The sequence below is a fragment of the Sciurus carolinensis genome, chromosome 5 (genome assembly GCF_902686445.1).
Source record: "Sciurus carolinensis chromosome 5, mSciCar1.2, whole genome shotgun sequence".
Taxonomy (NCBI): Eukaryota; Metazoa; Chordata; class Mammalia; order Rodentia; family Sciuridae; genus Sciurus; species Sciurus carolinensis.
In genome coordinates this window covers 130,748,385-130,819,012 of record NC_062217.1, presented here as the reverse complement: position 1 = coordinate 130,819,012, position 70,628 = coordinate 130,748,385, and the positions used below count along the sequence as shown (strand labels likewise).

The 70,628-nt window shown below is 43.3% G+C and overlaps 3 protein-coding genes across 7 annotated transcripts; 2 read left to right on the top strand and 1 right to left on the bottom strand.

Moving 5' to 3' along the window:
• Positions 1-12,735: 12,735 nt before the first annotated feature.
• On the top strand, positions 12,736-15,900 carry LOC124984433 (pulmonary surfactant-associated protein A-like). Of its 3 annotated transcripts, none has more exons than XM_047552006.1 (5): positions 12,736-12,860; positions 13,530-13,724; positions 13,966-14,085; positions 14,861-14,938; positions 15,403-15,900. In XM_047552006.1, the coding sequence occupies exons 2-5, from the start codon at positions 13,553-13,555 to the stop codon at positions 15,777-15,779; spliced, it is 747 nt and encodes a 248-aa protein (XP_047407962.1). In that variant the 5' UTR covers positions 12,736-12,860; positions 13,530-13,552; the 3' UTR covers positions 15,780-15,900. The 3 variants fall into 3 exon arrangements, with proteins under 3 accessions (XP_047407962.1, XP_047407964.1, XP_047407961.1); XM_047552008.1 differs by having other exon boundaries at positions 12,757-12,860; positions 13,527-13,724; positions 14,879-14,938; XM_047552005.1 differs by having other exon boundaries at positions 12,757-12,860; positions 13,527-13,724.
• Positions 15,901-24,519: 8,619 nt separating this feature from the next.
• On the top strand, positions 24,520-33,567 carry LOC124984400 (mannose-binding protein A-like). Of its 2 annotated transcripts, none has more exons than XM_047551943.1 (5): positions 24,520-24,587; positions 25,093-25,282; positions 25,657-25,773; positions 27,117-27,191; positions 27,845-33,567. In XM_047551943.1, the coding sequence occupies exons 2-5, from the start codon at positions 25,102-25,104 to the stop codon at positions 28,216-28,218; spliced, it is 747 nt and encodes a 248-aa protein (XP_047407899.1). In that variant the 5' UTR covers positions 24,520-24,587; positions 25,093-25,101; the 3' UTR covers positions 28,219-33,567. The 2 variants fall into 2 exon arrangements, with proteins under 2 accessions (XP_047407899.1, XP_047407900.1); XM_047551944.1 differs by lacking the exon at positions 24,520-24,587 and adding an exon at positions 24,592-24,654.
• A 9,100-nt stretch (positions 33,568-42,667) lies between these two features.
• Sftpd (surfactant protein D) lies at positions 42,668-55,641 on the bottom strand. 2 transcript variants are annotated; one of them, XM_047554049.1, is made up of 9 exons: positions 55,485-55,621; positions 54,811-54,916; positions 52,874-53,075; positions 47,773-47,889; positions 47,411-47,527; positions 46,948-47,064; positions 46,400-46,516; positions 45,802-45,885; positions 42,668-43,436 (listed from the first exon to the last, which is right to left on the bottom strand). In XM_047554049.1, the coding sequence occupies exons 3-9, from the start codon at positions 53,070-53,072 to the stop codon at positions 43,060-43,062; spliced, it is 1,128 nt and encodes a 375-aa protein (XP_047410005.1). In that variant the 5' UTR covers positions 53,073-53,075; positions 54,811-54,916; positions 55,485-55,621; the 3' UTR covers positions 42,668-43,059. The 2 variants fall into 2 exon arrangements, with proteins under 2 accessions (XP_047410005.1, XP_047410006.1); XM_047554050.1 differs by lacking the exon at positions 54,811-54,916 and having other exon boundaries at positions 55,485-55,641.
• Positions 55,642-70,628: the final 14,987 nt, after the last annotated feature.

Genomic DNA, 70,628 nt, shown 5'->3' with positions numbered 1-70,628 from the left:
TCCTCCAGGCCTTCTTGATGTCCTTCTCTGTCTTGTTGCTCAGCTTGATCTCCAGTTGCTAGGTCTTCATCTCCAGGTCTCTCTGCCGCTCTGTGAGGGACTTCTCCACTGATGCATAGGGGCTGGCGAGTTGCTTGCGGAGGTCAGTGATATGGTGGTCACACTTCTTCATGTCTTTCTTGAAGTTCTCACTAAAGTTCATTAGGAGCTCCTCTACCTCGCTATGAAGCTTGGTGAAGAACTTGAGATGAACTTCTGCTTCATCTGCCAGGCTCTTCTTCACCTGAGCCCATGCTTCTCCCAGGAAGTCTTCCTCCTGTGCAGCCAACAAGTTCTGAGAGAGCTTAGCCAAGTTCTTTGCATATTCTTCTTCAATCTTTATCCTCTCTTGGAGGAATTCAGACATTTCTTCCTCCATCTGTTTGCCTTTCGGTTGCTTTTGGAGGAGCAGTACGAACCCTGCCACGGTGCCATTGCCTTGGGGCTCTGTCTTATCAGCCCAGAAGTAGTCACAGTAGCTCCACTCTGTTGGCTTCAGCAGCTGCTCTCCAGGCATTGTGTTTGGGTGAGGGAACGTCTCGCAATTTATCATCTTCTCTGTGTGGTCCACTTTATTTTCAAGATTATTGGTTCTGTCTTCCAAGTGGTCTCCTCTGTTGGTGCTATTCTCCATTGAATTTTTATTTTGGTTTATTGATTCCTTCATTTCAAAGATTTCTTCTACATGTCTTTTCAAGATCTCCATCTCTTTATTTAAGATATCTTCCATCTCCTAAAACATAGCTCTGATTTCACATTTTATATCCTCCTTAAAGTCATGGAGCAGTTTTACTAAGTAAATTCTGAACTCCTCCTCTGAGATTTCTTCTCCTGTGTTGTCAGTGGATTCTATAATTGGAGCATCCTGGTTTGTTTGGAGTGCTTTATTCCCTCCTTTTTTTTTTTTTTTTTTTTTCCATTTTGTTTGTGTGTCTTCCCGTCTAGCTGTGGGGATCTGAGGCAGTACAGTTTCTACCCTGTAGACTTATAGTGTCCCTGAAGGTTTCCAGTACCTGACAAATCTGGGTTTCAGTTTCTGTAGGTTCCACCACGCCTCAGTCCCAAGATGGCTCCTGGATTGCAGACGATTGATAAATTCCAGTAGAAAGTGAGGATATAGAAATAGACCCCGCGGGAGGGAACTTCCCTTCCAGTTTCCCTACCTGCCCTCTTGCCTTTAAGTGTATTTTTAGTTATCAATAAATGTTTTTAGCTGAAAAACTTTTTATGTGTTTTATTTTTTCTCAAATTTGCATCTCAGCAGAATTACAAATTTATGAATCATACCAAATGAACTGCCACTATTTAACTTATTATATAGTGATTTCTAGAACATACCAGGAGTCCATTTTAATTCAATGACATGGACCTCCATTTCCTAAACAACATGCTATTATCTGGGAGCAGTTCAAGCACCAGAGACTTTTGAAATGTAATACTTTGTGCTGATGCTTCTGTGCTGCTCAGTGACAAGAGAAGTGCGGAGGCTATTTTTTGCTTTCCACAAATGTAAGCTGATTCGATGATGGCTGTGATGTGCTGGCTTTGGGGAGGGCAGGTGTGTGGGCTGAGGCCTCCCAGTGGTCTGGGCCCCACAGATAGGCTGCCTTCTGGCAGGGTTGGACTGAGCTCAGCTGCTTATGGCAGCAAAAGTACATGCTGGGATTTCTCAACTTTGCTCCATATCGCCAGGGCATCTGGATCACAAAAGCCTGTCCAGTGTCACCATCATCCATCCCGAGGGTCTTGAGGCATCCTGCATCAAGCCCTGGGTGTCTGCTGCCTTGGAACCAAGTGTTAGGAAATGAATGTTGCTGAGCCCAGAAGCCTGCTTGCCCAGGGCTGAGTGTGGCTTATGGGCAAAGAGCAAAGTCAGAGCCTCTGGGTAACATGGTGAGCAGTCTTGGGAGCTGAGGTCCAGAGCAGGTCTGCTTGCAGAGTGGAAAGCAAGACAGCCTGACTGGAGCCTGATCGATGGCTGTGGCCACTGCGGGCAGAGTATGCACTGAGAGAAACCTGAGCAGGAACTCTGTGCTAGACAGGGCAACCTTCAGGTTGAGCTACCTCTAGTGCACTACACAACCTCCCCTAGCCTCAGTTTCCCCATCTGTTACAAGAGAGTAAAGATGGTTCTAGGCTTGAGGTTCTGATAAGAATGTGGTCGACATAAAAGGTCTAGCGAGTGTCCAGTACCTCACAGGTTTTCTGGAGTGAATAGTGGTTCACCTTGGGCTTCTCCAGGGCTATGGCACTGATGTGGGCTCTGTGGACAAATAAGGATGGGACAGGCAACCAGAAGGGAGACTCTTTTCCTATCAGACCAGGTCATGGGGGAAGCAGGGGAAGTAGGAAAGAACTTACTGGGAAGAATTAACCTGTCTTCTGTCCTATCAGGGCAGCTGCTGCAAAGTAGCCCTCTGAGAATGTGGAGGGAATCAACAGGGAGAGAGGGATGTAGGACCTTCTGTCTGCACAGCCTCTCAACTGCCTGCAGTTTTTAATACAGCCAGGAGAGGGCAGCGCTGACCCACACATTCCCTGTGGATGGCAGAGGCTCCCTCTTGGGAGTTCTGTGTCCTGTGAGGGACCACAAGGCGCCGTTATCAGTCCAACCAGATTTCACAGAGTCTTGATATACCTATGTCCCCCTCCTATCCCAGAGAGTACTCCCTTTCTTTGGGGGAGTTCTTTTCTAAGAGGCACAAGTGCACAATAATAATGTGCACAAGTGCAATTCCTCGCAGTATTTGTAAACTCACCGGGGGGCAGCTGTCCTCATGCCCATTTTGACAGGTTTAGGAACTGAGGCCCATTGCAGGAGTCACCATTATCAATGAGCAGCAGAGCCCCGTTGAGCATGGAGTGGACTTTGGCGTGCGTGTGCCCCACCTTGGATGCTAAGCCCGTGCTCTGGGTGAGGGGGAAGGAGAGCTGGCAGCCCTTCTGTGTAGGGAGAAGTGGTGGCTGGCATCAGGCTCTGTTGCTCTGGGGCAGCTATTTTGGGCCCTGAAGTCCTCTTTTTGGAGGAGGGCTGCAGGCTTGGGAACCAACCCTTGCTTGGGTCTTCCCAGAGCTCTTCTGCCTGGGGACACCAGCCCATGTCCCTGCCTCTGGATAGCCAGGCACTTCCTGGTTCATATTTATCCATGATACTGCCCTGAGGTAACTCTGTGTTACCTGCTACTGCTCCCTGCAGGGAAGGACCTCCTGCCCCTTTGCTGTGTGCTGACCCGTCTTCTACAGTTACCTGGGCGAAGCTCTGTCTAAGAGTGGCATATGGGAGCAGGTCTCACCAGCTTGTAGGAGTGGCCCCTTTCCAGCACGGTCACACCAGTCTTCTGTGGCATGCTCAACCCGAATTGCTGTGTATATCACCTTTTCAGCCCAGTGAAGTAGATGGTGTTAGTATCTCCACTTTATAGATGGGGATCTGAGATTCCAAGAGGTCCAGGGACAGGCCCAAGGGGATGCCCATGCAGGTGGCCCCTCTGCCTTCTCCAGAGCCTTGCTCCACGTGCTGTTTCTGCATCACCTTCTCTGTGTCAGGTTCTGCAGCCCCTTCCTTCCTTGGCTTCCCACACTTTGGCTGGCACCAGGTAGTACTTGGGAAATACAGTGAAGTTGAAACAAGCTAATGAAGGAAGGAATAAAGTCTATGTGGTCTCTGTGGCCATCGGGGGGCACAGCCTTGGGTCATACTTCAGAATGATGAAAACTGGCCAAGACGTCTCAAAATCTAGTGCTTGGTCCCCAGGTGACTATTTCCCACTGAAATGTGAAGATAGCAAAAAAAAAAAAAAAAAAAAAAAAAAAAAAAAAAGAAGGATGCCCATTCTTTAGGAATGACTTCCTTTAAATTGGGTCCTTGAGACAGGATCCCGAAGGTTTGACCAGAGCAGCCAGGGAGATTCTAACTACCTTGCTCACTGGCACCAAAGAACCTCCCAGGCCAGGAGCCCCTCAGTGGGAGTAGTGTGGGAAGCTTGCAGTCAATTCAAAGCTCTCTCTTTTCACAGGGTAGGTGGCAGACCATTTGTCTAAATCCCTCAGGTGGGGCTCCTGGTGCAGCCCACCCTGCGGCTTTTCTGGGGAGGCCTGGGAGCTGCTAACTGCAGTTGCCCCTGCTCTCTTTCTAGCCTTTCTATCCTTTCCCCTCCTCCCCTCCCCTTCCCTTCCCTTCCTCCTCCCCCACTCCCCCAACCTGTGGGCATCCTATCATTCTGTACTCGAGTGTTGAAAAAGTGATCCATTGAATGACCTTGGTCCTTTTGTCATAGGTCACTTGGGCGTATTTGGTTTCTCCATTCTATCTTTCTGATCTAGGTGTCCAACCTTCAGTCAATACGAGGTCCTCTTTATATTTTTTTCTTCTTCCCCATTTCTTTAAGAAAGGATTGCTGGAAGTGTTTCTCCCTGAGAAGTAGAACTGGCTTTTAGCAGAACCGCTATCCCATCTGAAGTATGAGGAACTATGTCACAGCTTGTAGCTGCCTTCCTGGATCTAGATCCAGGTCTAGATCTCTCCCATCTTTACACAGGTGATTTGGGGTGGGAGTGAATGCAAATTTCTTTTTTCACTAAACACGGAAAGTTTTCAGTCTCTCTGTCTTTTTCAGAGGAGTAACTTTTGGTTTTAATGACGTCAAACTCATCCGTTTTTTTCTTTCATGAATTATGCCTTGGGATTGCACCTAAAATGTCATCGCGAAGGTCAAGGAATCTAGATTTTCTCCTGTGCGAAGATCTAGGAGTTTTATAGTTTTGCATTTTACATTTAGGTCTATGACACGTCTCAGGTTACTTTCTGTGAAGGGTGTGAGGTCTGTGTCTAGGATTTTCTTTTTAGCCCACATGGAAGTCAGTTGCTTCAGTGCCACTGTTAGAAAGATGACCTGTTCTCCACCACGTCATCTTGGCTCACTTGTCAAAGACAAGTGGACTATATTTACGTGGGCCTATTTCTGAGCTCTCTAGATTCTGTTACACTATATTTTCACCAACATTACACTCTCTTGATCATCTTTTCTTTTTAAAAAATTAATATTCACATAAAAATCATACATATTAATGGGGAATGATGTGATATTTGCATACATGTATGCATTTTGAACTCAGATAAAACATTGTCTATCTCCTCAAATATTTATCATCTCTCTATGGCAAAATCATTCAAAATTCTTTCTTATACCTTTTATTGAGATACACAGTACTCAATCACTATCTGAAGCTACCCTACTGTGCAAGAGCATACCAGAGCTTCTTACTCCCAATTGCAGCATAGTAACCATTGGACAAACTTCATCCACCCCCTGCTTATTCTCCACAGCCTCTGACAACCACCATAATACTCTTAATTTCTATAAGATCAACATTTTTATTTTTTACTTATGAGTCAGATGGTGTAGTATTTGTCTTTCTGTATCTGGTTTTTATCACTTAACATAATGATGTCCATGTTCAGTTCTATTCATGTTGTTACAAATGACAGGATTTCCCTTTTTATGGATAAATAACATTCCATTAAGTATATACATAATATTTTCTTTACCCAATCATCAATTGACAGACACCTGGATTGCTTCCCTCTCCTGGTTATTGTGAATAGTGCTACGGTGAACACAGGAATGCAGATGTCTCTTTGACATACTACTTTTGTTTCCTTTGATACATACCAAGTAGTAGGATGGCTGGATCATGTGGTAGTTCTATTTTTAATTTTCTGAGTAACCTCCATTCTGTTTTCCATAATGACCATACTTATTTGTGTTCTTGCCCAGAGTGTACAAATGTTCTCTTTTCTCCACATTCTCACCAGCACTTTTTATCTTTTTGACCATAGCCATTCTTACTGAAGCGAAGTATCTCATTGTGGTTTTAATTTTCATTACTCTGATCAATTCTACTGTTGATGTCTTGTTTCATGTTTCAAATTTTCCTTAATATATTTTTTCAGCTCAAGGATTTTTGTTAGATGCTTTAAAAAATTGCTTCCATCTCTCTGTTAAGTTTTTCTGTTGGAGTAATGAATTGTTTTTCTATGTTTTCTTGAAGTTTATTGAATTTCCTTAAAAATGACTATTTTTAAATCTCCATCTGAGAGTTTTATCATATTGGTTACTATTAGATCAGTATCTGGCACTTTATTTTGACAACTAGGTGAGGTCATGGTTTTCTGAAAGTTTTCAATGCTTGGTGTGCAACATCATCTGGGCATTAAATGTTTAAGTATTGGGCTGGGGAAATAGCTCATTTGGTAGAGTGCCTGCCTCGCAAGCACAAGGCTCTGGATTCAATCCCCAGCACCGCCAAAGAAATAAAAGAAAAAAGAAAAAAAATGTCTAAGTATTTATTCTAGTCATTGTGATCTGTCTTTGTGCCTATCTTGATAGAAATTCCAAGCAGGCCTCTTATTTTCTCTAATCCTATAGTCACTTCTACTTTAGCACTACATGGTGCACTAAGTCCAGGTTTGTTACCAAGACTGCCATTGGTGCATTGTCACTGTTTCAACACTAGAGGGTGATTCAATCCCATGTTTACCCCAAATATGCACTTGCTATATTGTTTAGTGTGAACCCAGAGAGTACCTAGAAGTGATAGTCCATTCTCCCAAGTCTCTCCCAGATGTTTCATTTATAGTCTCCAGCCTGTGGTTGAGTACTCTGGGATTCTGTCCAGCTCTAGGTTCTCATGTCACACCTATGGCTACCAATACTATCATACCCTGAACCCATTGCCTGCCAAGACTACAGCACTGGTATAGGACCAAGACCCACAGTGCCATGGGCTGTGTGGATTCAAGGCCTAAGTCTGGTGCAGCAACCACAGGTGATCCTGGCCAGAATAAAAACCCAATACACTGGTTTTCTGCCTGCCACTGGGGCTGCTCCAGAGGCTCTGTCTATAGGGACTGGCCTGAGGTGGGAGGCTGTTAGGATCTTCCCAGCATTAGGTTTCTCCAGCCTGGCCCTGAGCCCCAAGGCATAGTCCTGTGCTGACTACCTGTCCTACCCTCAGTGAATTGAGTGTTGCTCCAGGCTATGCAGCCTAAGGTTGGGGCAGTGGTGGAGGCAGTCCCTTGGTTACCAAAGCTGACTCTAAACTACATTATGCCTGAGTCTCACATTGTAAGAACTGCACAGTCTCAGGGTTGCATCCAAGCCCATGTCACAGCTGGCAGTGACACGGGCTGAAACATGAATCCATCCCACTGGGAATCAAGTCTGTGTCTAGTGCCAGGGCAGGTCTAGAAACCTCTCTCTGTGAACACTGACCTGGGGATGGCTGTGTTACCTGAGACTGGGAAATGGGAGGTAGAATCAGTCCCTTGGCCATCAAGGGTGATAAGCTAGTTCACAACTGAGTCTCCACAGCTCCAGGAACCTGTGCAGCTTGGGGGCATTTGCCCCAGGTTCACTCTAAAGCTGGAAACGATGCAGGCCAAAACTCAAGTCCATGAATACACAATCCCCTACCTGGTGCAGGGAGGTCTCCCTCCCCCAACCTGAAGTTGGAGAAGGGGTGGCAGAGACAGGCTAGCACAATTCCAGGGACTCAGTCTGTGGATATTGGCCTGGGGTAGGGCTCATGGTGCTCTGCTTGACACCGAGTCTCACTGTGGTTGGTCTGGTACTGTTTTGAGACTAAGGTCTACACTTAATTCCTTTTTCCTTCCCAAGCAGGTAGTGTCCCTATCTACACTGGCGTTGGGGAGGGGTGATACTGTCCACTCTTTTTCTTTCTGCCTTCTTTAAGGCATCTTTTCTTTTTTTTCATTTCAAAACCAGGCACTACGGTCTCTCATCTGGCTTCTCAGCTCTTGTGAAGGTAGTTGGCGTGTGAATAGCTTAGTTCATACTGGTGTGCCTGTGAGGAGACGATCAGGAGAGGGTCTTGCCCAGCTGCCCCGCCCCCCACCGTGTCTCATCCTTAGGTCCTCTTGGATCCTCTGGGCAGCCTTGAAGTTTCCTCTTATGGGCAATTTCATCACCAAAGCATCTACTTTCCTGTTTCAGCTCTCTTCACACGCTGGCTTCCTGGAGCCAAAGTGTACACTTCTGCATCAAATCCCATACTCCTCCATTCAGTGAGGGCGCTCCAGTGTCCTCCACCTCTATTTCCTCAGTCTCTCCGCTTGATTGCGTCATTCTCCCTAACTGAAAGCATAGTCTTTATGAATAAAAGAGTGACTTTAATTCCCATCCCTTACTGGGTTCCCATGCTTTTAAACACCATCTCATCTCTTTGCTCCCTTTGTAAGGGAAACTCTCAGAAATATTGGAGCTCTTACTGTCTCTATCCCCTCCTATTCACTCTATCTCTTATTTAGCAATAGCACAAATATAGTTTGCTAAAGTTTGAATATGGCTTAAGTGTGAATGCTGAGAGGTGGTGGAAACTTTAATTAGTGGGGCCTAGTATAAGGTGGTTACGTCACTAGGATCACCAGCCTTAGAAGGAGTTAATGAAGTTCTCATGCGATCCTGGTTACTTCCTGTGAGAGTGAATGAGTTGTTATAAAGAGAGCAAGTCTGGACCCTGAATCTCTCTGGCTTCCTGTCTCACCATGCTATTCTTTCTCACATGTACAACCACCATGATGCCAACTGCTGTTATGATTCAGCCTTCACCAGAGCTGAGTAGATGCTGGTGTCATGCTCTAGAATCTCAATGCTTTGAACTAAATAAATTTCTTTTCTTCATGTATTACCCAACTTCAGGTATTTCTTTACAGATACAGAAAATAGATTAATACATGTACCATGAATTCATCATTTAAAAGTGAATGACTCAATGACTTTTAGTATATTTACAGGTTGTATAATCCTCATCATTATCTAATTCCAGAATATTTTCATCACCCAAAAAAAGAAACCATATGCTCTTTAGTAGTCATTCCCAATTCCTCTCTCCCCTTAGCCCCTGGCAAGGAATAATTTACTTTCTGTCAGTATGGATCTGCCTCTTCTATACAGTTAATATAAATGGATTCATTTTATACTATGGTGCCATTTGTATCTTTCTTCTTTCTTTTAGCATAATCCTTCCAGGTTCATCTATTTGTAGTATACTTCATTATTTTTATGGTTAAGTAATGTTCCACCATATGGATATGTTACATTTTGTATACCCATTAATCAGTGGATGAACATTTTGGTTGTTTGTTTATTTTGCTCTGAACAGCTGTGTACAAGTTTATGTTTGAACTCCTAGTTAGAGTAGAATTGCTAATCATAGAGTAAATCTATATTTAATATTTTAAAGAGCTTCCAAGAGTTTTTCCAAAGAAGTCGTATCATTTTCCATTCCATTAGCAATGTATGAGGTTTCCAATGTCTCTGTATTTTCCCAAGGTTTATAGCATGCTGTCGTCTTTTATTAAAATTATAGTCATCCTAGTGGAGGTAAAGTGACATCTTATTGTGTTGTTTTGTATTTCACTGATGGATAATTATGTTGAACCTCTTTTAATATGCTTATTGACTATTTGCATATCTTCTTTGGAGAAATTTAGATTCTTTGCTCATGTTTTAAAGTTGAGTTATTTGTCTTTTGTAAGACAAATTTGTCTTACAAATTTGTAAGAATTGTAAAAGTTCTTTATATAAATATTTTCTCCATCCTGGGAATTGTCTTTTCACTTTCTTTGCTGATTTATTTATCCTTGGATGCTCAAAAGCTTTTAATCTTTATGAAATCCAATTTCTTTTCTTTTTTTGTTTATTTATTTATGTTATGTCTAGAAATCCATTGTCAAATGCAAGCCATGAAGATTTACACTTATGAAAAAAATTTACACTTATGTGTTTTTAAAAGAGATTTTATGGTTTCAGCTATCACATTTAGGTCTTTGATCCATTTCGAGTTGATTTTGTATATGGACGTGTGGGTCCAAATTCATTCTTTTGCCTGGGGATATCCAGTTGTTTCAGCAGCATTTGTTAAACAAAACTTATTCTTTCTCCATTGAATGGTCTTGGTTCCCTTATTGAAAATCAACTAAGCAGAGATGTATGGGTTTATTTCTGAACTCCAAATTCTATTTCATTTCTCTTTGGTCTATTCTCTGCTAGTATTCCACTGTTTTAATTACCGTAGCTTTGGAGAAATTTTGAAATTAGGAAGTTTGACTCCTCCAACTTTATTTTTTCTTTTCAAGACTGGATATTCTGGATCCCTTGCAAACTCATATGAAAAACCTTTATCTTGTCAGTTCCTGGCAGAAACAGCATTTTGATAGAAATTGATTGAATCTGTTGTTCAATTTGGTAATTTAATAATATTAAGTGTCCTAATTCATGAGTATGGGATTTTCCATTTATTTAAGTCTTCTTTAATTTTACTTAATGATATTTTGTAGGGACTGGGGATGTATTTCCATGGTAGAAGTGTTTGCCCAGCATATGTGTGTGTGTGTGTGTGTGTGTGTGTGTGTGTGTGTGTTAGATTTCAGTGTATATATCTTTCACTTCTTTATTAAATTTATTCCTTAAGTAGTTTATTCCTTTTGATGCAATTGCAAATTGTAATAGGAATAAACATATTACATTATTCTTTTTAAAAATGAAATGACAAGTTCGGTACTGCGGTGCATACCTAAAATCCCAGATACTCAGAAAGTCAAGGCAGGAGGATCACAAGTTCAAAGCTAGACTGAGTAACTTAGGGAGACCCTATCTCAAAATAAAAAATAAAAATGCCTCGGGATGTAGCTCAGTAGTAGAGCATCCCTGAATTCAATTCCCAGTACCACAAAATTAATTAACTAATTAATTAAAATATAAATGAAATGACATTTATTAGAGAGGCACCAATGTGATACATACATATGCACATATGTATACACAAATATGTAATAAATATATGTGCATGTGTGTTTGTGTGTGTGTATAAAATACATGTTTATTTATTTAATATGCTGAGTGTATCAGGGAAGAAAAGCCTTCTCTTTCTTCCCCTTCATGTTGTTGAGTTGGACCCAAACTCCTGAGATTAGAAGTGACTTTAAAATAAATATAATCAGTAAATTAATTTGTGCTGCCCTTTGTTTCTAAATACAAATAGAATAAGCACATCCTCTCTGGCTTGGGGAGGGTATTTCTGAGGATTTAAGCTGTTTTGGAGGAGAAATCCATGAAGCTCCTCTGAGCTCCAGCTGACTGAAGTATCAAATGAGGATTTACTTTGTAGATGCTTCAGAGAGTTGTGATGATTCAAAAAGACAGAAAACTCAAGGGAGCCACATATGGACACCGCACCTGGCTGAGGCATGAGGCAGGTGGAGAAGGGGAAGTCAAGATTTCCCTGAACAGCTGTAGGAGTTCTCAAAGCTGCACAGGTGCCATGCCCCATCCTCAGGGAGAAGGCACAACTTCCACTTTACACCTCTTTGGTCTTAACTTCAATCCTACTTACAAGAGTGCCTTCTTTCTGATCTCAGTCACATTGAGTGAGGAGGGCTTCTGCATAGGAGGGAGTAGGACTCTGTCTGAAGTGGCTTGGTGTGGACTGCTCAAGCCTGGGCACGTGAAGAGGACATCCCCACAAAGGAGGATCCCATGTGGGGAGATGGCCCGGTCATGGGGTGTAAGGCCCTAAGGAAGAGTAAGGCGGATACCTGAGAAGGAAAACTACCTGGCGAGCATGTCAGAGCCTCAACCAGGTGAGGAGAGTATGTACAGAGGAGTGACTTGACTTGGGCTGTCATGACTCAGCCAGGAAATACGTTATTAATGACATTCCTTAGATTAGCTGGAACAATGTGCTAATAACGGTAGATTAAGATTTTCTATAGATATTGCACCCCCTTAATTCCCGCATCCTGAGTGAACAACTCCCCACCGCTGACCTTTGGCATGTCTCAAGCCAAAGTTCATATGGATAAAAATAAATAACTGGGAAAAAAAAAAAAAGAACATTTAGGGAGGAATGGGACCTTTACATGGCTCCAAAATACCTCCCCCCAAATAGTTCCCGTGTTAAAAAAAAAAAAAGAGAGAAAAAAGAGCTTGGTGGTATAGAATTCTGGCACATACAACCTTCCTCAGATGGTTGACATCATCAGGCTTTGAACAAACTGAAGTCACATGCCACCTGATGGAAGGTGGTGAGAAGAACATACCATTATTTTCATCATATTTCTTCCAAAGTTGCAGAATCTGAATTCAATTGTGAATACATCAGAAAAAGAAAAAAGAAAAAAAAATTGCTGCTCTCCTATGAACTTCCAGGCACCATCCTGCCTCCCCACAGCTGAACCTGTCAGGACAGAGAAAAACCGAACATGCAACCTGTTTACCTGTCACTCTGTTCATATGCCCACCAATTCAGGCACAAGTTTTCAGAGGCAGGGGCTGGTAATCCTGGGGACTCAGCAGTGAGGAAATCAAAGGACAGACAGTGTGCTCCAGTTCAAACTGACCGTCCTGAACTAGAATCACAGTCTCTGCACTGTTTGAAACCATACCAGGAACCAAAGGGCCTCCATCAGTGCCTGGGTAAAAGATTTCATCTTTTACTACAGAAAAGTTTGTTAGAAATGAGTAGGTGACCTCAGGGAGAATCTCCTTCTTACAGTCCTGGAGTTTTTCTTTAGCGATCTGGGTTCCCCTCAAGTGTTCCTCCAGCCTAAGAGCTCTGTGGGGAAATGTACTATGTAAACAAGATGGCTACTTCCTACCTGTCCCTCCCTGGAGGAGAGGCTCTTAAGATAGGGGCCTCTCAGGGACGGGGAGGAAGCCTGGCAGCCCACATCCCTATAAATGGTGCTCTCCACTCTGACTTGGAGGCAGAGATCTACCAAGACAGGAGCCTGTGTGTGGGTAAGCTCAGTCCCCATTCCCTGGTATATGGGTATATGGGCTCTCCACAGCATAAGGATTTCAGGACCAGTCTAAGAGCCACAAGACTAACTAAGGGCCTGAGAAGGAGGGGACTCCTCATCATTGATCACTATGTAGGGGATAGGCTGTGGCCCTTGGTTATGTCTGTTCATTCTCAGGTCCATTATTCCTAAGAACCCAACAAAAAGGGTAACTGGAAATGTTGAGGGTCAGATGAATTGAGTCAGGGAGTGAATGACCCCTGGGAGGGACAGGTCAAGATTGTGTCCAGAGCACTGTAGATTCATCTGAGGAGAGAGGTGCAATGAGTGCCTTGGGGGCCTCACCGGGAGATGCTAACAGAGAAAACACTCCATGAGAACCTAGGCTGCTGACTCTCCAAAACTCTGCTCCTCACCTGCCCAGGGATCACACCACCTCAGGCCAGAGGCATGGGATATAAGACCATGCTAGATACTGAATGGTGCTGGGAATTCCTGTGCATGAATAGTTTGGGTCTTCAGTTCTTCTCAGTGATCTTATCTGGACTGAACTGGGTCCTCAGGCTCTGCCATATTTCTGAGTCCTGACAAATACAGCAAATATGAAGTGTTAAGGGGAGACATTTGCAAATGCTGCAGATGGGTCAATGGCCCTTCTCTTCAGCAGGAGAAGCAGCTGGATCAGGAGCCATGTTGCTGCGTTCTTTGGCCCTCACTCTGATCTTGATGGCGGTTTCTGGCGTCATGAGCAATGGGACAGAAGTTTGTGTTGCAAGCCCTGGTATCCCCGGCACTCCTGGATCCCATGGCTTGCCAGGCAGAGATGGGAGAGATGGTGTCAAAGGAGACCCTGGACCTCCAGGTACTGTGCTGGAAAGCCCACCCTCAACTAAGAGGCAGGGACGCATGTTTTTAGGAAGCCCATTTGACCAGGTCTCTATGCTGGGTCTGAGACTCAGTTGACTGGGACACAGTGGGAGTTTCCTAGGGAACTTAGGCTAGACCATCTGGAGAGTCTATCCTTTAAGTGTTCACACAGTGATAAGTGAGTCCACTTAGATGGAATTTGAAGTCCACACAACCATGTCCTCTTCTCTCTACAGGTCCTATGGGCCCCCCAGGAGGAATGCCAGGTCTCCCTGGGCGTGATGGGCTGACTGGAGCCCCTGGTGTCCCTGGAGAGCGTGGAGACAAGGGGGAGCCTGGTGAAAGGGGCCTACCAGGTGAGTGGGAGTCAGGGGAGGGGATGGGCAGTGGGGACTTGGGCACAATGCCCATGCAGCCAGCAACATGGGGGATAACAGAGATCAGACAAATGGTGGAGATGTCTGTGGCATACTGCTCAACCTAATTAAGGAAATGTGAGGTTGAAGACAGAAATCAGAGGTGTTCAAGTAATCAAGTAATGTGGTCACAGTTCGGGGACTGATGTGTGTAGGAGGTGCTCCCTGTATCATGACTGCTTATGGAGAGATGCAAGGTATCAGATGAAGGAAGAGGGACAGCACTGGGAGGCATGGCTGTCCCTGGGGCTGAAGCTCTGGGGCATTCTGAAAGGTATTCAGGGTTATGTGCATGAGGGATCCAGGCAAAGATTATGATTAGGAGTCCCAGGTGCAGAAGGGAACCCCCAAGCTCCAAATAGTATCAAGATCTATCAGGAGACTGCAAAAGTAATCATATTTGCCCTGGGTGGAGGGTGGAGGAGAGGACACTTTCTAGAAGCCAGAAAAAAAAGCACACAGAGGTAGGCAGGCAGAACCATTCAAGGGATCTAGCAGGAGCAGGAAGAGGCTCGTCAGAAGTGAGGCTGCATTAAAGGAAGATGGGTGTTTACAGAGTATGGAAACATTCCACCTTGTGGACCCTCAGGCCTGCACAGAGGATGTAGACAATGAGAAGGCAGGGTTCTAGGGTTACAGCTGGAAAAATACCTGCTGGGCAGCAAGTTGGGATCTTGTCTGCTTGCCCCTCATCCTGGTGGGGATCTCTCCATAGGACTTCCATCTTATCTAGATGAGGAACTCCAAACCATACTCCAGGACTTCAGACATCAAATCTTGCAATCAATGGGAGGTAAGGAGATTCCTTGGGGTTTCACAGGGTAGAGTTCCCTCCAGCCTCCAGAGCCTATAGATTTGAAAAACAAGTGTAGACCTGCAGATTTGGGAGAAGGAATGATGCTTTCCTTAAGTCTCTGCATGGTCCAGAAGAGACAGAAGTAGACACAGATTTGCTCCCAGTGTCCTAGGATAGCATGTTCTCTGCCTATCCTGCTTTCTATTGCATCCCAGAAAAGTTCACATTTCCTGGCAACAAGTAATTTTTAAGAGGATGAATGAATGAATGAATGAATGAGTGAATGAATAGATGGATGAATGAGGGAAGAGAGAGGAATTTATAAAACTGGAAGAGGAAGGGAAGACCAAGAGAGGCAGAGATGAAGAGATTGGAGAGAGCCTAATGTTAGAGACCCTAGGTCAGCAAGATGGATGCAGAGATAGAGATTGATGGCCTGACCCAGACTCCTTTGCTCTTAGTTCTCAGCTTGCAGGGGTCCATTCTGGCAGTTGGAAAGAAGATCTTCTCCACCAATGGGCAGTCGGTCAACTTTGATGCCATTAGAGAGTCATGTGCCAAAGCAGGTGGCAATATTGCTGTCCCAAGGAGTCCAGAGGAGAATGAGGCCATTGCAAGCATTGTGAGGAAGTATAATACTTATGCCTACCTGGGCCTGGCTGAGGGCAACACTCCAGGAGACTTCCATTACCTGGATGAGAGCCCTGTGAACTATACCAACTGGTACCCAGGGGAGCCCAGGGGTCGGGGCAAAGAGAAGTGTGTGGAGATGTACACGGATGGAACATGGAATGATAAGAACTGCCTTCAGTACCGTCTGACCATCTGTGAGTTTTAAGCAGACACTTAGGCCACAGGGTAGATAGGATCCTGCCCTGCCTTTCAGCCTCCATTCTGAGGCTCCAACAAAATTTATTTTAAAATTTAAATTTCAATAAAACATATTTGTGATTATTAGACCCAAAGGCATTCTTAATCTCTTCATCCTCCAGATGGGCCTTGACTCTTCTCCCATAATCACTAACCCTTCTTGACCCTCCCCTGGGAACTCCGTCTTGGCATTGTACTCAAGGCAGCCACTCCCAACCTTGACCTTCGGTAGGAGACAGAGACCTCCTTCTTCCTCATCTTCTCCAGTTTTTCTTTTTTTTCATTTATAAATGGCAACCATGAGGTCTCAGGTTAGAAAAACCCTCTAAAATCACAGAGTGCCTGCTTCCTGCTCCCTCTACTCTTCCCCTGCAGCCCAGTCCCATTAAAACTTAGAAGTCTTGGTTAAACACAGTGATAGAGATAGAGTTCTAGAAAATTACAAATGTGTGGAGCTAAGGTGACCTTCAGGATTATGCAGAACCCTGGCTTTCTGGGGTATACCTGGTCACCAAGAGGTCAGAGAGGTGGTGGTCCAGCATGGAGCTGATGGAACTCAGTTCTCTGATTGGTATCTATTCCTTTGAGTTTTAGGGTGCTAGCTCAACCCCTGACCTAACAGCAACCAGCCTACTCCTCTTATGAAGAAACCTCCCACCCCAGATCTAACCCAAGTAGCTTCCTGCTGATCCCCACCCCACTTAAGACCTCCGTGAGGCATTCACACCATCAACCCTAGCACTCACTCTGCTTTCTTCTTTCATTAATTCATTCAATCAGGGATTTCATTAAAATCAACTGTGCACAGTCTTGGGCTGTGCCTTGGTGTGGGTAAGGTATCCTGTGCCCCTTTGTAATATTTATTTTTTCTGAACTAATTTCTTCATTTTGAATGGAGATAAAATATTTGTTGCTGTTACAATTGTTACCATTGCTCTAACTACCCAAACCACTATCATAACTACTATTAGAAAAAGAAGCTGTTTATCAAGCATAAACTATGCACCAATCACCTTGATAGACACTTATAATACTTCTTATGAAACATTACTTAATCTTTAACAATTTCACAGGAACAGTATTATTTTCCCCATTTTAAAAATGAGAACACTGTTGCTTAGCAAAGTCCAATGTATTACAATGAAGAGCAGATGGCAGAGGCTGGATTCAAATCCATCTACTCCACCTGAACCTCATATTCATGATCAACCCACCATTGAACTGAGTAGACATGACTTAAGAGTAATAAATTATGAATGTGTTGACATGAGTTTCCACTGTTTTGGTTTCATTTCTGTATTTATATAAATCAAATGAGTTCTGACTCTGAGCCCCACTTACCTAAAGAGTGGAAATCCATTCTCAGGATATGCTTTCTTTGGTGGGTGGGGCAAACTGATTTTCTTTAAGCTGTACATGGGGATGGGGGTGCCACAGAAACATCTGAAAGAACACATGGACATTAGTGTTAATAGCCAGTGTGTAGCTAACTCCTGGTCTGAGTCCACAAGGTCCATATGTGAGTGGTGACATCAGTCACCTGGATGTTTTCTGCAGCACATGGTTGGAGAGGCATTCAGGGCATGGTCCCAGGTCTGTGAGCTGTTCCTGCGTCAGGTCTATGATACATGCCTAACACCCCAGAGCCACATGGGAATGGCAGCATGTCCCAAGAGGGGCAATCACATATACATCTCATCTCCAGAAAGGCTCTGCCTCCTCCCACCCTCACACTTTGAACACTCTCACTGCATTACTTCTTTCCCTGAGCAAAATGAAGTTCTAGATCAAAATCCAAAAGACAGATGGAACTAGAATGCTATTTCTTATTCTTTCATGACTGTTGATTTTTAATCTGATCACCCTCCAACATGGGCTCAGAACCCAGCATTGAGCCTTCCTTACTATCATAACAACACTAAATTTAAAAATTTTTTAAAGCAGGGAGAGTTTTTAAATTGATACAGTCTAAGCTTCTGAAAATTGACGTATCCTCATTTCTTATTAAGTTTATTTATTTAAGGGTTTTATTTGATATTGTTACTATGTTATTTTAAATCACATTTTAAATTAATAATCGTTGGTTTGTGAGAAAACTTGACTTATTTTTTGTTCATATTATATCCAACCATCATTTTGGATTCTCATTCTCTCTCTAATACTTCTGAAATAATTGCCTCTTTTTTTTTTTTTTTTTTTTTTTTTTTTTTTGCAATACTGGGGATCGAACTCAGGGCCTTGTGCTTGTGAGGCAAGCACTCTATCAGCTGAGCTATCTCCCCAGCCCGAAATAATTGACTCCTATGTTTTATAAATAATGATTATATTTATAAATGATGGAAATTTTGCTTGTTCCTTTATGGTACTTGTAATTCCTGTATTTGAATTTTTATCTTTTGACAGGGTCCAAGAGCCCCTATGCATTGTTGAAGAGATCCAATGATTACATGAGTTTCTTAATGTGTCATGGGAACATTTCCAATATTTCACCACTGAAAATACTGCTTATTCTAGTTTCTGATGGATACCTTGTGAATTTCATCAGGAGTGTGTGCTGAACTTTATTAGGTGATTTCTGGCATTTCCCTTAGTCTGCTCATAGGTATTGCTGCTGGTTGACACCTAGAGTGCACGGCTGAGATTAAGAGGGTCCCAGTGCCTCATATTTAAAGCCTGGAGAAAAGCCCCAAGAATGCACCTCTTGACCTGCAAGGAAGGGACTGTTTGGTAGAAGTGGTTTAATAATCCCATTTCTTTGGTCAGTATAAGGACTGAAAAAGGAGGGTGACCCACCTCGGGTGGCATCTATGTTATCACTGTGGAAATTATCCTTTCCCCTCCAGGACACCTAAGGGGATCATTCCTTGTTCCAAAAGTATTGAAGGGCTAAACCAGCAGAGAGCCTGATTTTGCTGAGTCATGGGGAAAAAAGAAAAGAGGAAGAATACAATTGTGAACAGGAGTGTTGTGGGGGAAAACTTGAGTGGCTTCTCAAGGGCTGTTGAATGCCATTGTCACAGAAAGCTACCTGCAGTTTAAATCCTGCTCATGAGCAAGTTGCTCCCTGAAACACAGGGGCACAAGCAACAAGATGCTGCGGACTGAAGTGTCCACTGACGTGATGCTGAGGGCAGTGACTGTGCAGTGGAGGCTCTCAGAGTCCATTTCCCAAGAGGAGCTGTCATTGTAAGCAGCCACGCCAGCAACTCGAGAACCAGTCAGTGTGGGCTGAGAAGCAGAAGGGTACCTACCCACTGATACGTGGCTTCTCATGAGAGCAGGTAGTTCCCACCTTTGACAACATTCTCTTCACTCTCCACTGATACAAAGAAGTAAGAGAGTAAACTGCTACCCACCCTTGACCTCATAGGAATAGAGCAAGCAATCATGAAATCCATTTGGAAGAATAAGAGATCCAGAATAGCTAAAGCAATCCTTAGCAGAAAGAGTGGAGCAGGGGGTATCACAATACCAGACCTTCAACTATACTACAGAGCAATAGTAACAAAATGGCATGGTATTGGCATCAAAATAGACAGGTAGACCAATGGTACAGAATAGAGGACAGAGAGACAAACCCACATAAATACAATTTTCTCATACTAGACAAAGGTGCCAGAAACATACAATGGAGAAAAGATAGCCTTTTCAACAAATGGTACTAGGAAAACTGGAAATCAATATGCAGCAAAATGAAACTAAACCCCTATCTCCCACCCTTCACAGAACTCAACTCAAAATGGATTAATGCCCTCAGAATCAGACCAGAGACCCTGCACCTTATAGAAAAAAAAATAGGTCCAAATCTTCATCATGTCAGCTTAGAACCTGACTTCCTTAACATGACTCCCAAAGCACAAGAAATAAAAGCAGGAATCAATAATTGGGATAGATTCAAACTAAAAAGCTTTTTCTCAGCAAAGGAAACTATCAACAATGTGAACTATCTACAGAGTGGGAAAAAAATCTGCCACACATACTTCAGATAGAGCATTATCTCCAGAATCTATAAAGAACCCAAAAAACTTTACACCAAGATTACAAATAACCCAATCAATAAATGGGATAAGGAAATGAACAAACACTTCACAGAAGATCTATAAACAATCATTAGATATATGAAAAAATGTTCAACATCTCTAGTAATAAGAGAAATGCAAATCAAAATTACCCTAAGATTCCGTCTCTCCCCAATTAGAATGGCTATTATTGAGAATACTAGCAACAACAGGTGTTGGCGAGGATGTGGGGAAAAAGGTACACTCATACATTGCTAGTGGGATTGCAAATTAGTGCAGCGACTCTGGAAAGCAGTGTGGAGATTCCTTAGAAAACTTGGAATGGAACCATCATTTGATTCCGCTATCCCACTCCTTGGCCTAGACTCAAAGGACTTAAAATCAGCATACTACAGTGATGCGGCCACATCAATGTTTGTAGCTGTTCAATTCACAATAGCTAGATTGTGGAACCAACCTAGATATCCTTCAATTGATGAATGGATAAAGAAACTGTGGTATATATGCACAATGGAATATTACTCAGCCATAAAGAAAAATAAAATTAGGGCATTTGCAGGCAAATGGATGCAGTTGGAGAATATCATGCTAAGTGAGATAAGCCAATCCCAAAAAAACCAAAGGCTGAATGATCTCTCTGATAAGTGGATGATGATACATAATGGGGGGGTGAGAGGGAGGCAAGAATGGAAGAAGGATGGATTGTATAGAGGAAAAAGAGGGGTGGTGAGAAAGTGGGGGGAGGAAAACTAACAGAATGAGACAAACATCATTACCCTATGTACATGTATGATTACACAAATGGTGCAACTCTACTTTGTGTACAACCAGAGGAACAACAGTTGTACCCCATTTGTGTACAATGAATCAAAAAAAAAAAAGAGGCAACAGCCTCAAACCTGGCAAGCACTCTATGGCTTGATGGTGAAGAATCAGATGTTGATCACTTATCTTTTGTTTGACTGCATTTTAAATCAATCCTAGCATAACAAGACTCTGAGAAGAACATTTTCAAAGAATTTGAGACCATGTACTAGTTTTGAGAACAGGATGAGCTTCAAGTGTTAAGCTAATAAAGTATCTGAATTGTTTTAAATAAAACTTGTTAAATATTAAGTAAATGAATTTAAAAATTTATCTTATTTATTTTTTATTTTTTAATTTTTTTACAGTGAATGAATTAGTTTGATTTTTGTTTTGCATTCCTGGGATATCTCCTACTTGCTCTGATGACTGATACCCTTATTACAGTTACTATGTGCAGCGACTATATTTGTGTTCATATATGTGATATTCATTAACTCTGATCTATGGATGCTATTCTTTTCCCCAATGACTCATAGGAAATTTGAGGCTTATTGAGGTAAAAGTGATTTTTCAAAGCTCATACTGTCAATTCATGGGCTGATAAAGACAGAAAGTCAGTTCCAGAGACAATGCTATTAATCATCAATATACTTCTGTACTTAAATAACTATTTTTAAAATTGTTTTTGTTTGCATCAGTGCTCATATGTTATATTCTCAGAGAGTTTTCTTTTTTGTTCTGTCTTTATCAGTTATGATTTTCTTGTTAGCTAAGACCGTTTTTGGACACAAGTCATTTACATGAGAGAGGATTATCTTTTCTCTGAATATCTGGTAGAACTCACCTTAAAATCATTTTTTTTATGAGAATGGTGGATAATTTTTTACTTCTATTTCTTTACTTTGTGATTAATGTGTCATTCCAACACTTCTTGGGCCATCTTAAGTAATTCTAAATTGTTTTCTAGTATCTATTTTTTTAATTTGAAATCATGGTGCTGTGAAAATCAATTACTATAAAATCATTAATACAGAGTGTACTTTTTTAATGTCAATACTGTCCATATTGGCATATTATTCCCTTTGCCTTCCTGATTTATTTCTCATTCTTTTTCCATCAATCATTGCAACAGTACAGCTCTACCACACATATTTTTGGTTCTTGCTCTGAGTCTTCCATTTTGCTGGGCTTTGGCTGACCTCAGCTGAGCTTGCCTGGACTCAGTTGCAATGGGCTAGACCCAGGGCTTTCAGATGAGTTCATGTTTATTTTGCATCATGTAATTATCCTGATATTAGTGGCTACCAGGGACATATTCTTCCCATGGTTGGGAAAGAAACACAAGAGGCCACGTTAACTTGCAAGCACACTTGAGGCTACTGTTCTCCTCCTCGCTACTCAGAGTCACAGGCCAAACCAAATATCAAAGGGGCTGGGTTGTTTCCTTCACATACTCCAGTGGGAACCTCTACAAAGTACTTTAGCAAAGAGTTTGGATTTATAATTCTATAAGAAGGAAGTTAAATTTGGAAACAATCATCTAAACTACCACAGTTTTATTTGTCAAGTTTATGGGTATTTTTTTTTTTTTTGCAAAGAATCAGCTTTATTTATTTTCTTCTTGTTCATTAATTTAATTTAATTTTAATTTATCTTTAATTATACTTTCTTAAACATACAAGTGTCCCTTGGTATCTACAGGGGATTGATTCCTGGTCCCTATACGTACCCAAAACTGCAGATGCTCCCTTGTATAAAATGGTGTAGTATTTGCATACAATTTATGCACATCCTACTGTATACTTTAAATCCTCTCTGTATTACTTATAATGATCCTATGTAAAGAGTTGTTATACTGTATTGTTTAGGGAACATTGACAAGAAAAAATTATGCAAGTGTTTAGACAGATATGGTCATCAAAGTTCTAACTATATTTTTTGATCTGTGATTAGTTGAATCTGGAGATGCAGACCCCATGGATAGGGAGGGTGGCTGTTTATTACCTATAGTATGAAGTCCACAGTCCTTGGAGGACTATTTCTGGGACTTGTTGTTTCTTTCAACTCTCACTCTGATTATTTCCAACTGTATTTGGGATTTTTTACAAGATGAATTCAAATGCACCTCATCTCCATCTGAGAAAGCCCTGTGATGTCTGGGTTAAGGGTAAGGGGTCTCCATTGCCTCTATGTCTCCACTGCACTAGGTGTGACAAGTTGGGACACTTGAAACACAATTTTTCATCTAGGAATAAATACAAAATATAGTAATAATAATAAATAATTTTAATAGTAATAGTAACGAGTTCACTAATTCTTGGTGCCTGGCAAGCTCTCTAACAGGAATGGGAAGAGCTACTGAATGGGGTGCAGTGACTTGAGTATACATGAGCTGATGGTCCTCGAGAAGCCAAAATGCCAATCAGATGACAGAATGTAAGGGAAATGACCTGACCTTTCTCCCCACCAGGGAAAAAGCAAGCTTCTCAAGTTGTTTGATGAGACAGAGTGTTTCAAATTATGAGTGTGAGTTTGGGAGAAGGCAGACATCAAAGGTTATAGTAGAGACTTGGCCATTTCATCAGAGTCCAGCAATAAGTTCTGATGCTTCCAGGCACCTGGCCTATAAGAGCCACAGCCTAATCTGTCACATGCTCCTACTCCAGGTGTTTGCTTCTTTCCTTGCTCTCTTACTGGGTGCTTCCAATGCGCCCAATCCTGGATTGTACCGTGGGGTCATGGAAGTAACTGAACACAGTTTCTGCCCAAGAACAGTAACAGTCCTGGTAAAGTGGACACAGAAGTTAGCTTTAGTCAGAGAAAAGCCAAGAGTGCTACTCTGAGGACACAATGCTAGAGGATGTATTTGTTCCATCCGTTTTTCTTGAGCACTGGAAGTTTCCTAGGGGGACATGCAGCAGCTGTGAGCAGGAACCCAGCTCTCTTGAAACTCTCTTTCTAAAGCGGGGGTGGGGGAGTGGGAGTGGGGGTGGTGGTCAATAAGCAGGCAATCAAATAAACAGCAAAAATTCACCCAGAGAAGTAGAAAATTAGAGCAGAGAGTCATAATTTATCAACATGGTGGCTACTTAAATAGTTAGGAAACACCTTTCTCCCAAGGTAATATTTAAGCTGAAATCTGAATGACAACAAACAACAATGCCAAGATAGACACAAGTATCTGGGCAGAGAGGACAGCTGGTGCAAATGCTCACATTCAGCTTTGAACTTACATAGTCTCTAAATACGACTTCCCTTTGTGCCTAGTCCTGTGTCATGCCCCAAGAAGACATTTGATACATGAGAAGGAACAAGTGAGGTTACCCAGGGTTGTAGATCTTTAATGTCTCCACCCTGGCCCTTCAATAAATGAAAACCAAATGAAGGAATGAGCTAGTAAGAACAGTGGATACAGAGGTATATGCTTGTGTGTGTGTGTGTGTGTGTGTGTGTGTGCATGAACACATGTTTGTCTGGTTCAACATCTGTGCATGTTTATTTTGGAAGTAAGTGTCTGGTGGAGCCGTGCTGAGAGCCTGTGACTCTAGAGGATCAGAATGACTGAGTTGTGTGGATGGACATGTGGGAGGGACAGGTGAAGGAGGAGTTAACTGTAGCAACACTGCCCAGAACTGTGCTGGAGACCCCACCAGCAGCCCCAGAGAACTACCCAGTTATGGTAGCTCTAAGGATGGTTGTTTATTAGAATTTAATTTTATTTTCATTTATTTTTTGCAGTGCTACTAGTGGCATCTGGGGTCTCACACGTGCAAGGCAAGTGCTGTACTGCTAAACTACATCTCCATGCCAGGATAGTTGTTTATTAATCTGGGGTTGAAGGCCAGTCTAATGTGGTCCCTGGTCATTGGCCTATTTGGAGCTGACATTGTTGAGGCAGCTGCCAGAAGCCTGACCTGGAGGGCTCCCTTCCTGCACTGCCTCTGTGCCTGGTAAGTCATTTCTGGAGGAAAGAGGTGGAGACCTGGGCCTATAGTCTGGCTTCTTGGCTTGAACCTGGTGAGGACTGAGCAGGAGCTTTAGAAGGGTCAACAGTCCCATCTGGGCCTCAGTCTCTCTATGAGGCAAGGCATCTGTGTCTTTCTTGGATCCACTTGACCATTTGCAAACTAACAGTGGTCTTTTCCAAAGGGAGGAGTGAGTGGGATGTGTGTGCAGTGGCAGCGTGTACAAGCCTTGACCATAGACTCCAGCATCAACAGGGAAGGTTGAAAGAAAGGAAAGAAAAGAAAAGAAAGAAGGGAAGAAGGAAGGAAGGAAGACAGAGAGAGAGGAAAAGTGGCGAAAGATTGATCCCAGGAGTTCCCTTCCAACCAGGCCCCTTTCTAACTGGTCCTGAGAAAGGGAAGGTGGAGGGTGCTGACAGGCCAGGGGAGGCAAGCCCAGGTGGCAGCAAAGGCTGACTCCACAAAATGAGATGACTTTCTCCACTCTGAGGTAAGGACCATGCTCCTGCTTCCATTACTCCTTGTCCTTCTCCTGAGTGTGGTGACAGTGGCCTCAGAAACAAAAACTTGTGAGGATGCCCAGAAGACCTGCTCCGTGATTACCTGTGGGATCCCCGTCACCAACGGCACCCCAGGCAGAGATGGGCGAGATGGACTCAAGGGAGAAAAGGGAGACCCAGGTATGGCTGCTCTGTCTTCCTGAATATCACCAGCAGGGGACTATTCCACATGAGGGATGTAGCAGGGAAACCTGGGGAGGTTCACCTTTCATTATGGCAGATCTGAATGCACCTGACTAGTCCTTGTAACCTGTCACTGCCTCCCAACCAAAGGTGCCCTCTGGCTCTCCAAAATCCCACACTTCCACGGAAATTGGGGATGTGTGATTGCCTTCAGGACAGCTTTCTTGCCCTGGGATATAGAAGGACTTTCTTCTCTGAGTCATCACTGGCTCACTGGCTCTTTCCTGGGGTCAGTGTGAATCAAGTGTTGAGCTCTTGGAGAGGGAAAATGAGTAAGAACAATGTGTCATTGTTCCTTTGTTTTGCAACAGGTCAAGGGCTCAGAGGTTTGCAGGGCCCTCCAGGGAAATTGGGGCCTCCGGGAAATATAGGTGCTCCTGGGGCTCCAGGACCAAAAGGCCCTAAAGGAGATCGTGGAGACAGTTCAAGTAAGGAGCATACCCCAGCACATCTGATCTGAGGGGATTCAGGGCCCTGGGAACTGGAGGGCAGGAAGGAGGTGCCCCTTCTGCTCTTTTACTGGAAGATGCTCAACTCTGCTTCCTGGCCCAGCACCTGTGTTACCTGGGACCTGAAAAGAGTTCCTTTTTGCCAAGTACTGTCTTCCAAGCCCTGCAGGGCTGCTCCATTATAAAGCCTCTATAGGACATGGCTTTTCTTTAACTGAAAGTCCAACATGTGGCTCTGGGATGCAGGGTGGGAAATGGGTCCTTCCAGGTATTATGTTCGTGCCTATTGACACAAAAGTGGCATGCAAGTGCTCTGCCTCATAGAGTCCTTGAGTAAAGAAGAACATCATAGCAATTTAGTTCTAGTAAAATAGGACAAATTCAGTAAAGACAAAAGAAGAATGACAACATTCTTATTGATATTTGTTTTCTAGACTTTCAAAATAATAAAAGTATTTAAAAGAGTTTACCTGGAATGACAAATAAAAAAGAATCACAAGGAAAACTTTTCAAAAAGGAGAGTAATGAGTTGGATATTTTCTTAAAAATTATTATAACATTGCCATATTTAAGCAGCAATGAAGGAAAGAATCCAAAACTATAGCCACAAGTTGCTAAGGGTGACTAAGTATATTAGTCAACTTTTCTCTCACTGTGAGAAAATAACTGAGATAGTTGACCTAGAGGAGGAAAGACTTATTTGGCCATGGTTTTAGAGGATTCTACCTGTGGTCAGCTGGTTCCACCCTTTCTAGGCCTGTGGTGAAGTAGAACATCATGGTGGAAGGGTGTAGTGAAGCAAAGTTGCTCACCTCATGGCAGCCAGAAGCATCAAGAGAAGGAGGGAGAAGTGGAGACAAGATATGCCCCCCAGAACAAAGTGCCCAGTGACCTACTCCCTCCAAACAGGCTGCACCTCCTAAAGTTTCCACCATCGCTCAAATAATGCCACTAGCTGGGGACCAAGCCTTCAACACAGGACAGCCCTTTGGGGAACATTCCAGATCCAAACTATAAGATTAAGATACATCTGGGAAGACAGAAATACAATTAATTTTTCCTTTTGTTTCTTTTTGCTTTCTTGTTTTTATGGAATAAGCTTACATTTTATTTGTTTTTTGGTTTTTTTTTGCGGTACTGGGGATCGAACTCAGGACCTTGTACTTGCAAGGCAAGCACTCTACCAGCTGAGCTATCTCCCCAGCCCAAGCTTACATTTTAGTAAGAAAAAAAAAAAAAAAAAAAAGAAAAGTCATTTCCTAAAATGTTCTGCTCTCCAATTTGAGGTCTTACTAAATACCCTCGTCCCTATTGCTTTGCAGTTGCTGAGACTAAACTGGCTAACTTAGAGAGAGAGATAAGGAGCCTGAAATCAGAATTGAACCTCATCAAAAAGTGTAAGCCTCTTCTCTTCCCCCAACATGTTCTTGACCCTCATATTTTCCTTCAGCATGAACTAGATTTGGAAGGAGAGTGGAAGAGAACTAACACTTAGGAATACTCAACACATACCAGGGTCTGTGCTGGGTTGGCATTTTCTTGTAATATGGTTTCATTCAATCCCCTCACCAATGTTGGTTTTGGTTGTTATACCTATTGTATTTACAGGTGAGGAAAAAGAAGTTCAGAAAGTGTAGGGAACTGATTCACATCACACTGCTAGCAAGTGGCAGAGGAAGAAGTGAAGAGAGGCCTATTGTCTCCAAAGTCTTTGCTCCTTTCTCCACCTCCACTATTCTCAAATGGTTGTTGGGGCCCCATCCTGTCAGTGGGGCCCAAGGAGGTCTCCTGTGTCCACCTGTGATGGGTAGTTTTTAACCAATGTTGGTCTTAAGGATGGGATATCCTGGGATAGTCCAGGTTGTCTGCCCGAGGTTGTGTCCCGTCCATGACTCTACAACTGGGGAATGGCCTCATCATAGGCTCTGACCTGAGGGCCTTAGCTTGGTTTTGGGACTATTTTTCAGAGTTCAGTTTCCAAAGAAGGGCTTTTTCAACTACTGTCCTGGGCTGGGCTCCCATCAGCCTCATCTATTCTTTGTGATTTCAGTGCAAACCTTCTCTTTGGGCAAAAAGTCTGGAAAGAAGTTCTACGTGACCAATGGTGAAAAGATGCCTTTTTCCCAAGTAAAGGCTCTGTGTACAGAGCTCCAGGCCACTGTGGCTACCCCCAAGAATGCTGAGGAGAACAAGGCCATCCAAGATGTGGCCAGAGACATCGCCTTCCTGGGTATCACAGATGAGGTTACCGAAGGCCAGTTCACATACCTGACAGGAGGGCGGCTGACCTACAGCAACTGGAAGACTAATGAGCCTAACGACTATGGCTCAGGGGAGGACTGTGTGATTATCCTGAAGGAAGGGCTCTGGAATGACGTTTCCTGCTCAAGCTCTTTCCTGGCTGTCTGTGAGTTTCCAGCCTAAAGTAGCTCATTCCTTCGTCCCCTCCTTGCCTCCTTGCTGAGTTTTCTGCTGCTTCAAAAGAGAATTCAGTGCTGGTTTTTCATGCCTAGAGTTAAGTCATTCCTGTGTGGAGAAGGGAGGAAACTGAAGAGTATGTATTTAATTGTGAGATGAGGAAGCAGAAGAAGATAACTATGGGGCACAAGGGTCTGGTCCTGGGCAGGGCATTGTCTTATCAGAACAGTACTGAGCCAGAGTCAGCCATGAAAAGGCCACAATAAACTCTCTTCTTTTGCAGTGAGGACACTCATCCTGCCAGAGGGACCAATGAAGGGCCACACCTGTGTTAGAATAGATAGTCAATCTCAGTGACAGACATCCAATTCCTTCTCTCCAAGATTTGCCACTCCTTCCAAATTCTCCTTCCCTAAACCCCTACCCAGGGCCAGCCTAGCACTGTCCATGATATGGGTTTTGTCTCTTGGTTTCATGAGCCACTGCCAGGCACCTTTTCACTCCCTGACTGTAATATCTGGCAATATCCATTTGAGTGACAACTGTTAGTCCTAAGAATGCCCGTACCCTACCTAAGTTCCCATGGTCTCCCTTTAGTCACTAGAGTTACCTTGAGGGCAAAGTACCTCTTTTCCTTCCTGTATAATTTTAAGGGGATGATTCAGTATCATGGTACACGCCAGCAGCATGGGAAGAGGCAACTGGTCAAGCAGGGTGTGCCCTTCTCACAGACAATGTCAGTCTCTGTCCCCACTGTCCCTTCCCTTCATGGTAGTGTTCTCTCTCCATTGTGGGTTAGTGGCCCATTATCAGTTCACACAAGAGGACAAACTCTCCCAAAGTGAGCTTTACACCCTACGGGTCTAATTCTGCGGACCAACTAGTCAGCAAATGCAATTTCCCTCTGAGCAGGGTTCTGCTGCTGTCTTGGCCCATAACTGTGCCTAACCATGGGGCTTTTCCAGCTACTGCAGGGTGAGGGGATCTGAGATTTCATAGCACCTGTGCAGCAATCCAGGAAAAGGGGATAAATTCCAACTCCAGCTGTGTACCTGTCACAAAATGAGATTGGAAAATATTTCATGAATGGACCAAGCGCCGCTTTCACTTACTGAGAAGCTTTTGGTAACCTTTGTTTTCTGCTTTATTTCTCTTTGTATCTGAGCTACCAGGAGAAGTACTTGTGACTAATAACTGCTAGATTAATATTTGTTGAATGAGTACATCAAAGAATTACAAGTGAACAAATGAATTGGCTACTGAGAAGTGACTGTCAGGCTGTGCTTCTTCCTGCCCAGGGGTGCTCCTTCTGCAGGACTGTCCAGGCAGATATAGGACTTGGGATGGAACATGCTGAAGGCAATGGAACTAGAGGTCCCTGGCTTCTAGCACACCTGGACTGTCACATTACTGAATTTTCTTTAGGTACTGCAATTGGCAGTAATGAAAAGAAAAATTTTGTAATACAAAACAGAGCAGAACAATTCCCTATTTCCAGTTTAAATTTATGGTAAGGGTGAGGCGTTGTTATGGTATACCCAAGATGAATGCCCCTTTTGTTATATACTGTGCATAAAGGACAGTATCTACACTGTAAAACTGTAGGAGATGCAGTTATATTATTTGCAGCCATGGTTTCCTAACAGGTGATGGTCACCTGCTCAGTTCAGGAAATACAGTAAAAATTGCAGGACAAGCACAAGCTCTTCCATTGTCCTCTCAATCAGTTTCTCTTAGTTTTGCCTCCCAACTCTCTTCCTCCTGCATCCCTCCATCACTAGAGTTTCACATTCCTGCCCTGAGAGCTCTCTCTGCCATGGGGACCCATCCTCCTTCTTCCTGACTCATGCCTTATTCTGTCACTCTGAGAGTCCCTGCTGGTTCTCTCAGCCCACCTGCAGGGCATGCAGGTTTTTCATAAGGATAGAGCTTGTTCTTTCCCTGATTCAGGACCTGATGATCCTTTCAGTGTTCCTCTCTCTCCTTATGTCTCCCCTTGCCACCATTTTGACCTCAACCTAGAACTACCTATCTCTTTGTATTCACTTCCCAATGGATCCCTATGAGGTAGCTTGGGAAAAGGTAAAGTTCATCTTAAAATATAGAATTCTCGTAAGAGTCCAAAGATAGAAATTACAGTTCACTGAGGTCCCCCAGGACACTTAGAACAAGAAAGAAATGATGGGTTCAAGGTGTCCCTCCAGTCTCTTTTTCTCTCTCTTTCTCTCTCTCCACCGTGCGGTTCTTTACTAAAGGATGTACAATGATTGACATCTCTCACATACAGTTTTAGTCAGCTTTTGCATTGCTGTGACCAAAATACCTGACAAGAACAACTTGAGGAGGAAAAGTTTATTTTGGGTTCATGGTTTTAGAGGTTCAATCTATGATTGATCAGCTCCATGGCTGTGGGCCTGAGGTGAGGCAGAACATCATGGCAGAAGGAATGGTGGAGGAAAGCAGTTTAGGACCTGGTGTCCAGGACAGAGAGAGAGAGAGAGAGCTCTGCTCACCAGGGACAAAAATACAAGCCCCAAAGGTACACCCCAAGTGACCAACTTCTCTAACCTACCTGCCTACAGTTACTACCCAGGTAATACATATTAGTGAATGAATCCACTGATTAGGTTATACCTCTCTTAATCAAATCGTTTCACCTCTGAAAATTCTTGAATTGTCTCACACATGAGCTTTTGAGGAACACTTCATATCTATACCATAACACATACCAATGAAGCTGGGTACTCCAAGGACAGATATTAAGGAACCAAAGGCAGCATGTTCTCCTTGAGAGTTTATGAATGGAGATGACTGAGAGAAATCTCTTGAGCCCCATTATTCTAATGGAATAGGTGTCTCTGCCATCTGTTTTCCATGCTGGTTTTTGAACAGGGAGCTGGCAGACATCTCTGAGCTTGGGTCTTCCTTGGCTGCCCTTTGCACAAAGTGAGAACCTGACGGTCATACCGCAGAGCATTTCTGAAAAGGAAGTCAGTGTTCAGAAGTCTATGAAGCCTGGTCTCTGGCTCTGGAGTCATGCCCAGGGGAAGAAGAAGGCACGGGTCTCTATGTGCCATATTAGGGTTGAAGACGAGATGGTTTGGTAGGTGGAAAGTTCCAGGTTTAGAAGCAGGAGACTGTCGATTGAGGTTAGCTCCCTACTAATGTCCTGAGTCATAGGTTGACTTTCTGGGTCAGTTTCCCAGGCTTTACATCAGTCTCTAAAGGCTTCTCTCTTCTAAATCCATAGGAATCAGTGGTCACATATAGGTGCAGACTGCAGGGCCATTTCAGGAAGGGAGCTGCAGGACCTGAAATCTGCTTTCAGTTTTTGTTGCCTGTATTTGTCTAAGTTAATTGTGGGGTAAACATCAGCTATTTCTGAAGTCTACAGAAAACCAGTCTGGGTGAGTGATATTGGCCAAATTATATTGTTATATTGTGTATTGTGTGCATGCACAGATACGTAACAAAAACATCCCATCAGTATGTATAACCAGAATGCACCAATAAAACCGTGGGGGAGGGTGGTGGAAGAGAGAGAAAAAAGAAAACCAGTCTGGGTAAGTTGGAAGGGCAAATACAACTCATCCATGAGTTGGAGACTTTGGGCTTAAATTGTCTGTGAGCCTGTGTTCTCCTGTGGCAGTGCAGACATGACCAGTGTGACAGTGATTTGCTTTGTGTGACAGAATGAAAACAACTCAAGGTCCAGATTCCAGCCCAGGTTCCAGATCCTGGAATTTCAGGACCTTGATCCTACAGGACAATCTTTCTTTGAAGTTCTACAATTCTACTTCTGACAAGTTTGGTCTCCTTCCTCCCAGAGGTGGGGACTCAGAGTAGCAGCTGAAGGCTTGCCATTCATGCCTGTCAGACCTCCTTCCCCCAAGGGGCCAGACAATCTCCTTTCTCTGTGGCTGCCACAAATTAACCTGTACCAAGAGTCAGGTCCTGAACTATGACCCGCCTCCATCCCCAATATATGACAGGCTGAGCCCATGACTTGGGAGATTGTTTGCTTGTTATTGTGTAAATAATCTGTGCTTTAGTAACTGCCAGGAATCAGAGATATTTTTTTTTTTCCGCCTTAACCAGGAAGAGATCAGATGTCATCAAGTGACTGGAGATGTCAGGAAGTGGATTATGCAAAGTGATGTTGTCCTAGTAACCCCGAGTGTTGATAGGTTCCTGGGAAGGCAGGAGGCGCTTAGGACAGGAGGCCATCTGGGAAGGGTGCTTCTGACCCTGGTGGCAACAGTGTGGGAAGGACACAGAACCTCTAAGAAGGAAGCAATGGCTTGTCCAGGCAAACACTGCTTTCATGTTTAAAAGTAATGGGGTGTAGGTGGCCCTTTACTAACTAAGCAAATGCTTCAGACTAGGGGTTGGGCTAGCCACTGCCAACCCACAGTCTCACCTACCTTTTCCTGGCAGGTGAATGATTTGTGCCACCTCATGTGGCCCTTCTGCATAGTGACCAGCAGAATTGACTGGAATGCTTGATAAAATTGTGAGATCTTAGTTCTGTTCTGGGCCCAGTGAATTAAAATCTCAGAAGTATCTCATCTTAGTGAGGTCCTCAGGTAATCTGGATGTTTAGCCAGTTTTGGAAACCACTGGCCCAAGAAATACAGTCACCACAGGAGCTGTCTGCCTGCCTCTCATTCTCACAGGGTGACCAAGTACCCTGGTTCTGCTTCATTTACAGTGTCACACCCAGTTATGGTTGGGATATGTGTCCCTCAAAAGCTCCCATATTAATACAGGAATATTCAGAGGTGAAATAATCAGATTATGAAAGTTGTAACCTCATCAGTCCATGCTAATTTGAATGGGTTAAGTGGGTGGTAACTATAAGCAGGTGGGATGTGACTGGAGGAGGTGGGTCACTGGGAACATGCCCTGGAAGGCTTCATCTTCCCTGTGAACCCCTTCCCCATTCTCTCTGTTTCCTGGCCACCATGAACAAGAGTAGTACGACTTCATCATGCCTTCCGCCATGATGATCTGTCTCACCTTGGGCCTAAAGCAGTGGAATCAGCCAGCCATGGACCAAACCTCTGAAACCATGAGCCAAAACAAACTTTTCCTCCTCTAAATTGTTCTAATTTTTTTTATTTGTTCTAATTAGTTATACCTGACAGTAGAATGCATTTTGACTCATTGTACATAAATGGAACACAACTTTTCATTTCTCTGATTGTACATGATGTAACCACATCATTTATGCAATTATACACTTACATAGAGTAATAATGTTCATCTCATTCCACCATCTTTCCCACCTCCACACCCCCTCCCTTCCCCCTCCCTCCCCTCTGCCCTATCCAAAGTTCCTCTATTCTTCCCTTGTTCCCCACTCCATTGTGGATCAGCATCCACTTATCAGAGAAAAACATTTGGTCTTTGTGTTTTTTGGAATTGGTTTACTTTGCTTAGCATGATATTCTCTAACTCCATCCATTTACCTGCAAATGCCATAATTTCATTCTTCTTTAAGGCTGAGTAATATTCCATTGTGTATATATACCACAGTTTCTTTATCCATTCATCTATTGAAGAGCATCTAGGTTGGTTCCTCAGTTTAGCTATTGTGAATTGAAGTGCTACAAACATTGAGTTGTTCTTGTCAGGTATTTTGATCACAGCAACAAAAACCTAACTAACACAGATTCTGAACAATCTCTCTTAACTAACCAGTGTCCCACTAGTAAAAACCAACTGCAGACCCAAATTCTTCCCTACATATTTCCAGGGGCTTCCTGTGACTTCAGGGGGTGAGTCTGGGGCTGCTACAGCTCTACAGATTCTCAAAGTATGGGAGACTGGCCCATGGAACCCAGAGTGGGGACTTGTGTGTCCACAGACTTGGGCTGTTTGTACATATTTTTTTGCACATATGAATGTGTGTTGAGTGTCTGTATTGAGATCAACAGATCCAATGCTTGAAATTCTCTGAATCCTATTGCTCAGCCCTAGTCCTTCCCCCAGATCCAGAGATTCTGAGTGGAGAGTACTGGTGCTTGGTTGTTCACTAAACGTCTATAAGTGACCCTAAGCTGTGTTGTAGGATGCTGGGGGCTCTACAGAGAGTGTTCGGACAGTAGCACAATCTTGTCCTGTGCAGATCTTAGATCATATATCACTACTGCCTCCCTCACCTGAGTCCTTATCTGATCACTGAATCTAAGGTGATTCCAACCTCAGTTACCAGTATAATACTTGTTTTATCATCTTCTTAGCAGTTATAGATATTGGCTATCTTGGCTGATTACTTGCTTAGTTATATAAGGTCATTAAGAATGAGGACTCTTGCAGGGCACAGTGGCACAAGCCTATAACCCCTGCAACTCTGGAAACTGAGCAGAAGAATCACAAGTTCAAGACCAGCCTCAGCAACTTACTGAGACCTGTCTTAAAAATAAAAATTAAAAAAAGGACTATGGAGGTAGCTCAGTGATAAAATACCTCTTGGTTCAATTCCCAGTACCCCATCCCCAGAAAAAAATAGTGAGGATTGGAACTCGACTTACTGCCTGGATTCATATCTCAGCTTCACCACTTTACAGCTGTGTGACCTTGGGCAAGTTGCATATACTCTCTGTGCTTTAGCTCCCTTCTTGATAAAACTGGATAATAAAAGTGCCCACCTCAGAGGATGGTTAGGAGTAGATGAACTGATGTAAGCAAAGCTCCTTGACTGCAATAATGTCCCGCAAGCATTGGCCCCTGATGTTGTGATTATTACAAGACTACATCTTTCACTTCTGCAGTCCCAGTGCCTAGAAAAGGGTGGGGAAACGCATACACACTCAATTAATAACTATTGAACCAGTAAATGAATGAAGGAATCTGAGTCCTCCCCCAAAATGTGAAGCCAACTCTTTTCTCCAGATCTTAGCTCCAAGCTGGATGCAAGGAATAAGCAGCAAAACTCATTTAGGAAGATGACTATGGGCACAACCTCCTTTCTCAGGTCATAGGGGATCCCTAGCTGTTGGTCAGCAGAAGGCTGGTGCAGCAGGTGCTGTGGCCTCGTGCTGCCCTCTGCTGGTTGTCTCTAGGACAGAGCAACCAACACAGAGAGACTTACATGTGGGACCAAGTGCCGGGGTCCCATGAGCACCTCGTTTGCAACTTGGGATGTTTTCCTCCCCTCCACTTGTATCCTGGTTGCTACACTTTCTCCAATTGTGCACCCATCTTTTAGGGCCAGGTCCAGATGCAGGTTCCTACCGGATGACCACAGGTCTCCAGCGTGCTGGACCCTGACAACCCTCACTGTCCAGGAAGTTCAAGTTACTAGTGGAATCCACTGCTCCTCATGCACATGTTTGTCTCATTTCTAAACCTAGAATGTGAGCTCCTCAGGGCAGGACCTGTAGGCCACCTCCACACTCCTCCCTCTGCCCTGCCCACAGATCTCTGACCAGGGTGACTTCTGAATTCCCTCAAGATAGAACTTTGCTTCTGCTCTTGCCTGGGACCATGAGAACTGGATTGGTGGTCTTGCCCCTGGGCTTGCTCTGTGGACTTTCTGGGTATTTCTCTGAAGTGAAGTCACTTTTTTTCTTTCCTAAGCATCAAAAGGTAAAGAATCTAGACTTTTCTCTGAATCAGGTTCTTTCTGAGAACACTGCTTTCTCTCAAAAGTGCAGAGGGGAACTGTCACCAAAGACACATTAGGAACTGTGCCTGGGACCTATCAGGCCACCAGCAGAGGGTGCAGTGCACAGATGGTGGACGTCTCCCATATGTCCCCAAAGGATATGGCATTGTTATTCCACCAGCTGTAATTCTGTTTCTGGTTCAGGAGCCTCCTAGAAGACCAGCTAGTGGAAGCTGGATTTTTACAGAGAATCTGTAAAATTCAGGAGCCTATTCTTCTTGGGGTCCCTCCAGTCCTGCTGGCAAACATTAGCACACATGATAAGATCCCTCTCTTTCCTCATGTCAGTGGCAGACACAGCTAACCAGTTACCTCTTACCCTACCTGGTTTAAGACCTCAAAAACCATTTAACCCTACAGTCATGGTCAAGGGATCTCAGATGGTGGGTAGAAAAGAACTCATGGTCTAACCCTGCCCAGTGTTCCTGAAATGTCTAGCTTCCTGTCCCTGTAAGAACCTATGGCTATGGCAGTCACAAAATTATAACCGGATGCCCTGTGCCAAGTTGCACATGAGACCCTGTTCCTCAGTGAGAACCTTCTCTCAAGGGTTCTCCTTAACCAGCCAGGCTGACCCTTTCCCACCCTCTGTTTGGGAGCAGTTCTTGGTGATCATCTCCCCTATGCTGATGGATTTTGGTTCCCAGGAATTCCAAGGGCAGGAATCAGAAAAGGCTGGTACATTTCAGATTCACTATGTGGAAAGGGTTTGGAGAGTCCAGAGGTGGAAGTCACCAACTGTGACTGAGATGGAGGGAGAGGTCAGGAAAGATGTTTGATAACATACTCACTATTGCATGGTTTGTGATTAATGTACCAAGGTCATGGGCTAAATTTCTGATCTGAGGAAAGGTGCCACTTTCCTCCTTGTAGTGAGGGAGTTATAAACCTTCCAGAGTTTCAGAGCAAGAGGTATAGAATCTGACTCCAGGTGACAGACCAGAAGGGAAGAAGGGGTGGGGAAGGATGCCAAATTCCTTTTGTCTTTGCCTCTTTCAATCCTAAGCAGTGTCTAGAAGAAGGTGAATAATCTTTTTAGCATCTATGGTTATAGTTCCTTTCTTATTGTTACTACAAGGGGGTCCCTGACTCATACTGGTTTGATTGAAGATTTTCCAACTTTATGGCAATGTGACGCCAAACTTCAAATGTTGAAGTGGGGATCTTTCCTGATATTTGGGTACCATCCTCTCTCAATATGCTGGGCAGTAGCAGCAAACTGCTGCTCCCCATTAGTCACGCCTTAAGGAGAGAAACAATGGAGAACTGCCAGTGTTTTTCATAGTATTGGATTTTGTATCCCATCAGGTCAACAAAATGCCCATCTCTGTCTACTAAGAAATTCAATGCTTTATTAAAAAATAGGTTTTGTGTTAGATGATTTTGTTCAACTGTAGGCTGACATAAGTGCCCTGAGAACATTCAAGGAAAGTTGGCTAAATTTGCTGTCCATAAAGTTAGATGTATTAAATGCATTTTCAATTTATATTTCTAACTTACAATGGGTTTATTGGGACAGAACCTTGTTGTAAGTTGAGGAGCATCTTTACATGTTGGTGGATTTTTTTGTGTAGTTTATCAGGATGTATTTTTTGAATTTGACTTTTAAAAAGTCTGATCTCGCAAAGTCAGTCTCAGTAACATAGTGAGTCCCTAAACAACTGTCCCAAAATAAAAAGTAAAAAAAAAAACAAAAAAACATAAAAAAAACCAAACAGGCTGGGGATATGGCTCAGTGGTTAAGCACCCTGGGTTCAATCCCCGATATCCTTAATCAATTAATTAATTAATTTTAAAAATAAAAAGTCTAATTTCTGATTTTACCATTTCTATTATTTTTATTGGTTTTATATTTCATTAATTTCACTTCAATATTTATTTCTTTGGTCCTTTATTTTTTTATTGTCTCTAAAATTTGTTTTAAAAAGATGAGCACCTAGTTCAACTATTTAAGTCCATGCTTTTCTGATTTATAATTTTTAATAATGAAAATGAAGTTACTTATTTTCCTTTAGTACAGCTTTAATGCTACCCTCTGAATTTGGGGATGCTTATTATTGTTTAACTTGTTTCTTTACCTACTACCAAGACTGTGCACTTTTTCATGTTTCAATACTAGTGGTTGTTAGTATTTCTTCTTTAATAAACTTACTCTTCTCCTTTTTATACCAATTTTCCTATTTAGATATTCATCACTTCCTTGTTGATTCATCTGTTATGCACATTAAAAATATACATCAACATTCCTATTTTAATTTTATGTTGTGTTTTACTTTTTGGCCAAGAGTGTTATGTATTTTTTATGTAGTCAGATATATCAATACTATCATTTTGGGCTTCCTCTCTGGTACCATTTTCAGATAGCTCTTTCCCCTTCATGAGTAGATAACTCATTACTCATATTTTATTCTGATTTTGATTTTTATAAGCAACTAAGATAATCTCACTTTACCTTTCCTCTAAAAGCCTAGCCACTTAATCCAGCCCTATTAACTGACAAGTCATTATTTTTCTGTAATTCTGATGTTCTGTTTTTATCTTGCACCTACGATATACATACTTGAATCCATTTACAGACTTTCTGTTCTTTTCCATCATTCTATTTATTCCTATGTAATTAATACATGATTTATTTTGATCAAGCTGGTTTAAAAAAAAGACAAAAATCCTTTAACATAAGATGGGCCAAGTACATGGTATTTTAAGCAATTTTTCCAATTCTTGTAGAAATCATTCTTTTCCTACAAGCTTTAGGATCGTTTCATGAAGTTCCCACAGCCTCATTCACACACCCCCTTATTTTATTTATTTTTTTTTTTGAGAAGAACACTTGAGGGAGTATACTAGGTTTCTAGGTTCACTGAGGAATTCACACCCCTCTCATCCTCACCCCCTTTCTGCTCTCCAGGGCTCTCCCTAGCTGGGGAACAAGCATCCCAAGCTTGCTTAGGACACACCTCCTCACCTCCTCTCCTTTCTGCCCTGATCCCATCCCTCTGGTCCCAGAGTGTATTTACTTGTCCTGAAGTTGTCATCTGACCTATTGGCTGTGGCCTAAGTGCCAGCCACTTGTACCTGAAATGAAGGATTAGGGGAATGAAAAAATAAATACGCAGAAGGACTGGCCATGAGGTCAGGGTGCTCTTACCGCAGATCAAAGAGCCTAATGACATCTTAAAAACACTTCATTCAGCCCTCAAATAAGACTTTCAAGTAGGAATTAAGGGTCTCTTTCTCTTGAATCTCTCAGCACTCCATTCATGGTGCTTGCTAAATATGAAAAGCACCAATTTGCTCAGTCAGAGCCTTTGTAAGTTTCTCTCTGTGGCACAAAAGTGGTTGATCAGGTAGTCCAGGGGAGCCTTCAGTCCCTCAGGCAAATGGAGGTCAAATATGATGGTCTGTGAAATTCATCCAGTTAGGACCCCACATGTCATTCAAAGTCCAAGTGGACCCAACTAATCCCCAAGGGCAACTGGGTTCCAGAATGTTTGGTTGTACTATCACTTTACATCCATCCATCCTCTGCACTCAGCATGGTCACAGAAGAGAGGGCACTGCCACAGGTGTACTGGTCCTTATCTGACCTCCCAGGAGAAATGTGCCTCACAGGTTCTTGCCTGTCTACCCAAGGCTTCTCAGTGAAGTACTGGAGTGAAACCTACCATAAGATTCTTGCTGTTAGCCAGAGAGAGGCTTAATAGTTACAGACAACTAGAGTGGACAGTAATAGAATATCTTGGTCTCTGAGTAGCTCAGTGATTACACAAGAAGATGACTCTCCTCTGTGTTCTTGGTTAAGATCTCTTAAAATCCATCCATTTGTTCTCAGTCTATTTGTTGAGCACCTTATCGCCCACTGCTGGAACACGGTTTCACAAATGACTTCTCTGTGATGTTAGGGAAGTGCAGGGCTATCGGATCCATGGGAGCCTGACTAGCTGTTTTCATCTTTATATGCAGTGCCTGGATAAATGTTTACCAACTCAATTAACATTTTATTTTCTCTAATAGACACCCAGTTTTTGTTTTTTGTTTTGTTTTATTTATTTATTTATTTTTTGCTTTAGTATATAAAATGTAGGTAACTTGGAATGGTCAAGCAATCATTAAACTTATGAGAATGCTCTGAACTTTAACAACTCAGTTGCCAATGTTGTATATCAAGGGTATTCAAAACAAAAACAGGATTCTAGAAAAGCAGACACCAGAGGGCTTACCACTGGCTGTTCATTATGGGACATGGACTGGTTTGGTAATAGGAAAGTTAAGAACAAGAAGGAGACTTGTGAATATACTGCTAAATGAACAGGGGCTTCCCAATGTAACTGTTGGAAAGACCTCCCTTCTAGACAGGGGTGGCTGCCAGTCATTCCCATGATGTCCCCTTAGGTTCTCCTGAGAACCTAAGAACCCATAGTCCTGGTTTCACTTGACTCCTAGGCTACTATGGTTGAGGGCATGGGCACAGTTTAAGGTTTGATCTGAACTCTGCCCATGTATGTTAGTGCAAGAGACCTTCTGTGCTCAAGGCCTTAAGGTAGGACTTGAACTTCTAAATTATTTGCTACAGTCCTCTTTAATCAGTCTGTGCCTGTCAAGTCCAAAAGACCCTCCTTATGTGTCTTCTGTGCTTGAGGACAAACCAGGCCCTTGTGGCCCATGTCTCTGATGGATTTGAAGGTTTCTTTCTGGGGTTTGGGGTCTCAACACACCAGGTCTCCAATACCATGGGAGATTAGTTTTCTCTCCACATAGTTCTGCTACTCTTTCATTCCCCTTGTCAAGAAATAGGTTTGGCATAAGTATTTGGGTGGGCCTTGATGTATCAAGACCACCAAGACCTTGAATGTGTCTCAGTAGCCATGCTGTGCTGTCAGTCACCTCCCAAAGCCTAGTCAACTGACCTAGTGGAGAGCACCCAAGACAGGCAAACTCGTTTCTACAGAAGTTTAAACTGAAAGCAGATGCGAGTGTCTCATGTCTGTGCAGCAATCTCTGAGCATGTTCCCCGTCCACAGGCAGTGGGGAAACCAGGAAGCAGAGGGGGCCAGTGTGCAAGGGACAAGAGGCAAAGACGCAGAGAGAGAGGCAGAGGCCAGGCAGGTGGCATGACTTTGTCTGTGCCCCCCTCCAGTCCTTCTTAACCCATTCAGAGTCATCTTTTCATTAAAAAAAAAAGTTTGTCTTAAATTCAGTTGTTCTTAAATTCAGTTGTTTCCTCTTACAATAAAAAGGGTCTTTCTAAGCTCCTTCCATGAGTGTGCCCAGGTGTGGCCTCACTGGGGAATTGTTTGCTAGTTATTGTGTAACTGACTTGTACTTCAGAAGGTGCCAGGAATTGGGTTTTTTTTCAATAATAGAAGAAAGATCTTATCTCAGAGCCCTGGCTGCATGCTGTCTGACAATGTGGCTTTTGGTTTTGGACATGCTACCCTCTAAATGAGGTGTGGCTGCAGGACTTCTGGGAAGACAGTGGGGGTCTGGGTGCCCCATCCAGAAAGGGCAACCCCCCTGGTCCCTGTGAACCAAAGAGAGCATATCATCTCATTTCCTGCCCTGGGGGGTGGGGGGATTTATTCATCCCTTCTGTGGGCCTGTGGTTCACCCAGGTGCCATTCTCATGTCTTGAACACAAGTCTCATTTAAATGATTTTTGTGGTTTATACCTTATGTGGAGTTTCGCTGGTGGTGTCTTCATCTTTGAACATTGGAAAGTTATGTCTGATTCATTCTACTAACCACAAGAATGGGATCCTAATTAGAAAAAGTTATACTCCCCGTATGTATAATGTGTCAAAATACACTGTCACGTAGCTCTAAAAGAACAAATAAAAACAAATAAATGATTTTTGTAAGAGTGCATCAAATAAAATCAACCAAATATATGGGGGTCTTTGGTCTATATATTTAGAGCCCAAGAGTATAAGCTTTGGGATCAGAAAGAACTTGTTCACCACCCAGTTCTAACCTTTCTATCCCCATGACCCTGCACAAGTCCCCTTTTCTCTCTGTGCCTTTGTTTTCATATTTGGAAAATGAGGAGGATTTAAGTAGATTATCTCTGGGACAGAGTAGGGAAAGAAAATCCCTGAGCCTGCCATGCAAGAGAAGTGCTGGGGTGAATTTGAGCATGACCAGATAACCTCAAGTTCCCTGAGGTTTCAGATGACTTTAGGGTTGTGCACTTGGCACTCCTCCCCTGGGCCAGGGTGCAGCCCCATTGACAGGGCTGGGGAGAGATGCTGGGTGGCGTGGAAAGAGGAGTACTCGGCATGGGACCATGCAATCTGTGGGGCAGAAAGACTCCAGACCAGGTCACCCTGCCCTGCTATGTAGCTTCTTGGGTTTAGGCCTTAAAGCCAGAGGCAACCACAGATTCAACCTGGGGCTCTAGCCTGCAGTGGCTGGAGGAGTTGGGGGCCTGGAAGTGGTCCTGAAGAGTACATACTGTGGGATCCATAACCTGTAGATGGAATTTAAAACCACGGGCACAGGATGTGCAAGCCCTGGAGTGAATGTAAGGAGAGAAGAGAACTGAGAGTCCGGAGAGTCGAGGCTCAAGGATGACTCCATCAGGTGTCAAGGAGAAGAGCAACGGGGACCAGCAAGAAGTCGATCAGGAGCAAAGGACAGGGCAAACACAGGCAAGGGCTGGAACACAGCTCAGTGGTAGAGAGCTTGGGTTTGATCCCCAGCACCATCCAAAATAAACAAATGAAAAGACCTTGGGAGGCAGCTCAGTAGTAAAGCACTCCGGGATTCAATTCCAAATACCAAAAATATCTTTCAAAAAAAGAAATTTAAGAGTAAACACAGGCTAAAGTGGTGTCCTGGGAGGAAGAGTTTGGAAGAAGTGGAGGGATAGCTGATCATTTGATGAGGAGGGGGGCTGAGAAGGAGGTACTGGGTTTTGTTACAGTGACATCACTGGAGGCTGACCTCCGTTCATTACACCTGGGAGAGCAGGCTGGTCCCTTCTTCCCGAATGACCTTCAGTGTGTGAGGTGGTCTGCAGTAGCCCTACCTCTTCCTGGAGAGAAGCCCTGGATGGCACAGGTGGTCACCTTTTTATTAGGGTGTTGGCAGCACACAGATTTGGACTGTAACTCACTTGCCAGGCTTCTGGGCCAAACACGACCACCTGTCCCTCCCCGACCCCTGCAACCAGGGGCTCAGAACTCGCAGATCACGAGGCTCTGGTCCCCGCAAGCCTTGTCATTCCACTTGCCATTGGAGAAGATTTCCACACAGTTCTCTGCCCCGCCATTGTTGTTGGGCTCCCCAGGGGCCCAATTGGAAAAGACCAGGGACTCCCCAGTGGGGTAGACGAACTTGCCCTCTGTCTTGGTGTCCGTCATGCTCAGGAAAGCAGCCTTATTCTGGGCTGTGACCAGTTGTTGCACAGCCTCATTCTCAGCTGCAGAGCGAGGGGAGGCCAGCTGTCCGCCGGCCTGGGTGCACTCCTCTTGTGCACCCTCAAAAGCTCTTGCAGAGCCAACTGTTTTGAAGATCTTCTTCCCAACACTTCGGCCATTCGGGAAGAGTTCAGCTGGAAGAAGAGGGGAGTCGGGTTGAGATGTGGCAGCTCCTGGCCAAAGTGCAGGGGCTCTGAGATCTCCATGCTGCAGCCCAAGCCTCCTGGACATTCCCATGCAGGGCATCAGAGCACCAGAGGGAATGTGAGTGAGACACTTGGTTCCGGAGCAGCCTCAGCACATACCAATGGGTATCTTGGTCCCCAGTTCACGGGTGAGAGTGCTAGAGCTCTCAGGGAAGTTAAGAGGCCCGGGCCATGCAACCATCATGTGGGCACTTAGGGAGGAAACCTCACGAAGTCTGACGCCAAAGGGCAGGCCTGCCCTTTCTGTTTCAGCCCATTTTGTGTACTGGCATTGATTTGTCAATCACCGTGTAGAACTGGACAACTTGACCTGGGAAATGATTGCTGTGTAGTCTGCATCCATTTCGGAGAGTACAGAGAGCTCACTGTTGTTAAGTTGGACTGTCTGTGTTGTGTGATGGGGTGAGGGGACAGCAGAGCATAGGGTGGGACATCTGAGAGCTGAATGTGCTGATATCTGCCCTGGGTCAACTCCGTGTTGGCCTCTCAGTGGATGTTGCCCCAGTCAGTCAGCCTGCCCTAGAGGTACTGGGGAAGGGGAAAAGGACATCTGAGAGGTGCACATATTTGGAATTAGTTTTGGAGAGAGCCTTGGAAAGAAATCAGATCTGGCCTTAAGACCCAACCTGGTAATGACTATCTTGGGGACAAGGCAAAGTCACTTTCAGAGTTTGCATTTCTTCACCTCTAAAGTGAGGGGTCACTTCACAAAAGTACCATCTGTGTAACATGTCAAATATCTCTTTTTATATCCTCGTCCCTGTGGCTTCTAGACCCATGCATGGAAATCTGGCAAAGGACACTGGGTCCTCAGGGCTCCAGAAAGGGCTGCATTCCTGGACTTGTTGGGTTGGGCAGAATCTAGGCAGCATCCTGGATTGCTGTCCTCCTCTGACCATTTTTAACAAGGTCTTGGGGGCAGAGAAGATTGTCCATGGGCTCAGAATGGAACCCAGAGCAGACCTGAACAAGGTCAATGCAAGATCATGTGCCATTACTGTTGTAAGTTCCATGCTCCCAGGGCAGTATGCACGTTTTACACAAATATGTTCATGAGTTCATGTTCATGTCCATGAGTTCAATATGTTACACAAATATGTTCATAAGTTTAAACAAATATGTACATGGGAATTTGTTAGGTCCAGCCAGTTGACTGTGTATGCTTACTTGCATGTGCCTACATGTGCATATGAGCTCATGTATGTAGATGGATATGGAATGGTGATATTTAAGTACACATGCATGTGGCAGGTACATGTACACATGTTCTTCAGGTTTGCACCAGTGTGCTTATAAGCAAATGAGTACATGTACATGTACATTTATGGAGGGAAAAAAATATCAAATGCTTAAAACTCTCACCTCAGCCTGGGTGCTTAGAAGCCAATCCCATATTTTACCCAAACAAACCCCTTTATGCTCTACTCACTCAGAAAACTTCTTTTTCTGACTCAGTGGGATTTGTCTGAAGGATAGAGACTCAAAACTGATGTCTCAGAAGGCAGAGGAGGAGGAGGGGCAGCTGGGAATGGAGGTAGAGACTCGAAAAGGCACAGAGCACTCAGGTGTGAGCTCCTGGTGGACTTTGACACCACAGGATTGCACGGTTAAGATGGAATCTGCTCTACATACATCAGGGATTGCAGGCAGAGCCCAGAATCGGCTGGCATCCCAAGGCAGCCTGCCCCCTGCTTGTCCAGGAGCATGAGGAAGAAAGATCCTTAATGACCACTCATCAAGGTACAGGTATGCCTTGTACCTCCAGAGCATAATCCAGCCCCAACCCTCAGGATAGCACCTGGATTCTGTCTTAGACTGTGCAGCAACATCTCTGGGCACTCCCATACCTGACTCCACAGAGGTAAGTAAAGCATACCTCTGTATTTGTCACAAGGACCAACACAGGCAGAAGGGAGGGAAGGCTGACTGAATTGCCCTTGATTTGAGACATCTGCCTTAGGGCACAGGTGGCACTGAAGTTGAAGGGTGCTCAGGAGCCTGGTAGTTCCAAACATGCATCTACCAGTCTGGTGAATTGGTAATATGAACTACTAAATCCTCGTACTTGTCCCTTGGATCTTCTAGGTCCTGGAACACATGGCTTCCCTGTTTTAGCCCAGCTGCAGTTTTATCCTCAGTCCCAAGCCTAGCCTTAGACACAGTCCCTGCTCATTCCCATCCTGGACCCTGGGTGAGGCTGAGTGTCAGCCCCATCTCAACCCTAAACCAATGCCCGGAACCAGTGTGGGACCCAACATTGGTATGAGGCTGAGGTTCAGATCCAGGAACTCACCTTTCTTATACTTAGAGAAGACAGTCTGGAGGTTCTGTAGCTGTTCCTGTAAGGTCTCCACCTGCTGCCTCAGGGCAGCGATGTCTGCAGGGAAGGAAAAGGGCCATATGACAACTTGTCCAGCACAGCCTAGAAAGAGCTCAGAGCCTAGGCCTCAGGGAAGGGTATCGAGTTGTGTTGGGGGTGGAGGTGAGGAGCTGTACTGATGCCCAGCAAGCCCACACCTGCTGACCTAACTTAACCCCACTGTGTAAGGATTTCTTGTGGGAATTTAGTCACATATCCATTTTTGAGGGTGGGATGAGAAGGAATACATTCCTCATATCCCATCCATTGGGTTAGATGCTCAAAGCTATCCTGTGAATTGAAAAGACAGCTATCATTTTTCTAGTGATCAGATGAGGAAACTGCCCAGGTCAACCTTCCCACACACATTAGACAGCTAAGACCTAATTCTGCCTGCCAGCCTTTTCCTAGTTGCACCTACCACCTGTAAATAATTGTGCAGTCATCTCAGGCCAGCCTGAGCGGAAGAAGGCACCACTCTCTCTTCCCAACCCCTGGAGGAGGTTCCCAGAGTCAGGAGCAGCTAACTTACCTGGAAGTCCACTTTCACCCTTGGCTCCTCTGTCTCCAGGAGCACCTCTGTCTCCCTTCAGGCCAGGAGGGCCCCTGGCACCTGGAGTTCCATGTGAACCCACAGCTCCAGGAGGTCCTTGGATCCAAGAAAGGCTGGGTAAGTTATGTACTCTTTTTACAGCATTTTCACCTTTTCAGTATGTGACTTGCCCTTATTTCTCAGTGATATACTCTCCCTGCACAGAGGCTATTCCCCGAACCCAGCCATGTGCCCTCTCTGTGCACAACTATCTCCATCACACAGCAATCAGCCTCCTCTGTGTACAACAACTCACCTGTCACCAACAACTAACCTTCCATGAATACAGAACCATCCTAAGGCTTAGCCACTGCCCTCTCCCTACATACGGCCAGTCTGGGAGATGAAAAATGCACCCTCCTTGGATGCAGACTCTCTCTGTGGCCCTGCAACACCTGTGCTGGTGGTGGTGGTGCAGGGGGTAGGCAGTGGCAACTCCAAATGGACACCTCAGGATTGGATCCAGCCTAGATCTTTCCATCACTCACCTGCTGCACCAGCATTTCCAGGGGCTCCATGCTCACCAGGGGCTCCTTTCTCTCCTTTAGGGCCTGTGGGGCCTCTGGTCCCTGTAGTTCCCTGCACACCTGGGGCACCTACTTCTCCTGAGGAAGGAACAAATAGGGACAAATGCTTCTGAGTGTGTGTCTGACATGTATCATCTCCTCCTCAGTAGTAGAGTTTTTTACCCACAACTTCAGGGTCTGAAAGAGAACTGGGGAGACTGTGCCTGCTGCATGGGCTTCTGTGTGGAGGGTAAGAGGAAATTACTGCTAATGTGGGGAACGAGGGGAAGATGGGAAAGGTGGGAAAGATGTGCATGGTGAGGCCTTCATGGTCATGATGGTCTGGGCTCTTCCTGGCATGTTAGTATACCTCAAGTCACATCACAGTCTGGCACTATCATTTCTCCCTTCTCCCTTCCAGACCAGCTATATCATATCCACCTACCTTTGGGCCCCACCTCTCCTTTTGGACCTGGTTTGCCTTGTGGTCCTATGTTCCCCTGCTTCCCTGAAGGACCATCTTTTCCTGCTGGACCAGGCACACCTGGAAGTCCTGGGGGTCCTGGGGAAAAGAACCAATTCTGTCAGTGACACTAAGTCCTCTTGATAGCAGGAATGCACAAAGTGACAGTAACAGTAGGGGACAAAAAAGAACCCACAGTAGGCCCAGTCTGAAGAAACCCAGTGCCACCTTCAGAATAACCTTCTTTCCTCTTCCTGGTCTGGGATCTGTGCATGCATACTGGCATAGCCTACTGGCAAAAGAACCACTTTAAAGATATCTGAATTCCAAGTCCAGTTGCTTACCACCTGGCCCAGCATCTCCTTTTGGTCCAGGTTCTCCAGCAGAGCCATTGTCCCCTTTTGGTCCAACTGGGCCAGCTGGTCCGGGCATCCCCATTTGCCCTACAGCTCCTGGCAAGCCTATAGCAGCAAAAGAAATGGGCATAAAGTTGGCCCTAGGTCCAGAAGTGACCAAAAGCCAGGAGGGTCAAATCCCTAGCTTTTCTTCAGGGTTCTGCAAAGCATGGACATTTCACAGTCACATAGAGCAGTCCAGTGGTGATCCGGGAAATGGATGCTAGCATCCCCATTTTGAGGAAACAGTTTTGTCAGATGTGGATTCAAGTCAAGTGCTGCTTCTCCTGTCCCAAGGTCACAGTATCAACCAATGGCAATCTGTTGGCATTTGCCTATGATCACACACACACACATAGACACACACACACACACACACACACACACACGTGTATGGGTTGATATATGTGTGTGACATAAATATATATATATATATATGTGTGTGTGTGTGTGCATGTATGTGATATATATGTGTGTGTATGTTGGAAAACCAACATTCATATCAGAAATGACACCAGATAGAGGCTAAACTTGTTCAGTTATTTGTGCACTTGCTTATTTGTTTATAAGAAGCCATAAAAACATAGAAAAACAAAATCAAAAACTTGTCAAATGTGCTTATACAAACACAGGTTGTGTTAAATAAAAAGCTCTGCACAGCAAAGAAAACAATGAACGGAGTGAAGAAACAACCTGCAGAATAGGAGAAAATCTTTGCTAACTGTTTATCTGACAGGATTAATATTCAAAAATATTTAAGTAATTCAAAATACTTAAAAATCCAAAATAAGTAATTCAATTAAAAATGGGCAAATGATCTGAATGGACACTTCTCAAAGAAAAACAGGGCCAGCAAACATATGGAAAAAACATTCTATATCTTTAGCTATTGAGGAAATGCAAATCAAAACTACAAAATGAGATACCATCTCACCCGAGTTAGAATGACTATTATCAAAAAGCAAAACAAAACATAAACAAAAATAACAAATACTGGTAGGAATGTGGAGAAAAAAGAACTCATACACCACTTGAGGGAACGTAACTTAAAGTGTAGTATGTCCCTCTGGAGAAGATTCCTCAGAAAACTAAAAATCCATCTACAGTATGATCCTGCTCTCCCACTCCCGCATATCTATCCAAAGGAAACGAAGGCAGGACACCAAAGGGATGATGCCTGCATCCAGGTCTGTTGTGGTGCTCTTCACAATAGCCGAGATCTACAATCAACCTGGGTGTACAAATGACAGATAGATAAAGAAAATGTGGTACACATACACAGTTCAACATTACTCAGCTGTAAAGAAGAACGAAATCCTGTCATTCACAGCAAAATGGAGAGAACTGGAGGATGTGATGTTAAGTGAAATAAGTCAAACACAGAAACATAAGTCCTGCACATTCTCCTTCATATGTAGAAGTTAAAAATCAATCTGAATACAAACTAGTAATTAATAGAAATTGGAAAAGTTGTGTGGGGGTGGGGAGAGTGGATAAAGGTAAGCTGGATTTGATCAGCACATGCTGCATGCATGTATGGAAATACCACACTGAACCCCACCAATATGTACAATTAATGCACTTTAATCAAAAACAAAAAAGAACCCAACCATGCACATCTACTTTATAATTACCACTGGACCAAATGCAAATATTTGTCTTGTGCCTTGGTTTATTAGATTTATAATGAACTGTGAGACAGGGCAACAGGTGAGGAAGACAGTGCATGAGATGCTTCTCATCATCCCAGTGTCCCTGCCCCATCACCTACACACATCCTTGGAGTTATCTTTCTATAGGCGGAAATAAGACTTGAAGAGTGGGAAGAGACTATCTTTTTTAAATCACTTTAAAGAGAAGAGATGTGACATTTCAGACTTGGAAACTATGCCCCTGTGGCAGGAGAGTTCAGGCCTTCTGGGTCTAGAGTATGGTTGGGATAGGGGTCACTGAATTTTCCAGATGAATGGAAGAATCTGTGCTGGGCTCTGTGTCCAGCTGTTGGTTACCATCCTTCTTAGGAATGAAATAGAAGCGTAGAAGTTTACAAGACAGATCTATATCCCACTTCCACAGAGCATTGGTCTGAGGGCACAGGTATCCCAAGCTCAGGCACAGCATCTCTTGGATTCCACCATAGCCAGGCTTGCAGCAGTCTTATTGGGTCAAAGAAAGAAAGTCACCCTAGAATAGAATGTTAGAGGCCACCTGTTCTTAGAGTACAGAGGCCAGAGAGCATTGAGGTGGAGAAGGAGCACCCTCCTCAACAGCAGCACCCATGCCTCCAAAGCATTAACTTTGCGTTAGGATTCCCAAAGACCTATGACTGTGCTGTGGTGCCACCTAAAGTGGGGCTTTGTGATCTAGCATTTTGACCAATCTCAATCATACTGAAATTCCTCCTCCCCTCTCATCTTGTATTTATTCACCAATTCAAGAAATATTTATTGAGCTTCATTGTCCTAAATGCTGGCAATATGGTAGTGAACAAAACAGACCCTCCCCCCAAAAATCTCTTCCTTGTGGGCCTTCAAATCTGCTGCATAGAAACAATGGAATATAACTCAGTGATAAAAAGAATAATAAAATTAAGGCATTTGCAGGCAAATGGATGATATTGGAGAATATCATGCTAAGTGAGATAAGCCAATCTCAAAAAACCAAAGGACGAATGATCTTGCTGATAAGTGGATGATGACATATAATGGGGGATAGGAGGGGGGCAAGAATGGAGGAAGGAGGGACTGTATAGAGGGAAAAGAGGGGTGGGAGGGGTGGGGGGAAAGGAAAAAATAATAGAATGAATTAAACACCATTATCCTATGTAAATGTATGATTACACAAATGGTATGCCTTTACTTCATGTACAACCAGAGAAACAACATGTATCCCATTTGTTTACAATAAAAATAAATTTAAAAAAATTAAAATGTAAGTCATATGGCTTGTTAGAGTATAATAAGTGCCACAGAAACAAAATAAAGCTAGGGGAGTGTTGGATGTCCTGATATGCGTTTTAAGTAAAATGGTTAGGACTTCCTTGCTGGGAATGTGGGTTGTGAGTAAGGCCTTGAAGGAGCCATGGGGACATCTGTGAGAAGAGTGAACTACAGGGACCCAAGGGGAGAGGGGCCCAAGTGTGGTCAAGGATCAGCCAGAAGCCTGTGTTCTTGAAGCCAGGTGGGTGTGAGAGTAGAAGGCATGGAGACCAGAGAAGCAAGCAGGGATGAGGAGGTCAAGTCAGGCCTTGCAGGGTGCTGCGAGGGTGGGCTTTACTCTGGGGAGTTGAGCATCCCTGGAGGGACTCTCCTGAGTCTTTCTAAGCAGAGGTGCTGGAGGTGCTGAAGAAAAGGAAATCATCCCCCACAGGCAGGGTCTGGTCTTCCTTGCTTTCCTTAATATATCTGAAACCCTCTGCTAATCACCCCAGGACACCATCTCCACCCTCTACTCTCTCAAGCTTCTCTCAGGCTCCAGTTCTTTTCAGAACGTTCTGGGAAGCACATGCTTCAAAATCTGTAGAGGAGAATGTCACAAGTGCTGACTTTGGCCCCACACAGACCTCTTGGGACAGCATCTGAGGTGCTGTGGGCTCCTCAGGACATTCACAGACCCATGTGGTCAAGTGAATCAAGTGACTAGAATGGAGGAGCCAGAGTGAGTTTCATTTCCCCTTTACCATGTGCTGTTGCCTAAGAAATTCATGTTTGGAATGCGCAGGGGGTGAGGCACCTGCACAGGAAGGGAGGTCTTGGTCATAGTCCGTGTGGCAAGCTTAAGGATTAGTAGGAAAGGTCCCACAGGATCCTGAAAGAATTGAGACCTGAGGGAACTGTGCAGTGAGTCCTCTTCTCTTCCAAGTTCACCCCTGGGCAGCCCTCCCCCTGCCCCAGCCCATTCACACTGGAAGCCATTTTCTGTCTCTGAAGGACAGGCAGGTACTCACCCCTCATCCCACAAAGCTAGGGATGTTAGTCATTCTTTCTGACTTAAGTGTCACTCTTTTCCTTCCTCCCTGACCAAAATGCAAACTCCAGGAATACACTCTACTTGATCCCTTCAAAGCTGTGGCCCAGGACCACGTGATCCCTTGGTTCATGTTGCTGGTTCGTTGAATTTTTCCTTCTTGCTAATAAGACCCAGATCCTCCCCCAGGGCAGGGACAATAAGTATTTCAGGAATCATTCCCTTATTTCTTAGTATCTTTGGTAACCTCAGGAGAATTTGCCAAATTAATATAGCAGGAAAATGCAACTTCATCCTGAAGACTCAAAAAACAATGATAATAAAACATTTGGCTCAATTATTTGTCACTGGGTGGCCAGTGTTATTCCCTTTTGCAGATAAGAAAACTGAGACTCTGTGACACTGAGTGGCTTGTCCCAGGGGATCCCAGAGCTGGATATATTCAATGAGAAGCCCATGTCCTCTTAACCTTCCAGAAGGGTTGTTATTTACTCTCTCTGCATCAGTTTTCGTACCTATCAGGGGAAACTAGTATGTTCTTTGTAAGCCTTTTGGAAGGGTTAAATGAACCACTCAAGTGAATACCCAAGCACAGGACTCCACAAAGAAATCGGAGCTCCTGCTCTCCCCTTGAAATGTTTGAAGACAAAGCCATTTGATTAGATCTTTTGCCACTATTCATACAGTGGAGTTTAATTAAGTATTAAAAGAATTTAATACCCTGCATAGGCACCATTTAGTCAAAATGAACTATTGCTACCTACTGGAACAAGGTCTTAGGGCGCCCCCCAATATCAGTAATTTACCCACTCTGTACTCATTTTGTGGGTAAGGGGAATCCAGGAATCCAAGGGGAAGAGTCAGGTCATTTGGGAGATGTGGAAACATGGGGGAGTGAGATAGAAGGCATTTGCCAACTGGAAGAACAATGTTTTTGATGGAATGGACATTGGTAGAAACCCACGCACGCAGGAAAAAAAGCCCATCTCCAAGTCTTCCATTGCAAGGATCCAGACTTGCAGGCTTGTTATCATTCCAAGGTTCACCCCTCCCCACCTGGATAAGCCACTGGTCCCAGCTCTACCTGGATCACCCTTCTCGCCTCGGGGGCCCTCTCTCCCATCCCGTCCATCTCGACCAGGCAGGCCATTCTCCGTGGGGCTGCACATGACCAGGGTACAGGTGTTGGCCATTGATCTCTGCAGGTAGGTGTTCATTTCTACTCCCAGGTAACTCAGGGGCTGAGCAAGCAGGACCAGCAGGGAAAGGAGGAGGAGCATCATGACCTGAGTAGAGAAACAGAAAGAGAAAGGACATGCTGTTGGTTCCAGGACATGGATTAGGCTTGACCCAGGTCCTGGGGGTCAAGAGAAGTCCCCCTCCCTAGCTCCTCTTCCCTCCTGTGGGGGTTAGAGCAGCAAGACTCCAAAGCAGCTTAGGGAGGTAGACACTTAGCCTAGCCTTGGAGATCCCGAATTATCCCACTGGAACTCTATCATGGGTTGACAACAGTTTGTCAATACTCAGGTGCCCCATGAGAACAGTGACTGTGGTTTGGTATTCCTCACTGAGACCACCTGTCACATCAGGAAGGATTCTTTGAGTGCCTCTGGGCAGGACCCTTCCTCTCCCTGCATCAGGGTGGTTGACTCAGCTCCAACAAGACAAATCTGTTTCCTCTCACTTGTTGGCTTGGTGGATTAGCACGGGCTGCCTACAATACTAGTCTGAAAATAAGTCAAAATCCTGAAGACTTTGTCAAGTCTGTCCTGAGCTCAGGCAGGGAACGTGGCTATATGTTTATTGGATGATTCGTCATTCCTGGACCAGACACTGACTGCATGAAGAAAATACCAGAGGAAACCAGGTAAAGAATTTCAAATATACCAAATTAGCAACTGCAGAGACCCAAAGACATCTAGCAGTCTGCCCAGGAAGTCTGCTTGGAGAAAGAGGACATCCCAAAAGGGACTCAGCCAGGTCAAAGACTAGTTTTAGGGGGAAGCAAAAGAAGCTATCCAATAGAGAATCCATCTGAAAAGGACTTTGGAACTGAGATCAGGGGCAGGATGGGGGTGCAGGACCTGGGTCACTCCCTACATTGGGCATCTGTGTTAATTTCCCATCATGGTGATAAGCAGCTCAGATAAACCCACTTAAAAAGAGGAACAGTTTATTTTGGCTCATGGTTTCAGAGATTTCATTCCATGGTCATAGGGCCCTATTGCCCTGGGTCTGTGGTGACACAATAATACATAATGACAGGATTAAATGGCAGAGAAGGCCTGTTCACTTGGTTCCAGCCAGGAAGCAGAGAGGGGAAGGGCTGGGGTCACAAAATCCACTTCAAGGGCATTACCCCAAAGACCTAATTCTCTTGCAGTAGGTACCCCCTCCTAAAGGTGCTACCACCCACTGATAGCTCCACAGACTGGGGACCAAGCTTCAACACATGGGCCTTTGGGGGACATTTAAGATCCAAACCATAACAATATCTTTTCTTTCAAAGAAAGAAACTGTTATGAGAGTGGAAATAATCAGTGGGAGTCATAGAAGTTGGGGACAAAACCAGTGGACCCTGTGCAAAGATAGTGGACTCACTGGGATGACTGGAGGGGTGGCAGGCCAGGGGCTTCCTGGCTAGGGAAAGCCCCTCTTTCTACAACTGCGAGTGATTCTGGGCTATGGCGACTCTTATTTTCCATTGACCCCTTTCACTTTTGAAATCATAACTTCTTCAAGTATCCTGGAATTCTCTAGAAACACCTGGGTGAGCCTGCAGGCCAGTAGCAGCTACTTCTTTGCACCTGTTCTGGCAGAGACTCAGTCCTGAGCACTGAGGGCCAGACCCAGGCCAGGGCAAGGGCATGGTCCCTTGGCACTCAGTTCCAGGGCCCTGGGGCTGATTCTGGGAGATCATAAAAGACAACAGGCCGTCTGCCCATAAGGCTCAAGATAGCCCAGAAGGGACCACCACCCACTCACCATGGCATGAAGGGGCCTTGGAGAGGCCAGACTTACGGATTCTCAGGCGCAAGATCCAGATGAGGCAATGTAGATTGGGCAGCAGATGGAGCCGGAAGAGCCACAATCCCCAGAACTCAGGCAGGGCTCAGTTTATGCCATGCTTTCAGGGTAAGAGTTTATTGAAAAAGTGACTCTTCAGAACATGGGTTGGAAAATCAGAGACCTAAACCAGTAAGTGTATTCTTTGAAGACTTGAGGCTATGAGAGAAGCAGGTTTGACTGCCACGCACAGGCGAATGGTACCAAGTTGGGTTTAAAACCCAGCCCTGAGAATGCCTGGTCTGTTTCTCTTCCACTGTCTTTCTTTTTGAAGAAATCAGGGATGGGGAAGAAACTGAAACCAAGCTGGAATTGCATTTCCCTCCTGAAGATTCTAGCATCTGGCACCTGGGGTCTCAAGGGGTGTGGTATTTCACTTATGTGCTCTACCACAGCTCAGAAAGCAAACCTCCCACTGAGCCCAGGAAACTGAATGAGGGACAAAGAGCACCTTTTCACCCCATTGTGCCTTCACCTCCCATGCCCACAACTCCTGGACCAGAACCTAGGAACCAGAACCCAGAACCACCCTTCCTCAGCACCAGTAGGATAAACTGCCCAGATGGGCCAGGGGGATATTCATAGGACGTGGGGAAAATTAAATGAGAGGCAGGGGCAGAGACACTCACAGGTTGCTTCCTCTAGGGCCCCAGGAGCTCCAGGCAAATGAGCTTGGTTTGGCAGGTGCTCACTCTTTATGCCTACCCCGTAACCTGAGCAGCACAGCCAAGGTCTTCTGAGAACGCCCTTCTCAGTGGAAGTGGAAGTTTCTTCCTTGTTGACTCACTCACTCACTCTCACCCCCACCTGCACTCTGGAGACCTGCAGTGGATTCATAGCACTCTGCATGTCTCTCCTCTCAGAGTTTACAGAGCACTCTCAGTCTGTGATCTCATCTGCACCTTCACTGCAGTCCTGTGAGTTAAGTAGCATCCCAGTGTCTGTATTTTGTAGATATCTAGGAATCTGAGGTCGAGAAATGCATGTGTTGCACAAGGACCTACAATGATTTCAAAAGCAACTCGCATCTGCATATCTCAAGAGTCAGGATCTACTGCGTTCACTTCTCTTTTCTCTTCATCTCAATAGCACTGCCCAGACATTGGAAAGGAGCTACTTGGCTTATCCAGGCAGGGGTGGGGCAGGTTCAGGGGCTGCAGAGGTGGAAACCTGAGGAGGCAGTGACTAAGGGAGGTGCCCTCTGGAAGGGGTCACTCTTTTCCATCCTACTAGAGCTCAGTCCTTCACTTATCTTTTGTGGCATGGGCTGCCCATAGCAGGCTCTGCTCTGCCCCTGTTCAGACACATTCTCTGTCTTCTTAGCCGCCATTTAACTTGTGCATGGCTCAACCCCTTTGACCACCCCAATGGTAGTACTGGCTTGCTTCTTGCTTTTGATTCTCCTGGCATGTCCCTGCATAATGTGGAATCTAAAATGCCAACTATCCCCATTTGGTAGAGAAAGGTTTGTTTCTCCCACTGCAATTTTTTGAAGCAGTATTCCATAGCAAATCACTCATGCTGTCATAATAGAGCTGTTTTATTATTAACACAGTTTTCCCCATTCTAGAATAGTCTCATGCCTCCTAGAAATCTGGATCAGTGTGAAACTATCACATTGCATTGAACTATTGCTTTCTTCTGCTCACAAAGAATATTTGTCAAGTCCTTTCCTGGTGTCTGGCCAAATCTTTCTTATTTATGGCGACTTTTATTTCAGGAACCCTGTACTTTGTGTTTTTTTGCAAGCAGATTCTCTCACCTGCCACCTCTTAGCTTGTCCTGTAGGTTTCCCACAATGCTCTAGGACCCATTATAGTATAGAAAATGCTGTATTCTTATTCTAGCTTCATACTCCAGCAAAGTCTAGTTTTATCTCTGATCCAACCCAGACACTTATATTGATAACTTTTGTTTTCCTGGGTTACACCTATATTGATGAGATAAATCAGATTTTGGATGGTGACCATAGTGCCCATCATTCAGAGGATGTTTGAACCACTCTCTCTTGGATAGCCAACCACTCACATTGTACTGAAGCCTTGTCAATATTTGCAGACCCTGGTGGATTTGATTAACTGTACTTTCGTCAGAGCTAAGCTGCAACCTGTAATATCTCCTGTAAGCTCAATTGGACACGATCAGCTATATGTGAGTCTTCCCATCCCTAACTTTGCCTATCAAAGGTACCCACTTCCCTGGGAAAATAACTCTATTTTAGGTTTTAGGTGCCTCTCTAAGCAAAGCATACATTTTAAAATTTAAAACACTTTCAGTTTCCCTTCTTTAGTACCAAACTCTTGTTACCAAAACCAAAACAAAAAAACAAAAAAAACAAACCAAACCCCTCTTTTTAATGGAAATCTGTCAAACCTGTCAACTTCTTATTTTATTATTAATGCCAACATTTGATGACAAAGACATTAAGGTAATTTTATGAACTCAATTTTTTAAGGACTAAAATTTCCATTTTATTATACTGTTTAATATCAAACTAGTTCAAATGCGGTTCTCTACAACAACTGTTCCAGAGCTCCTTTGGGATTGAGTTATCCCTAACAGTGCCTTTACCACTGACCTTCAAGCTTAACAAATAAAATTCCAAATAATAAATTTTTATATGAACGAGCTAAGAAACAGTCCTCAGATAATTAGGGGTGTTCATCTCCATCCAGACACATTGCTGAAATGTTTCTTCTGGTACCACAGTTATTATATATCAGAATCTTCAAAACAACAAAAGGTGAACAGAAGTACGATCAAAGAAACTTATGCAGCTTAAACCCCCCAAAGTCCTAAAACCAAGAGAAGAAAAGAAAAGCAATTTTTCTGCAAATTAAATGGGTCTCCAATATTTAGATCTAGTTGGGCTTTCAGAGATAGATACCTAAGACCCGTCATTAATAGATTTACCATCCTGGCTGTGGTTGCATTAATTACACCTAAAGAGTTTAATATCCATCCAAGTGAAAGATCACATACACTGGTATGGTTATAGACAAGAGCAGGCTGTAAAGGCAAAGGCTAATGGGACTAGTGCAACCGGATGGGAAGTTTTCTCTGACAGAGGCAGAGTAGAACAATCCTGCTGAGGATATCAGTGGAAACCGAACAGTCAAAGTAGGAAGAGGCAGAAACACTCTTCTTCCCCACTTACTACCCGCCACCCTGAAAAGATATATAGTATTACGAAAATTTATTTTTTTAAATTATAAGCTAGTGCCACTGCATTTCTTCTTGCTTGCTTCTTATTTTGATGCACTGTCCTAGCTGCCTAAGGTATCACATTGGGAATCCCATCAATGATTGGACAGGCCCAACTCTTTATTAATCAATCCATATGTTGAGGCTTCACATCTAAACAGCTTCTTGAAGAGTGGGCATTCCGGGAACTCCAGAGTGCCCGCTGAGTGGAAAGAGCCTGATGGACAGCTCTTTTGCCCTCTCCCTCTGATCTGCCGGGAACAACAACCCTGTCGTGCACCGTTACCATGAGTGACCAGGACAGATGGTTTGCTTGTCCCTGGCAGCGCGGAGGCCAACCTGCAGCGAGCTCCATTCAGCATGGTCTGCCACTGGCAAAAACTTTCCCGCGCCCAGACGAGCTCCCCTCTCTCTGCGCCCCTCCCCTCCTCTGCACGGCTGAAGGTAAGGCCCTGATTTTTTTTTTTTTTAAGCCATTGTTCAGAGTTTTTCCAAAAACAGTGGGGGATTTTTAAAATTCCTGAGGGAGTATTGTCCAGCAATATTGCCATTTTGGTGGGTCTCTAGGTCATCTCCTTTGAAGGCAAACGGCTCATGGAACCCAGAGTCCAAAGGGATGCACAAAAAAAGTATCCTTTAAATTAAGGACCCTATAGTACTTACTATTCCTGAGAAAGTTAGCTGATAAAATGTAGAAATAAAGATCAACTCATGAGTACCATCTGAGACTTTGTTTATTGTCAGTAAGTTCTATAAAAATCTATATTTTTCTCTCTTTGTTTTGTTGTTTGTTTTGGTTATTGTTTTGGGTCTTTTATTGTTTGTTTTGTTTTGTTTTTGCTTGTTTCATGCCAGGGATTGAACCCAGGAGCACTTAGCCACTGAAACACATCCCCACCCCCTTTCTATATTTTATTTAGAGATAGGGTCCTCCTGAGTTGCTTGGAGCCTCGCTAAATTGCCAAGGCTGGCTCTAAACTCTCTGTGCTCCTGCCTCTCAGCCTCCTGAACCTCCAGGGCTATCCCTGGTTTCTTAATTGGTAGGCTGGGAGTATTGCAAGGAGACATGCAGGGTCTTATTAAACTGCTTAAAAAGCCAATCAGGCACAGGTTTGTTCTCAGCTATGGCCTTAGGTTTGTACTCTAAGAGAGCCCTTAATTTGTTTTAAGGTAGCTTTTACAGGCTTAGCACTAATAGCTCATCAAGGTCTTGTGATCGAACCTTGAACATGACTTGAGTCAGGACAGTCTCAGGCACAGTTTTGGGGACTGTTAGTGTTTTATGGAGTAGCACCATGAGCTCAGCTCAATAACCAGGAAGTAGAGATGCCCCTAGCTTGCTTAACAGACTCCTCTCTTAAGAGGGGAATAGGGCACACAGGAGTGAGTGCTTTAAAACCCTTGAACCACTTCAGAGGTCAGAGGCTCAAGAAAGGATTTAATTCTCCCCTTCCTGAGTCCCCTCTTTGTTTGTGGTTTGTTTTTTTTCTGGACAGTGCTCTTTTCATTACTTAACAGAGTTTGTGAGTCCAGTGTAGTGGGTAACTGAACGGGGCCTGGATATAAAATAAACTGAGGTCTTTGCTGGGGAGAGTGAGAGTTCCCCTCCCCCTGTTCCCTTCAGGAAAGCTAATTAGCACCATTTACTCCTTCCTTTTAGAATGTAAAGGACTTTCCCTGGGACCTAACCATATCCCTTTGAAGTGTAAATGCACCTGTGAAAGCTCGGGGTTCAAGGCTAGAGATACAGAACTTGTAAGCCAGCTTCCTTTATCACAGTCTGCTTTTGTAAACAGTTCCCTCTCTAAGACCCCGATTCACAATCATATGCTGCTTTTTTGAAATCTTGTGTCCAATTATGTACTGTTTTAGACTAGAAAATTTATGACACTAGACAAGCTATAAATGTGATGAGGTGCTCAGAATTTCGGAGTGCTAATCTCCTCTAGGCCTGCCGGCGTAAAATAGTTTGTTTCTCCTACTTCCCAAGTGCCATCTTGTCGTTTCCACATCATTAGTACTCAGTAAAACTCAGTTTTCTCTCCACTATTGCTAAGGTAACCTAGGGCATGCTGGAAGAAATCTGAATTGTATTAAAGGGAGACAGATGGGGAGTCCCTAGGTCCCATCAATCTTTACTTCCCTATAGGAGGGAAGTGCAAGGAGTCAACTTGGTCCCCTACCATCCCCTCTGAGGATGGTTTGGGAATTTCCTCTTCCAGTGTCCCTCCTGCTTGCAGTGGTTTGGCCCAGTTTTGCTGGTAGCCAGGGGTCCCACATTGGGGGTGGGGACACTTTCCCAAGCTGGCTTCCGAAAACCCCAGAGTTACCTGGAGCAGGCTGGAGTAAGACTGATAACCAAGGAACCTGCTCCCTTTTCCTTTTATCTTTTTTCCTCCAGTCACATCTCTTGTTGAAAACCTCAGGGGAAATAACCATTAGTTGAGAAAGCTTAATGTCCGGACCCATGTTTTAGTCAGTTCTTAATCTCCCAGATCCCCAAGTGTGGTCAGATTGGACAGACATTTCTTTCACCTCCCAGAACTCAGAACTGCATGCTTCATTGTCCTTCCCTGTCCTTCTCTAGATTGTCATGATCCTATTAGTCTAGTTATGGGCCCAGCACTACTCACTGATCTGTGGACACTTTCACGTGAAAGGCTTCACGTGCCCTCTAAGTTGTCCCAGAATGACAGCAGTGCAAGGCCACTGAGTCAGACTCCAAAATGGCACTTTCCCTTATCATCTCAGGGCCTGCCATCCTGGGACAAATTGCCATTGTTCTCTGCCTCTCTCATTGTGAGTCCAGTAAAAAAAATCCTGGGAGCCTCTGAGGAAATTGTCCCCTTGGACTTGCTAATTTTATAACCAAAGAAAATGGGTTCACATCTTTGTGTATAGAAAACCAAAAACCCTAACCAGAGAATGAGAGGACAGAGAAAGATTTATTATGTGAAACACTAAGGAGAGCAGTAAGGTTATGTGCAAAACAATGCTCTCTCCAAAAAAAGAAAGTGTGTGATCAAAACGATAGTCTTTCCAAAAAAAGAAAGTGTGGGATTTAATTTATACAGCCTGTACATTTTCATAGGAGAAACCATGCAGAGTAAACTGCTAGTCAGCTTCCATCAGTTTCCCCATAATTATGGGCCTGAGTTGAGGCAGAGCATCATGATGGGTTGGTGGTGGGGCAAAACTGCTTGGCTCATGACCGCTGGGAAGCAGAGAGAGAAAGAAGGGGCCAGGGACATGTTAGACGTTCAAGAACATGCCTCTACTGACCAACCTCCTCCATCTAAGCCCCACATCCCAAAGTTTCCTACACCTCCCAATAATGCCACCATTCAGGGAAAAACCTTACACACATTAGACCCTGGGGGACCATTCCAGATCCAACCTCTAACAGGAGTGGACACATTTCTGAGCTGCCCAGTTGAGGGTCACAGATAAGAGATTTGATAAAGAAAAATGGTGGACACAAACACTTCTGGCATGCTAAATTCAGTTTTATAATGAGAGAAGTTTTACTCTAAGGTGCCTAAAAGAATAAGTCAGAGTGACTTGGTAAATTTGGCTGGTTCCTCTTAAGTTTCTTCAAAGAGTTTTAGCTGAAATAAAAAGAAACAAGAAGGTAGATTAATAGTCCTTCAATGGTGCAGAATCTTTCTCCCTCATAAGTATAGGACTTTGCCCCTCATTTGGTGGTTAATAGGAAGAAATGTCAGCAAGATGGTGACTAGGAAGACTTGCACCCTCTTTCCCACCATGGAAACAGCAATTTCCCCAAACCTGGACAGATTCCTTTTCTGAGACACCAAGAGCCTGGCTCAGGAGCTCCTATACCCAGGTAAGTGCAAAGTCAGCCACATTAAAGCCAGTAGGAATGGAGCCACACCCTGAGTTCAAAGCTCTTTTCTTTCTCCTCGCTTTTTCAATTACAAGCCTTAATTTGTTTTCCCTGTACTCCGTTCCATATCTTAATGAGTCAGTATATAAAGTTAGGTGAAAGCACTAACCTTTTCCCTCTTCACCCCCGACTTTCAGGATATAGGAAAGGCCCAAATCATAAAGTAGTTATAAAAGTTTAAAGCAAAGACTGTGGCAGAAACCATGCACAGACCTTCAAATGACAAACTTCTGAACAATCGCGGTTTTCTTAGATTCCCAGGTCTGAATGACTCAGTAAGCTTGGGAAAAAGATAAGATATTCACAACACATGTTCCAAAGCTTACCTTCTCAAGTGTAATGAAATATCTTGGTGTCTATCTGCTAGACACTAAGATAATATTCCCACAAAAGATGCTTTAAATCAGGTGTGGCAGCACATGTGCCTCAGGAAGCTGAGGCAAGAGGATTATAAGTTCAAGACCAGCCTGGGCTGCTTAGTGATTGACACCTTGTGTCAAGATAAAAAGGACAGGGACAGGGGTCTCATTCAGTGGTAGAGAGCTTGCCCAGGCAGTGCAATGCCCTTGGGTTTGATCCCCAAAATTACTAAAAAAACAAAACAAAACAAAAAACTAAAAGCAAATAAAATTTAAAGAAAAAATTGGGAAAATGCAATATGAACGAGGAGGCTTTCAGAAGAAACACTGGCATTTAAAATAAAAAGAATTCAAATGAGCAACAGAGCAAACCTAAATCTGTACCTCAAGGCACTTGAAAAAGATGAACAACCTAAACATAGATTAGCAAAAGAAAGAAAATAATAAAGATTAGAGCAGAAATGAAGTACAAATTTGGAGTACAACACAAAAAAATCAACAAAACAAATAGCTGGATTTTTAAAAAATTAAACAAAACTGAAAATCCCTCAGCTAGATTAAGAAAAAAGGATACTCAAAAATTAAAAAGTCAGAAATGAAGGAGGATACATTAAAACTGATGCCAGAGAAATGAGAAAGTTTTAAGAGATCACTATGAGCATTTATATGCCAGCAAAATGGATAACCCCAAAGTTAATAGTCTCCAAGAAATATAGCATAAAAAGACTTCACACATGAAGAAATAAAAATCTGAATGGGCCCTTAACTTGTAAAGAGGTTTAGTCAGTGGTCAATAACCACCAAAGAAAGAAAATCCCAGGATCATTAGCTTCAATGAAGAATTCTACCAATATGTTTTTTTTTTAATTAGCACAAATCCTATTCAATCTTTTTTATAAAAAAATATGTAACAGGAAGGAATACTTCCAAACTCATTCTACCAGACCAGAATTACCCAGATTTCAGAGCTAGACAGAAACACTACAAGAAAAGAAACCATAGACCAACTATTCTGAAAAATGTGAATAAATCCTCACCAAAATTTTTAAAAACTGAATTCATCAACACATTTAAAAATTAGATGACTGGAGATATAACTTAGCAAGGGAATATTTGCCTAACTTCCATGAGGCACTGGATTTGATCCTTAACACTACATGCACACACACACACACACACACACACACACACACATGCATGAAAAATAGATTAAAAAATTATACACCATGATCAAGTGGAATTTATTCTTGAAATGCAAGGATGGTTAAATGTGTGAAAAATCAATGCCATCTACTACATTCATGGAAGAAAGTACAGAAATCACAATTATTTCAGCTGATGCAGGGGATAAAGCACTTGACAATATTCAACACTAATTCATGATTTATAAAATTAACAAACCAGGAATGGAAGGAAACAGTCTCAGCATAATGAAAACCATACAAGAAAGTCTCACAGCCAATACCAAACTCAAAAAGTGCAAGACTGGAAGACTCTCTTCTAAGATCAGGAAGGAAGTCAACATACCCAGTCTTGCCACTTTTATTTAACATAGTACTAGAAATTTTATGAGCAAGTCCCCAAGAAAAGGAAATAACAGACATCCAAATTAGAAAAAAAGTAAAATTCTCTATTCATAGATGACATAGTTTCACAGGAAGAAAAACCTAAATATGCCACACAAACCTTTCAGAACTCACTTAAAAATTCATCAAAATTATAGGATAAAAATCAGTTGTGTTTCTACATACAATGAACACTCCCAAAAAGAAATGAAGACATAAATCTCATTACAAAAGCATCAAAAGAATAAAATACTTAACAAACTCACCAAGGAGGCAAAACCTCAATTAGTACAACTTTAGAACTTGGTGGAAAAAAATTGAATGAGACAAAAATAAGTAAAAGCTGTCTTGTGTTCAAGGACTGAAAGACTTCAAATTGATAATATTTCCATATTACCCACAGTGCTGTACAAATTCAGTGCAATTTGTATCAAAATCTCAATGGCATTTTTGCCTAAGTAGGAGAAAAAAAAAAACCACTTAAAATTGATAAGGAATTTCAAGAGATTCTGAATTGCCAAAGCAATCTAGATTAGGAAGAACTAAGGGATCTCACAAATTTTATCTTCAAACTGAATAACTGTACATGAACTAAAATGACGGTACTGGCATAAAGACCAACACACAGACCAATGAAACAGAAGTGACACAGAAATAAACTCATGCGTATATGGAAAAATGGTCTTCAACAAGGGTACAATACACAGTGGGGAAAGGACAGGACCTTCAAAAGATAGCACAGGAAAAATTGATGTTCACATTCAAAGAGTGAAGTTAGAACCTTACCTCACACACATGTAAAAATTAATGTGAAATAGAGGAAAGACTTGAATTAAGGCCTGAAGTTATTAAAATCCTATGAGAAAGGACAACTTCATGACATCCGATTTGGTCACGGTCTCTTGGATTAACACTGAGAGTACAGGCAATGAAAGAAAAGCAAGATGAATATGACCATATCAAACATGACCCATCAAACATGAAAATGCAGGGCAAGGGATGCAGCCCATTGGTAAGTATGTGCTGGGCATGAAGAACAGCCCGGTTTCAAGCTCCACTAAATACACACACACACAATACTGACACTGCTTCTCTGGTTGAACCATGATTTATACGTATTTTACTATCTCTGCTGGATAAAAATTTTGGGGTTAGACACAGGTGGAAGTATGACTTTGCTATTGGCCTTACTTGAAGAACTTGTGCTTATTGAAAGTATTACTTCAGAAAATATGTATGACTGCCAAGTTGACCTGCCTGTCACAACTTTGGATTGAAGCAATAATTGGATTAAGACTTCTACTGAGAAATAATTTCAGTTGTCTATACTGCTATACTGTTTAGTGTGTGCTTTTGGTACAACTGATAACATTAAGATATTTAAAATGACAGAGAAGATTAGAGAATGTGTCAGGAGATGACCAATGTCATCTGCAGATAAACACAATTAGCTACATTAATTAGCTCTTACTGAGTATGTTACATTGTCTGTGAAGGATCCATGTGTTATTACAAGAAAAAACAGGATTGAACTAAAAGAAACCATATTTTAAAATAAAGAAATAATATTTTCTGGACCCAAAGAACCCTACTGAGATGACAAAATACCAAAAGACCTGTGGCCTCTAATGCCCCTTCAAATGAGATCATGGAAGGTAAGGGAAAACCAAGGATCTAGACTGGGAGCTTCACTCAGGTAACAGAAATTAACCAAATCAGGGGGAAACACATCTGAAGCTAAATGATGGTGAAAGCATCTCCCCAGCAACATCTTGGTATTACATTAGTGCTGTGTCTTACCCTTTCCTTTTGTACCATAAAAGATATTTTTGTTTTAGTGGCCCAGTTCCTGTTCCTACTATATAATGCTAATGGGTTTTACTGATAATCTTGTTCTTGGATATCTAGTAAAAAAAAGAGCTTTATGTGAATCTGCAATAAGCTTGGAAATGTAATAGAAATTTGGGCCCAAACTATTTTGGAAAGTCTGTCATACTCTTCCAGACAAAGAAGCAGAAGATTATTTTTGTAGTTAAGGGACTGCCATAGTTTGGATCTTGAGAATCCCCCAAAGGTCCATGTGTTTAAGGCTTGGTCCCCAGTATGGTGCTAGTGGGAGGGGCTGAAGCTATTGGGGTGTGGCCTACAGGAAAGGGTTTGGGTCACTAGGGTTGTGCTCTCAAAGGTGAGGGGTTTTGCTTCAACCATTGCTCTCAATATGAAGTGCTTCCTCTCTACAGATTCAAAAGCAATTGGGCCACCTGATTGTGGAGTGAAACTTCCAAAACTCTGAGCCAAAATAACCCTTTCTCTTTATAATTTGATTATTTCAGGTATTTGTTACAGTGACAGGAAGCTGACTGACAGGGATGAAAACTAATCATCCTGCCCACAATCTCTTTTTTAAGGGTTAAATGTTTCTTGCCTATCTTCAGAGAACCAGCCTGGTCAGGTTATGTTTTCCAAGCATAGTAGACCTTACCTCTTTGAATTTAAGTTTTCTCCTGTGATGTTATCCAGCCACTGAAATACAAGTAGATAGCATTGTGTGTAATAATGAGAAAAATTTATCATCTATTTGGTACATGTTTTCTTTTTTCTTTTTAATTTACACATAACAATTGTGTGGCATTAATCAACACTAATGTAATGTTTGGAGTTCATTTATTACCATGGCATTATTTAGACAAAAATGACAGACCTACAAATTTCTATTGTATTTTAACACTCTACCATAGAATTGAGTCTTTGAAAGTATTTCTTGAATTTCCAGAAATATATTTATTAAATTTGTAACTTATAATTCTTTTTTCAACTGAAGACAAATTATTGTGAAAATTAGAAATAAACCCATTTCCTATATGAAATGTTCCAAGAGGCTTGTGTTCCTCTCAATCTCAAAAATAAAGAGGTAGGATCCATGATTCACACCACATCAAGGATCATGGCAAGGCATTTGCTCAGGTGCTTAATGATGTACAGAACCTGATTTAAGGATTGTTAAATAAAATGTATGGGAAGTCATTGATGTGGCCCAGGCTCAGGCATATATTCAACAGACCAAATCAACATGGAGTTGCATATGGTAGCTGAGTGCTGTGGATCTCAAATAGCCCTGAAAACCATGTGCTGCAGGCTTGGTTGTCAGCCTATGGCATTTTTTGAAGGTGGTAGAACACTTAGGAGGTAGGACCTCATTGAACCATGTTAGGTCTTTGGGCACATGTACTTAAAGGGGATGTTGGGATCCTGACCTTTTCTCTCAGGTCTCTTTTTGCTTCCTGGTGACCATGATGTCAGAAGATTTGTTCCACCACATATCCCCCACCATGATGTTCAGCCTTGCCACAGGCCCAAAGACATGTGGCCAAGTGATCATGGACTGAAACCTCTGAAACTCCTTTGAAGTCGCTTAACTCAGGTACTTTGTCATAGCAATGGAAAGCTGACCCTGAGTTTCAGTTCAGGTGGGATACTTTTAAACAAATTAAACTGTAACCAGTTAAATTGTCTCTCTACCTCACTTTCATTTTCTATAAATGCTACAAAATTATGTTGTTGTCCACAATTATTAGAGCCTGTTTTGATTCTGAGGACTACCTGATTTGCAAATAATGTTTTGTTTGTTTCTTAAATAAACTCAATTAAACTTGTCTGAGATTTTTTTTTCCTTTTAAAGGACCAAAGCATCAGTTGTTCTTCAAAAAACAAAGACCAGTACCTGGATTAAAGGAAGATGTCTTCCCAGCTATTCAGATATTATTTTAGAAAAAAGGGAATGTCACAGTTTTGTACTAGATCAGTAGTTGGAATCTTTCTTAATGAGGAAGAGGAAGGCAGGAACTCATAATATGAGTTCATAACAATATGAACTAGAATGTTCCTGGGCACACATCGAGAGAAGTGGGTCAGTCCCTTCTCATTAGGGCCACTTCACTGAACCCAGTCAGAGCCACTGTGTAGCACCTGGATCTCTTCTGCACACAGATCTTTGAGAACAACCCAGCACTTTCAACAAAGCTTTCACAGCAGATTACACTGTCAGTCTCAGGAAGTGAACAACATTTCCGTAGTGCTGAATCACAATCATGGAGGCATCGTGGCATATTACGAAGACCAGGCCATTTCGCTGTCTTATTACCAGCTTACCCTTTGCAATTTGTACAGGGGTCACACCTTCTCCACATCATTTTTCTGTCAAGTACCTTCTATTGAGAGCAGATGTGTTCATTTATTGCTGAGTCCATTTATCAGAAAAAGATGACTTTCCAAAGATGTCAGGTATGGTCCTGAGGGGCCTTCAAGTGTTCATTGACAGATGAATGAATAAAGAAGATAGATGATAGATGGATAGATAGGGAGATCTCACATATATCTACTAAAATGAATGAACTTTTATATAAACTACATTTTTCACCTCTGTGCTCTCTTTCCATGTATCTGTCTAGGCTTTATGAAACTCAGTTTAACTTTTTAACAGTTACATAATGGACCTGCAAATGGGCAGGCTCCCTCATGAGACATTTGTTATAGTACACCTCAGAAATCTGGAGCTGGCTTTTCATATGACTGCATTTCAGCCACTGTCGTGATGACCTACCAACCATGAAGTGAAAGAAGATAAGATCTACAATCTACATGAATCCAGGTGTGGTGGTGCACATCTCTAATTCCACAGGCTTGAGAGGCTGAGGCAGGATAATCACAAGTTCAAACCCAGTCTCAGCAAGTTAGCAAGGCTCTCAGCAATATACAGAACCTGTATCCAAAAAAAAAAAAAATACTTGGGGTGTCATTCAGTGGTTAAGCGCCCCTGGATTTAATGCCTAGTACAAAAACCACCAAAAAAAATTAAATTAAATTAAATCTACAGAGAGCAACTGTAAATTGATGGAAACACCTGTGAAATTTCATATGGAAATTTATTTTGAACACAGCCTTTCTGAGCCAAATAATGATGCACTTTTCAAGAGACTGAATATTTTATTCACCTGAAAATTCTTAATACACCCACCTAGATTCCTCTTGGACAGGACAGGGTTTAGATTGGTTCCTGCCCTCCTTGAGCACACAGAGACCTTTAAGGAGAGGTTATGGGGTGACCAGGGAATGTCTGAGTCCTCAGGGAGTTTCCCCAGGTATCAGGCCTGCTTCATCCTCCTACTTTCCTGTCCCTGGGGACCTTGGTTCCCTGCTGGAGCTGGACTGAACTCCTCAGAAACATCAGGCACAGTACACATCATTTGTTTGCAACTAGACACAAAGTCGGGACTCCCAGCCTGTGCAAATTTCCAACTGCCATGCTAGGGATTCAGTCCCACCTCTCCTGTCAAACAAAGCTCTGACTTTGCTCTCCAGTGTGGGACATCCCACCTGAAAGGGGGCAAGCAAATCCCAATTACTCCTCAATGCCCTAAAGCCAGATTTGAGCTCCAGAAACCATACTGTACCAGCTGCTAGGGCTCTGTCCTGCTTTAGTAGGAGTTCACCAGGCAGTGCTTGGCATCCAGAGGGACCAGGATGGGACTTGACAAACAAGAACAGCAACCAGGTTCTAGTCACTTCAATTCCTCAGTTCTCAGGTGCAGAGTTGGCAGGGACCCTCTCTTGTGGTCACTGGTATGATCCCATTGTGTGCAGATGAATTGTGTGCAGAGGCCACAAACCCCTGTATACCAACTGGGGCCATGCACTAGCTGCCAACCTCTTACAGCTTGAACACCTAAAGATGGGGCCAGAGTTGCCTACCAGGAGCTCTCAGATGCCTTTTGCAAAACCCTACAGAGACCCAGAGAAATTCCCCTGATGGAAACCTGCCATGAGTCTTAGGACTGCCCCTGTCCCAGAGACCACACCCCAGCAGAAACACAGAGCCTGTCACTGATGCTGGCTTAGGAAACCAACCTGTGCTACAGAACATACAACTTACATACATATCAATGAAAATAACACACCACTACATATACTATGCATGAAAGTTGCCAGTATAAATTTGGAACAACTTTATGACAGTAAATTTGAAAGCTTTCATAAATAGATTCTTGGAAAAATTCAACTTCTCAAAAATGACTCATGGAGAACTAGTTGTAATCATTTAAGAACATGGAATCAGTAGTAAAAATATTCCTGTAAAGGAAAGGTCTGACTCAGACAGTCCCTGGAAAATCCAAACATTTAATGAAGGTAAACATGTAATATTGCACAAGATTTTGGAGAATACTAAGAGCAGTGATATACATGATTCATACTAAGGTTAAATTAACATGACCCTGACCCCTGAAGAGAGTGCTAGCAAAAACCTTAGTATGAGGGAATTCCTGAAAATAAGTGCAACAATTTTAATTGAAATATTAGGGACTTTAATCTAGGATACATGTATCATGAGCTACACGGGTTTCTCCAAGAACACTATGTTCTTTAAGAAAAATCTGTGGAAATCACTATATGACTCGATTATACTCTTTCAATCACTGAAAAGAGCATTTTAAATTCAAAATCTACAGAGAGGAATGGTATAAAGAAATTAAGTGAAGAATTTCTCATAGTATAGGAGAAAAACAACACCTTTCCTCCATGTCTAAATGCCACTTTCACTAATTTAGTGTATATAAATCTGGTCTATGTTTTTGTATTTTTGTATTTTTGCTGGGTGATGACATATGTGTGAGTTCAAGAATAATCATTACTATTTCACCCCTCATTTTATTTTCACAATCATAATACTACAAAACTAATTTG

Coding starts and splice junctions, on each gene's coding strand:
- LOC124984433 (XM_047552006.1), top strand. CDS start 13,553: ATGTTGCTGCGTTCTTTGGCCCTCACTCTGATCTTGATGGCGGTTTCT. Junction 14,086..14,860: donor TGGTGAAAGGGGCCTACCAG/GTGAGTGGGAGT, acceptor ATCTCTCCATAG/GACTTCCATCTTATCTAGAT. Junction 14,939..15,402: donor AATCTTGCAATCAATGGGAG/GTAAGGAGATTC, acceptor CTTTGCTCTTAG/TTCTCAGCTTGCAGGGGTCC.
- LOC124984400 (XM_047551943.1), top strand. CDS start 25,102: ATGCTCCTGCTTCCATTACTCCTTGTCCTTCTCCTGAGTGTGGTGACA. Junction 25,283..25,656: donor GGGAGAAAAGGGAGACCCAG/GTATGGCTGCTC, acceptor GTTTTGCAACAG/GTCAAGGGCTCAGAGGTTTG. Junction 27,192..27,844: donor ATTGAACCTCATCAAAAAGT/GTAAGCCTCTTC, acceptor TTGTGATTTCAG/TGCAAACCTTCTCTTTGGGC.
- Sftpd (XM_047554050.1), bottom strand. CDS start 53,072: ATGATGCTCCTCCTCCTTTCCCTGCTGGTCCTGCTTGCTCAGCCCCTG. Junction 47,890..52,873: donor AGGCGAGAAGGGTGATCCAG/GTAGAGCTGGGA, acceptor TTGCTGCTATAG/GCTTGCCAGGAGCTGTAGGG. Junction 47,065..47,410: donor AGGAGAGGTGGGGCCCAAAG/GTAGGTGGATAT, acceptor TTCCTTCCTCAG/GAGAAGTAGGTGCCCCAGGT.